Source organism: Raphanus sativus, chromosome 6 (assembly GCF_000801105.2).
Source record: "Raphanus sativus cultivar WK10039 chromosome 6, ASM80110v3, whole genome shotgun sequence".
NCBI lineage: Eukaryota > Viridiplantae > Streptophyta > Magnoliopsida > Brassicales > Brassicaceae > Raphanus > Raphanus sativus.
Window position 1 is genome coordinate 24,022,166 of NC_079516.1, and position 72,089 is coordinate 24,094,254.

Genomic DNA, 72,089 nt, shown 5'->3' on the forward strand with positions numbered 1-72,089 from the left:
AGTCATTTGACTACGTTCAATAAAATTCAACAGAAAGTATTCCTATTTTGTCTTTTCTCTCTCGAGTCTCTCTCGCCATTGTTACGCTCAGAGAGCTTTCTGTTCACCCCTTGTTCACTAATATGGTATCAGAGCGTTGAGCTCAAGCTCAACATCGTTCTCTCCTCGTTTTTCCGCTTCCATCGATCTTATTTTCACCTTCTCTTTCTCTGTTTGGTGTTTTCTCTGCTCTGATGGTGGTCACTCTTCGTCGCAACCGCCGTACCGGTCGTTTCACTCGTGCAGGCAGCTCGAATCCTCAGGTCGTTGGCTCTTCGCCGGCGACAACTCCGATTACTGAGACTCAGTTTGCTCGCGCTGCACTGATGAACCCCGATAGCGTTCACTCTCCGTTGTTCCTCCATCACGCCGACCATCCAGGCCTGTTGATCGTCTCTGTTCAGCTGGATGGATCAAACTATGGTCAATGGAGCTCCGCGATGAAGATAGCACTGGATGCAAAGAATAAGATCTCTTTCATCGATAACTCTCTCCCTCGTCCGGTTGAAGGTAACCCTCTGTTTCGGATCTGGTCTAGATGCAACAGTATGGTTAAATCGTGGCTTTTGAACTCGGTTTCCAAACAAATCTATGGTAGTATTCTTTCCTTTGATGATGCTGCTCAGATTTGGAAGGATCTCCATGAATTCACAAGACCAACTTACCCAGAACCTTTCAGCTTGTTCAACAAATCCAGGATCTGCGTCAGGGCTCGATGGATCTCTCTGTCTATTACACGACGTTGAAGACTCTCTGGGATAATCTTGACAGCTCTGAGGTTCCTGATCCTTGTGCTTGCTGTGACGGTTTCAACTGCGCTGGACAACGTCAAGGTCAAGCTAAGGTTGATCGTTTTAGAACCATCAAATTCCTTGCTGGCTTGAACGACAAGTACTCGAGCATTCGTGGCCAGATAATCATGAAAAAGCCCCTTCCTGACTTGGCTGAGATTTGTAACATTCTTGACCAAGATGACAGTCAACGAATGTTCAACTCTCCTGTGATTCCTGCCGCTTACCACATCAGTTCTCCTTCTGCTCCTACTGAGACTCAGACTGCTAGTTCTCCAGAAGCTCAGTCTGCTGCTTCACAAGGTTCTCTGAATGCTTTTCAGAAGAAGAACAATCGACCTACTTGTTCACACTGTGGCGTTGAAGGACATGTGATCGATCGTTGCTACAAACTTCACGGTTATCCTGTTGGTTGGAAGAAAGGCAAACCCACTCATGGCAAGCCACCTTCTTCTCCTGCTGTAGCAGCCAACGTCAGTGCTCCTGACAAGCCATTCACTGGAGGTCTTGATTCCCTCGTTGGTAACTTGAGCAAGGATCAGATTCAGGATTTCATAGCCTATTTCTCCTCTCAGCTTCAGCATGCATCTTCTGTGAACTACAGTGCTGCTAGCACCTCGGTTTCCACTAGTCAGTCTGTCGCTAGCCCATCTGGTATTTCGTTCTCACCCTCCACATTCAGTTTCATTGGTCTTCTTACTGTCTCTGAATGTGTGACAACTGAGAAAACTTGGATAATCGACTCTGGTGCAACTCACCATGTTTCACATGACAAATCTCTGTTTGTTACGCTTGATACCTCTATCAAGCGTCATGTGAACCTCCCCACTGGTCAAACAGTTGCTGTTGGAGGAGTCGGCTCTATTGTTATCAACAAAGCTATCACCTTGCAGAATGTTTTATTCATTCCTGCTTTCCGCTTGAACCTTATCAGTATCAGTTCCTTGACCACAGATCTCGGTTCTCGGATTATTTTTGATCATGCGTGTTGTCTGATCCAGGATCTTTCCAAGGGATTGATGATTGGAAGAGGTAGAAGACTTGCGAACCTGTACATCTTGGATGGAGAAGATTCAGTTTGTGCAGACTGAGTTTGTGAAGACTCTGTTTCTACTTCTTTTGTTGCAAACTCTGTTATTGATGCCGCTGTTTGGCACCGCAGACTTGGTCACACTTCTTTCAGTCGTTTAGATACTCTTACCAATGTACTTGGGATTTCTAAACAAAAGAATAAAGGATTGGTGCATTGTGATATTTGTCAACGAGCTAAACAGAAGAAGTTATCCTTCCCTTTACGACAAAACATGTGTACAACTCCTTTTGAACGCCTTCACATTGATGTTTGGGGTCCATTTTCTGAAGAAACTCAAGATGGTCATCGCTATTTCCTAACTATAGTCGATGATCATTCTAGAGTCACATGGATCTATCTTCTCAAACACAAGAGTGATGTGCTTCAAGTGTTCCCTTCCTTCATTACCATGGTGGAAACACAATTCAACACAAAGGTCAAGTCTGTACGCTCAGACAACGCACCAGAATTGAGGTTCGATGAACTCTACAAACGCAAAGGGATCATCTCCCATCACTCCTGCCCTGAGACACCTGAGCAAAACTCAGTGGTGGAGCGCAAACATCAACATATCTTGAATGTTGCAAGAGCTCTTCTCTTTCAGTCTCATGTTCCTCTCTCTCTTTGGGGTGAGTGTGTTCTCACGGCGGTCTTCCTTATCAACCGAACGCCTTCACCTCTTCTTAATAACAAGACCCCTTTCGAGATTCTCCATCAAAAGGAACCTGAATACATTCATTTGAAGACCTTTGGCTGTTTGTGCTATGCAAGTACTTCACCTAAGCATCGCCATAAGTTCCAAGAACGAGCTAAAGCCTGCGACTTCCTTGGCTATCCTTCCGGTTATAAGGGGTATAAGCTACTTGATATGGAGAGTAATACTATCTTCATTTCTCGCAATGTAGTGTTTTATGAGGACATCTTTCCCCTTCATAAACCTGCAATTGCTAGAGATGCTGAAGTATTCTTCCCTCCTGTTGGTTTAGCCACTAATGATCATGAAGCTACAATCTCAGGTGATGCATATTCGTCTGAAATCCCTGTCCCTGCAGCTCCAACTTCTACTCGCAGAACAACTAAACCACCAAGCCATCTCAAAGATTATCATTGCTACGCAGTGAACTCTTCTACTGAGCATCCTGTCTCCAACGTCCTCTCTTATGATGCCTTATCAGACCCTTACCTGATGTTTATTAATGCTGTTGACAGCATTCCTGAACCTACCACCTATGCTCAGGCACTCAAGTTTAGGGAATGGTGTAAGGCAATGGATATAGAGATTGTGGCACTTGAAGATAATGGAACTTGGTTAATTTTTTCTCTACCTGAAGGGAAACAGGCCGTGGGATGTAAGTGGGTCTTCAAGATCAAGCTAAACACTGATGGAACCATAGAAAGATACAAAGCACGAGTTGTGGCTAAAGGTTATACTCAGCAAGAAGGTCTTGATTATGTTGAAACTTTCTCCCCTGTTGCCAAGTTGGCCACTGTCAAACTCCTACTCGCTGTTGCTGCTGCCAAAGGATGGTCACTCTCTCAACTAGATATCTCCAATGCATTTCTAAATGGGGATCTAGAGGAGGAGATTTACATGACTCTACCACCTGGATACGCAGCAAGACAGGGGGAATCTCTTCCTCCTAATGCAGTCTTGCGTCTCAAGAAATCAATCTACGGTTTGAAGCAGGCCTCTCGGCAATGGTTTCTGAAATTTTCTGCAACGCTGCTTGAGTTGGGATTTCACACTTCTTCTGGTGACCACACACTGTTCTTGAAGAACTCTGGGGATGTTTACATGGCGGTTCTAGTGTATGTTGATGATATAATCATCGCAAGTAGCTGTGACAAAGCTACAGAGTTGCTGAAAACAGCTTTGAAGTCTTCTTTCAAACTCCGTGATTTGGGTCCTCTACGTTACTTTCTTGGTCTTGAGGTAGCTCGATCTTCTGCTGGAATCACCATCTGTCAAAGAAAGTATGTTCTTGACCTCTTAACAGAGATTGGGTTACTTGGTTCAAAACCTTCTTCTATACCAATGGACCCTAGCATCAAACTTTCTCTTGAAGATGGTGAGCTTCTCTCTGATGTGGAGTCTTATCGACGCCTTATTGGAAAACTCTTGTATCTCACTTTCACTCGGCCCGACATCACGTTTGCGGTGCACAAACTGTGTCAGTTCACCTCTGCTCCTCGCGTTCCTCATCAGCAAGCTGCATACAAAGTCCTTCGCTACTTAAAGGGCTCTATTGGTCAAGGCTTGTTCTACTCTGCACAGTCTGATTTAAAGCTCTCCGCTTTTGCTGATGCAGATTGGATCACCTGCCCTGACACTCGCCGTAGCGTCTCAGGCTTTTGCATGTTCATTGGGACATCTTTGATATCTTGGAAGTCAAACAAACAAGATGTAGTGTCCAATTCTTCTGCTGAGTCCGAGTATCGCGCTATGTCTGATGCAGTACGAGAAATGCTATGGTTTCGCAATCTTCTTGAGGATCTTTGGATTGACATCTCCGAACCAGCTCCTCTCTACTGTGACAACACTGCAGCTCTCCACATAGCCAACAACTCTGTGTTCCATGAACGCACAAAGCATGTGGAAAAAGCTTGCCACATAGTTCGGGAACAAGTGAATATGGGACAGATCAAGACCCTACATGTTCGGTCTGTGAATCAGCTTGCTCACTTGCTTACTAAACCTCTTTATCCTAATCCTTTCCGACATCTCTTAGGCAAGATGGGCATTATTAACATATATGCTCCATCTTGAGGGGGAATATTGATATGTAATAGATTGTCGGTTATGTAAATCCGGTTTAGTAATTGTACATTGATATCCGGTTTGTTCCGGTTAGGAAGTTACAACTGTATATAGTCATTTGACTACGTTCAATAAAATTCAACAGAAAGTATTCCTATTTTGTCTTTTCTCTCTCGAGTCTCTCTCGCCATTGTTATGCTCAGAGAGCTTTCTGTTCACCCCTTGTTCACTAATAGATGCAGTGGTTTATCGGAAAATCGCATTCAACATTCACTACCAGGTTGAGACGTGGGGCTCAAGGTCATCTAAGCAAAAGCCGAGAGCTTATGTGCTTGCTTCCTGAGGCATCTAAGAAAGAAAAGTCAACAGTGGGTTCAGCTCTGGCCGGAAAGATAACATTTCCCAAGATGAGGCTTGCTCTGGTTCAAGATCTTTTTTGTTGCCATGGAAAGGAGCTTATGAGTTTTGTCTTCGGAGAACGCATAAAGAGAATACCGACAAGTTGGTTTGTGTAATTTCTGTGTGGGCCAAGAGTAAAAAGAAATATGGACCTGAGGTGGAGATTATTAAGAAAATAGGCCCAGTTTTAATTCTTAGCCCAACTCCAGCTCGTGTAAGAAATCCTGCATAGAACAAAACTAATTAACGCTCGGCTATTTTCCTTTCTCATGTTAATGTTGGTCAAACACATTAGAAAGACTAAAGGAAATAGGAGCACAGGCGGTGTTGGCGTATTATAAATAGGAGGCATCATTGAAGACTTTGATTCATCCTAAAAAAACAAAGAAGATCCGAGGACACAAGAAGAGAGAGAAAGCTCAAGAGAGATCGGGGTAGAGAAGAAACTAAGGCTATAGACATTGTTCGAGTCATATCTCTTAGAAATAGAGTTTCTTTGATCTTTTTATCTTATGTTGTGTTCTTCATATGGAGTCATGTTTTATACAAAGAAAACAGTTTCCACCCGAGACAGTGGAAGTTGTGGGAGACAGTTTCCACCCGAGACGTACCATTCAGGAGCGACGAGTTTTGTCACTCTGCTTACTCAATGGTTGCACATGAGATGGATCTACAATGTAGCGAGGTGGAAAGGAGGTTAAAGCCATTGTTTGAACTTGATAGACACCAACAAGATCAATCAACCATTACTTCTGATGCCTTCCCTTCCTCTTCTTCCAGCTGATCTTATTTGTGTTGCATTCATAATGTATAAGATAAAATCTTCAGTCCTTTAGAGCAGTAGCTTCCATGAATTGTCAGGTTTATTTTTCTCTTTCTCTGCATTTTCTGTTTCTTTTCATTGATTCTTTTTGTAATATCTTAGTGTGGTATCATTGTATATTTGAAATTGAAACAATACATTAGTGAATTTCAATTATCGCTGAAAATAGCTTTAGTCACCAAAAAAAAAACAGTGTTACATTTCACTATTGGCTACAAAAATTTCTTCAAGTAACATGGATGCATGCTTTTCTGAGTCCTCCACATCAGTCTTTCCCTCAAGCCCCACAACAAGTGCTACAAAGGTACTCTCATTTGGAACCATTCCCCTTTGAACCATCACACCAATCAACTCGCATGCTTTCTCAACATCTCCTACACTGCAATATCCATGTATAAGAGTATTATACAAAACCACATCAGGCTTTAGCCCAGCATCAAGCAACTTATTAAACAAAACCATAGCATCACCCATCCTCTGCGCTCTGCAATACCCATGTAGCAACGCACTGCACGTCACAACGTCAGGTTGCACTCTAAGATCAGCCATGTAATGCCACAGAAGAAACGCTTCCTGAAAATCCCCCTTCTTGGAAAACCCACCAATCACATCAGTGAATGCTAACACACTTGGAACAAAACCCCTTCGGATAAGCTCACTGACAATACCATTTGCTTCATCAACATATCCTCTAACCACCATGCTGTGTATCAAGATATTGTAGGTTGCAACATCTGGAGAGATACCAGCAGATCTCATTCCATCCATAAGCTCAAAAACTTTATTCAGCTGATGACTCTTCCCATACCCATGCATTAGATTGTTATATGCAACAACATCTGGCACCAAACCTTCCAATTTCATATTCCGAAACAATGTTTCTGCGTCGCCTACGTTTCCAAACTTGCTGCAACCACCAATAAGCAGTGTATATGTAGTTAAAGAAGGCGAGTTTCCGCTTGTCAACATAGCTCCAAAATACTGGAAAGCTTTATCTATTTTGCCTAATTTACAGTATCCACCTATCATAGTAGTATAACAAACACAATCAGGGAGGAGACCCAACTCAAAGATCTCCTGAAACACGGTACAAGCTTTAAGCATGTCTCCCTCGCCACATATCTTCGACAGAAAGCTACTGTACACAAAAATATTTGGTCTGAGACGAAAATAATGAATGAGTTTAACTGCTTCCTCTGGCTTTCCCGCCTTGCAGAACCCATCTATAACACAACTGACTGATACAGAATCCTGAGAGATACCAAAGAGTTTGAGATTGAACAGTACCGAAGTCGCTTCTTTTAGAAACCCTGCCTTACATAATCTATCAATGAACACTGTAAATGCCACAATGTCTGGTTTGATTCCATACTGTTGTTTCATCTCCATAAGCAGCTCCCAAGCTTTATCAAAACTACCATCAGAGCAGTGTTTGCTAATGAATAAGCTAATCACAGCAGCGTTAAGATGCCTCCCTCGACTAATCATGTGTTCAACAAACTCCCTTGCTAACTCCAATCCGTGAATCCGTAGAATCTCTTTGAGCAACGAAATACAAACCCCTCTCGAAGGAAAGATACCTAACTGATCCATCTTGTAAGCTAGTTTCATGGCTATGTCTACTTTTCTCTCTTTAACACAAGAATCAACCAGCATGCTAAACACTGTCTCCAAAACCTTACGATCACCACGAGTTTCAAAAAGATCATTCATCACTAAACACACTCCATGGGATCTCTTCACCAGGTGGAGAAGCATGTCAACAGCTCTATAATTCATGTTTCCAGATACCAAAATGTGAATCATACGGCAGATAGACCTGGTTGAGTGCTCAGCACCAATCCACAACTCTGACCACTTAAAGAAGTAAAGAGCGATAGAAGCATCATTAGTCTCTGCAAACAAATCATCCAAAATCCTAATGACTTTGTATTCATCAAGCTCGATACTAAACACACTATCAAACCTATTTATCCAACCGTGCTTTACAAGAACACTCCTAATAGTTTCAACACAAGCATCTGAGACTTCAATGCGCTTCAGAGAGTCTTCACCAAAAGGCTTACAGGAACAAACTCCAGTGCTTGAAGCATAATGTCGTGAACCGCTATGAAGTCTTGTTGGGTTATTATAATCAGGCAGAGAAGGAAGAAGAAAGGTGGTGGACCAGATATATCGAAAAGCCTTAGTTCTCGCAAACCCAGAAGACTTGAGTATTGAGTTTGAAACCCACATAAACAGGGACTGGTGGTCGGAACCCAGTAGTAGTAATCTGAAGAAGAAAAGAACAAACTTTATGTCAATTTTTGGTTTTGACAGAAACACAATAGCATCAATTTCTCACTGTATCAGAGATTATTAACACAAGTTCGAAATACCTTTTGTTAGAGTTTAGATGGAGCACATATCATGTCAGAAAAGTTTCCACAAATCCAATGTTTTTCCCGATAAATGGTGAGGCAAAGAACGGTACACTGTCTTGCAATCGTCGGGAGGGATGGGATAATGGGAACGGGGAATAGGTGGCCGGACCGGAGCAGAGGTAAATAGAGAGAGAAGATGAAATATTTGGTTCCATTATTAATTCCAGCCGGGTTTCATAAAACCAAATATGGGTCCTCACTTATGGGCTCATATTAGAAATTTAAGGCCCAAATATAAAACCATTAAATTGACTTTCTTTAAGCTTTCGACGGGTGACATGTAGCATCAAAGTTGAGTTATAATAAAAGTTACAATTAAATGTAAGTAAAAATAGTATATGATAAAAACTGTACATTTATGTGGTGAATTCCCAGTAAAAGTATAAAATATTTTTTTATCAGTATTGTTGATTGGTAACATTTTTGATGTATAAGTTACAGTATATATTATTTGTCAAATATAAATAATATTTTAATAAGAATATTAAAAAAATACATAAATTAAATTAACTAAGGATGTTGATATATATATAAAGCTCCGTGTATATACATATAAATAATTTATGTACATAAACTTTTAATTCCCCAACAGTACTAAAAATTAAAATTATTTGAAAATTTTAATTGACTATTTTAGTGGAACTTATATAAATATTGTATGTATGTAACTTTTTAGTCACCGAAGAAAATTAACAACTAAATTATAGAATTTTAACTAATTAAATGAAAATATGATTTTATAAAAGTTTTTGGTATAATTTAGAGAAAAACTTTGGGTAACAAATATGTAACCATATTATATTGTTAAATATATGTATTGCATTAAAACTAAACGTACAAGGTTTCTTTAATGTATTGCAAATTTTTAAAATTGTTAAATATTCAAAAAATAGACGTTCTATGGGTAGTTAAGTGGGTAGTTAATTGGCAAATCCAAAATTTTATTTAACTCATATCTTAATACATGAGATTTTTGTTGATGTAGATTTAATATTTGAGTTATCATTTTTACAAAGGCTATAACTCAAATTTGTAACTCAACAATAATCAATTATAACTCAAACACAACTTCAAAATCTTAAAACTAATTCTTGATTGGTAACATTTTTGATTTATATGCTTAACTCAATCTAAATCAAGTGTAATAGATGTTACCAATCAAAGCCTAAGTAAAAAAAATCTAAACCCTTATTGTCCTCCGATTCTACCGTTTCAGCTCAACCGAAAAATGATAAATATCATTTTCCTCCGATGCGTAGAGATCCCTTTGTTAGGATAAGTATGGGTTTAAGTTGAGATAAACATGTAAATATTAGAGATAAATATTCTCTAATATAAGTCAGTAGAAGTTATCTTGTAAGTATGTATATATATCGAGCTTGACATGATCAATACACAGAAAATATTCAGTACTTGCTTGAGTTTAACATGGTATCAGAGCAATAGATCCATTCAATTACGATCTGTTGCTTGTTCGATATTTGTTCACATAAAACACTAGGTTTTCATCTTCGACAGAGTTATGGGAGATGATAAGGGTATTGTTGTCGGCGTGTCCGAAGAGAACGGGGCGACCTCACCATATTCGATTTTCTCATCAGATAACCCTGGAGCCTTGATCACTTCAGTTCAGTTAAAGGGCGAGAATTACAATGAATGGGCGACGGAGATGATGAATGCTCTCCAAGCCAAGAGGAAGATTGGTTTCATTGATGGAACGTTGAAGAAGCCAGCAGAAGGACACGCTGATCTTGATCTTGGCTCAGCGTTAACTCAATGATTGTTGGGTGGTTACGAACATCTATCGAGCCACGAGTCAGGTCAACAGTGACCTTTATAACAGATGCTCAGAAACTTTGGGAGAATCTTAAAGAGAGGTTCTCGGTTGGTAAAAAGGTGAGAGTGCATCAGTTGATGTCCAAACTGGCCTCGTGCAGACAGGATGGGCAGGCGGTGATTGACTACTATGGTCGTCTGGCGAAGATGTGGGAAGAACTCCAGACATATCGACCACCACCGGCTTGTACTTGCGATGCAGCTGCCGTGTATGAGAAGGAAAGAGAAGATGAGAGAGTACATCAGTTTGTGATGGGGCTAGATGAGTCCAGATTTGGGCATATTGTTACTGCGATCATAGAAGCAGACGTACTTCCTTATCTTGGAAAAGTCTACAATAAGATCGTGCGTGAGGAAGATCGTCTAAACTCTGCAAAGATCCGAGAACAACAGCAGGAGGCTGTGGGATTTGCAACTAGACGTGAGGGTAACAATGATGAGAACAAGACAAGTGTGACACGAGGAGGATCATCTGATGACTACGCCTCGCAGTCGTCACAAAACAGAGGTCGAGATAGAACCTGTTCTAACTGTGGGAGAACAGGGCATGAGAAGTCAGCTTGTTGGCAATTAATAGGCTACCCCGAGTGGTTCACTGAGAGAGGAGGAAGAGGAACTCGAGGTGTATCTAGAGGAGGTGGTCGCAGGAGTAGTTCGTCCAGAGGAAGAGGACAAGCTAACGCCGCATATGCAACTACAGCAAATGTATCAAGCGCAGGACCACCTGAGTTGACTCCAGAACAGTGGAGAGCAATAACTGAGATCATTAACAGCAAGTCAAATCCTTCCGATAAGTTGTCTGGTAAGGATATGGGTGATGTGATTATTGATACAGGCGCGTCACACCACATGACGGGGGATTTCAATCTCCTTGTTGATCTTAAAGATATTTCTCCGTGTAACGTGGGCTTTGCTGATGGTAGCACCACGGTTTCAAAGAAAGTTGGCATTTTGCGACTGTCTGATCGTATCTCTTTGCATGACGTGTTATATGTTCCAGATTTGAATTGCTCGTTGATATCAGTATCTAAGCTTCTCAAGCATTCAAACTGTTTCGCGTTTTTCACTGATACATTGTGTGTTACAGGACCGGTGTACGAGGACACTGATTGGAGCAGGTGAAGAACGCGATGGGGTGTACTATTTTACGGATGTCAGAGCTGCGCGAGTGAACAAGACTGCTAAGGTTGAAGATTCAGTGGTTTTATAAATATTTATAACATTTTTGTAAAGATATTTATATATTGATTTGTAAGCTCTTATTAATGATATAATAATCATTACTGATGATTTCAAACCTTAAAAGTCGGGCACTTATACGGTAAAATCAGGATATAGTCGACTACATGAGATTAAGGCGTGTGATGCTGAAGCCCAGACTCCACAACCAAGTATCACTGGTTTACAGAGCCAAGTGTGGAAAATCAATGCTCCGGGAAAGATGAAACACTTCATGTAGCAAGATTTGACAGGATGCATTGCCACGACCGAAAGACTCCCTTATAGACACTTGGTACTGATAGGAGCTGTCCTAGATGTGGTGACCCTGAGGAAACCATTAACCATCTTCTTTTTGAATGTCCCCCCGTCATCCAAGTGTAGGCTTTATCGGACTATCCGTCGCTTCCGAGTTATTTCTCGAGTACCTCTGTTTATCAAAACATGAACTTCCTCTTCTGGAAGAAGGAAAATGTGGTCTATATGGAATCACTTATTGAGACCTTCCCACTGATCTTATGGTACATCTGAAAGGCACATAATGATAAAGTTTACAATGGAAAAGAAGTATCACCAGTTGACATTCTCCAGCTAGCTTCCATTGAAGCTGAATGCTGGAGAACAGCTAACCTACCTGAGGAGGGAGAGGAAGAGAAAGCACAATCTGATCACTTACTTAGCTCGCATGTCCATGTAGACCCCCAACGCCTGACCTGCCAAATCGATGCATCATGGATCGATAATGGCACGGTCAGTGGTCTAGGGTGGTTTTATAAGGATCAAATGGGAGTTGAGAGATTTGGACTACAAGGATGCCGTAAGAGCCTATCTTCTCTCCATGCAGAGATGGAAGGGCTTATATGGGCGATGTCTTGCTTAAGAGAGTTATCCTGCAACGTGATTCATGTGGAGACGGACTGTTCCGATCTCGTGGACATGATTGCTAACCCAACCGACTGGTCGGCCTTCAATTCTGAGCTAGTCTCCTTCCGGCTTCTTCAAGCTGGTTTTTCGGATTTTAGTATTTCTCACATATCCAGGAATAGAAACTCGCGTGCAGATTCCCTCGCCAAGGAGACGAGATGTAGTGGTGTTCTATTTTCCCACATAGATCAGACCTAGCCGGACAGAGCGCTTCTTCGGAACCACATAAGACCGACTACCATTTGATCTTAGAATATGGGCGTTGACCCAAAAAACCTTAAAATGATTACCAAATATTTATATAATTATATACTATTATATATCTGGTATAAATCATTACTTATGAATCAATATAAATGACTCTAAGTTTTAAAATATATATATATATATTAATCATCACAGATGATTTTAAACTATTTAAATAATTAATAAATTCGTTACATGATGCATCAATAGCTATTACAATATTTTTTTATTAAAATTATATGTTTAATATATGTATATTATGAATTATATAGAAAATAAAGTTTTTACGATTATTTATAATAGAAAAATAAAGCTAGTATATTAGTTTTACTAACAACTTTTTAACAACATACTTCATATAATTTATAAATAGACTATTAATAAAAAATAGAATGATGAAGTATTATATAGAATTTCCATATTTGATACCATTTGATACTATAAATTATTATGCATAAAACTATGTAATTAATTTGACAACTAACATTAATTGATTCTATGATTTTCTTTCTTTAGATTTGATTAAAATAAATAAAAATTAAAAGTCACTGACCAATAAAATTATAAGAATTTTTCTTAGTTTGCATGTATGAGTGACACGTCAGCAGAAGTCAATAAAGTGACTTCTCATTTAATATATATGAGGATTAAAAGGGCAATTCTATTAAATAGTCATTTTAAGTTTTTATCACAAAATAGCCCTAAAATAAAATAACCAAAATAGTCTTTTTTTATTTTAGAAATTTTCATATCTATTGTATTAAAAGAGAAGTCATGACTTATTTGATGTGTGATATTTAAAATGGACCATCTCCTAAAAAGTCATTAATTAAAATATACCTGTCGATTAATTTTACATTATATTTATGTAACTACTTTAATTATAATATATTTTGATATCTTTTCATTTTAGATATATATTAAAAAAATCCAACAAATTTTTTGAAAATGATTATTGTTAGGGTCAAAAACGGTCACAACGAAGTTAACGTTTGAAAATATTTCTCGAAAAAGATAATTCTCGTAAAAATTACTTAAACAAATTTTTATGATAAAATTCTTATAATTTTACGACGAAGTTAGGATACGTCTTAAGAATTTCTACATTTTCAAGAAATGAAAACTTATACGAAAAACTTATAAGAAAAACTCGCGGGAAAATCTTGTTTTAAAAAACAACGATTTCTTAAAACAACGATTTCTTAAATCAACGATTTCTTAAATCAACTATTTTTTAAATCAACGATTTCTTAAATCAATGATTTCTTAAAAATCGTCTCCTTGCAAAAGGTTCCGCGACTAAACGAAGTTCTCGTTAAAACACGATCATCGGAGATAACAAAAGATCTTTAAACCACAAGGATGCGGCTTGTCAATCGCGGAACAACCAAGGGATCATACAAAGCTCGGTTGCTATAGCAACCGAGCTCGAAGACAAGCTCGGTCGCTATAGCGACCGAGCATACGAACTTCAACCATTATCCGAAATGTCCAAAGTCTTCCGAAACGATGATACGACGGAAAACTATGCACTCTCGACTATCTTTATAACAATCCTCCGCAAGCCACGGCTAACCATTTCTTGATTTCTCGATCACGTGGGATCGTCCGTTCGGTTTACAATGAAACCGCGGAAACTTAACTTTATCGGAGAAATCGTAACAAATGTCTCAAATCAAAAGACGGCCCAAAGGGTCTTAAACTTGATTCGAGGCCCACTTACGATTTCTTAAAATCCCATAAATCTTATGACGGTTTATGCTTGGAGTATAAACATCAGTTTCCGCGGATAAATAGAAACTTTCCGCAGATAATCATGAAGATCGAAAAAATGGAATATTTCCATTTTTCGGACTATGATGGCTTAATGGCAAAAGAGGGAAGCGTAAACCGACCTATGAGGGAGTATATAAGGAGATCAAGGCGAGAGGCATAAAAAGGAGAACTCTTTTAGACTCACAATTCGTTGCACTTAGAAACTTAGGCTTTATTCTCGACAAGTTCGGTTTCTATGACTGGCACTCAATTACTATACGAACTCGCCCAGGCAGTTCGATCTCTTGTCCAGCTCTATCAATTGAACTACGTTCGGCTTGATCCTCGAAAGGGGTACGTAGGCAGACTTTAATAAGGTTCAGTCCGAAATCAATCAAAAACCGTTTCCGCATTTTTTCGTATTTTGTTATCGAGCTGCGACTCAACTAGGTTTAGGGTTTTAGGTCGCTAAAGCTAGATAACTCGCTGACAGCACTTGCGGCTAAAGCTCTTATAGGGTCCGATTGGTAAAGGCTGTAGCTTTCATTTTTATGCTGTAGAAAAATTGCTGTAGATTTTTTGATGTAGCTGTAGATTATATTGCTGTAGATTTTTGGTTGTGAGATTGTAGCTGTAGTTTTTCTTTTCTAAATCTTGATTGGCATATAAATTGGGCTGTAGACTATTATTATATATATATATAATAAACAACATATAAATAAAATGAACTAAATTTTTTACAATAATAATAATTTTACTGAACAAAAAAATTCTAAAATTTTCATAAAGTATAAATCTCTGAAAAAAATAACTTTTGGTATAACAGTAAATCAATAGTTACGTCTACCCACGAGTATTCCATAAATACATTGCAATATTATCTCGTAAACCTTCCATGTTTTCCCTCGAACCGGTCCCTTCTTCTAAAACTGCTTCATCATCATCATCATTCATTGGAGGTTGTTGATCACTATCTTCCCTCCAATCAACATCAAAATCAGGATCGTGTATGCTTGATTTACGTACAAAGTTATGTAGCGTCATAGTGGCTGCCACAAGCTTTCTTGTTGTTCCAATGTCGTATCTTGCCTTGTCTTGCATTATCCTCCATTTCCGTTTCCAGACTCCAAATGTTCTTTCAATGACACATCGAAGTGAGGAATGACGACGGTTAAATTTTTCTTTATGAAACTAGGTGGAGCTTGATTTTGAAACTGGTTTTGATGGTACCGAGTTTGCCTATAAGGTCCTAGATACCCACGCCGTAAAGCATATCCTGAGTCGACAAGGTAATACTTACCTTCAGGTGGATGTGGAAAATTAGGATCACCTTGCATAGCTAAAGCAAGTACTTTTGCATCATGTGCAGACCCAGGCATACCAAAATATATGTATGTGAATAACATATCCATGTTGCAAATTGCAAGAATGTTCATGCTGCAAACGCTTTTTCTATTCCAGTATCGCTGTTGATCTCGCCCCGATACCATAACAGGCACATGTGTCCCATCCATTGCACCAATAAATCCTTTGAAATACGGCCAATAATGCTTGTCAGATCGCAACTTAGGATGAACCTGAATGAGACTCATATGATCGGGTTTAAACATATCCATTGCCATCTTCTCCATGACATCAAGAACCTCATGGAATTTTCTGGATATCGTCTCTTGTGAATGCCCAAATGTTCTCATGGCATTTCGCTGAGTGATATTATGACCACAAATGTGCAAAAACATTGCCACACTTTCTTTCACCGTCACATTATGAGATGATCTCATCTTATATTTCTTTTCTATGGTATCACATAGCTCAAGAAATACTCCAGGACGCATTCTGAGAAGAAAATGACATTGATCTGGATGACCATGTGTCATCTCCTCGACAAATTGACGACCTCGGTCGGTATGTGCACACAATGGCTGCTTAACAATAGTCATTGTTATATAGTCATTTATTAACTGAGAATCATCTTCATCAGTTTACACGAATTCGAAATAAGATTTATTGTTTTCTTTAAATTCGTTTTATTATCTTTTCATATTTTCTGAGTCTATTTGGTTACTTGTCGTTGGCTCCACAGAAATCCGGGATCTCTGGGAAATTAGGGTTTTCCTACTTTCCTTATTTATACGATATAGTGACGGTGCGAATTTCTATTCCCACAATTGTAACAACATCTCAGTACTAAAATATTGTTTCTTTTTGTCATCGACTTTACAGACTCAAGAGGACACTACAAGAAAATAGCTATATTGCAATAATGATATATTGTTGCAATATGCTCATATATTGTTGCAAATATGAAATTGCAACAAAATTGTGACAAATTTTAACTTCTTGCTGTTTGAATGTTGCAAATTCATATTTGTTGCATATACGTAGGAAAATTAGCAACAAATTGAAATGTTGTTATATATGTCATATTATTGCAACAATTTTTTATAGCAAATTTATTGTATATTTATAACGTATTTTGTAACCATAAATGGTGGCAAGTCATTGCTACGTAAAATATATAGCAAACAACATTGCAAATTTGCAACTGTTATTTTTGAAATTTAGTAATATTAATGTAACATATATATATATATATATATATATATATATATATATATATATATATATATATATATATATATATATATATATATTATTTGGGTACAATTGCAGCATATAGTTACAATTTAAAATTGTTACAAAATTTATAATATAGAAAATGTTAGTTGTCAATTTTCCTGTAATTACAAATAATAAATTTGGTTTTTATATTTTTTTACGGTGACTACAAAATGGTTGACAGTTAATATTTTAATAAAATTAGTAGGTATCAACTATGTTGCATCCATTAATTCTTTTAGTATTTTATTATAAGCGAAGTAAGATGTGTTAATTATTTTACGTTATACAGTATATATTATAATAAAGAAATTCAAATGACAAATTTTATTAAATAAATTAAAGTATTAAATAAATTCAACAATGCATTTATAGAGAAAAAACAGCAATAATTTAAATCTAGAGAAACTAATAAAACCTTAAAAAATAATAAAAGCAATCAATTAAAACTTAGGTGTTGATACCCTGGATAAAATAGTTAGACAAAGGATCACAATCAATTTCTCCAAACCTTCAAGTTTGCTCAGTTTTTCTTTGATTTCTTCATTTTCTTCAGAAATATCTTGTACCCTTTTTTGAACCATCGTTTTTCAAGTGGTTTTCAATGGTGACTGGCATTTTACCATTGAGTGAAATTTCAATAGAAGAGCTCCTAGATCAAATACACGACCTTGTGTGGAATTAACTAACCGTAGAATATAATATATGTAAGAAATTACCAGACACGTGAAACTCAAAAGCAATTCATGAATGATACTACAAAACTCACAAGGAAAAAAAATGATTTTTTGAGAGAGGATTTACTTTGGAAGAACTAAAGTGTGCAGAAGTCAAATGAATTATTAAAAACATCCGTATAAACTCTTTATATATAGAAAACAATAAAATCTATGTGAATCTTGATAATGGGTTATCTTTATCTGTTAATATATTATTCTCTAAACAAACCAAAAATTCTCGGTAGAACCTTCAATATTAACTATTTAGTTTACAAAAAAAACAAATCAAAAGTCAACCGGTAAATGAAATATAAGGTGGAAACAACATTGGACATAATAAAATATATTCTAGTAGGTTCCAAGGAATTATATAACAAGAAAGATCACGTAAAAATCGGTTATAAAAAAAAAAGATCACGTAAATAAAGGAATTACGTAAGTAACATAACAAACCATTTTGTAACAGTGACGCCCAAAAAAAAATGAGAAGTGACTGTGGCTGTTCTGCATCTTCCTCACGTGATCTACCATCTATCCAACTAGCAAAACATGAACTTTTTGGCAGAGAAAAAAACAAGAATTACACTAAAACTGTATTAGTTAAAACTTAGATGTATCTCTAGATAAGGAATATATTCAGAGAGAAGAGGCGGAGTTAATTAAGAATTCTTAACAATCTAATATTAAAAAAGTGGCAAAGCCAGTACATAAGATGGTAGTCTCTTAGTATGAAAAGGTTAAGAAAAACAGGAATAAGAGTCAAGGTGAAAGTTGAAGTAATGTTCGGAACGGGAGGACAATAGCTACAGCAGAATAAAGCAACCAGCCTACGATAAAATGAAGCACAAGCAGCTCAGAAACAATGGATCAGCTTTTTTTTTTTTTTGATAAAGACCTTGGAGTCTTTATCTGAGTTAAAGAAAAAAAAGAGATAAAAGGTACGTTTATAGCATATTTACTTTATAATTATCTTTGAAAGGATATGTAAATGATTATTTTGTCTAAATTTACCATTTTAATAGGACGGAAAAAAATAATAAGGTAAACTGTTAACAATTTGTCACATTTTTTGCCACAATTTGTTTTTATATTTTTGTTTGCAAATTAGCAATGATTCAAAAATGTTGAATATTTCTTGCAAAAGTCGTAAGATATTTGTTTATGTTGCAAATGATTGCAATTTGGTAACGAAAATATGCAACGTCCGTTATAGTTGTTATTTTGCAATAAATTTGTAATGAAACTGTAACAAATATTCATTGTTGCAAAAATATTGCAATAATCATAGTAAATTAGTAACAAAAATGAACGTTGCAATTTTTCTGTTGCAATAGAACTATTTTTTGTAGTGGGACTCTATAAACCAAACTGGTAACTCTGCATCCATATGCACGACAAAGGTCGGTTGCTTCCTAGCACTTCGTGCGAGGCTGTCGGCCTTTAGATTCTTCGTGCGAGAGACGTAAATAATATTTGAACTGTGAAAACTTCCTTTCAAAGTCTGGATATCTGCTAAATAAGTTGCAAAAGCAGGTCATTCTTCTGGTTCCGAAACCATCTTCACCAATTGAGAACAATCTGTCACAAATGTAACCATGTATTGCCTCAGGTTCCGCATACATTCCATAGCCCAAAGTAAGGCTTCGATCTCTGAATGTAGGGGAGATAAAGAAGCCCTGACATTCCGTGCTCCCATAAGTCCATCCAAACCCTCTGGATACTATACCATCCTTGGCCTGATAAAATTTCTTTATCCTTCCAGGATCCATCGGTAAAACACCACCATCCTGGAATGGACAGTAAATACGGGGGTTGTTGACCTATTACCGGTGTAGGGATAATTTGTGCTTCCCTCCAAAGCCTTGATTTTGTTTCCGCTAGCTTTAGGGTATCCATAGGATCAATATCCAAATTGCTAAAAACCTTGTTATTCTTTCCTTTCCAAATATACCATAAGATCCATGCAAACTGATGATCCTCTAATTTCGGAAGAACTCTCCAGAATAAGTAATCCATATTAGTAAAAATTGATTCCGTGGGAAAAATTGTGTGATTAGATGGAATCTGGGATAGTGCCCAAACCTGACGCGCTGGAGGACATTCAAAAAATACATGATTAATTGATTCCTCCGGAGCACCACACCTATCACAATATAAATCCCCTGATAATCCTCGAGAGTGTAAATTCTTCCTTACTGGAATACATCATGACACTAATTGCCATAAGAAGTGTTTAATCTTTGGTGGACAGCGAATTTTCCAGCAATGCGCCTTAAGAAAATCAACTGTAGGACCAAAAAATGGTAAAGTTTTGCCCTTGTCCGGATATACCCGCTCCACTTTATACCCAAATTTAACCGAGTATTTTCTATTCTGAGTAAAATGCCATCCATCCCTGTCTATGCTATGAAACCTGCTCAATGGTATACTTTCAATAATGCTGACATCATCGGGATCCACCAAAGCCCTCATTGCCTGTGAGTTCCAGATACGCAGATATGGATCAATAAGTTGATCTACCATGAGATCGGGGTGACTAAGAACATGATTTTTATTTGCTGGTCTCGGGCGAGTGGTTGGAGCCAGGGATCATTCCATACTGATATGGATGACTTTGTTCCCACCCTTTTGATTAGTCATTTGCTAACCAGAGATCTAGCTGAAATAATACTCCGCCAGCCGTATGACGGTGAGTATGAACGGATCGGTTCCAGGGGTGAAGCATTCCTGAAATACCGTCCTTTAAAAAACTCGTGAGAAAAGAGTATTAGGTTTCTCTATCAACCGCCATAATTGCCTTCCCAGCATAGTTGTATTAAAATCCATTATATCCTTGAACCCCAATCCTCCTTCCTCTTTACTGACACATACCTTGTCCCAAGATTGCCAGTGCATACCTCTGGTACTTCCTCCTGGACTCCACCAGAACTGGGCAACCACACTTGTTAATTTCTTTGTTATCGCCTTCGGTAACCGATAACAAGACATTACATGATTGGGTAAGGCTGTAGCCACTGATTTAATGATCACTTCCTTGCCCCCTTTGGTAAAAAAATTTAAAAGTCCAGCCATTAATCCTTTTATTATACCGTTCTTGGAGGAAACTAAACACCTGAATTTTAGATCCTCCAAGATTCTCTGGCAAACCCAAATATGTTCCCATACCTCCCAAATTTTGAATACCCAAGATATCTCGCACCTCTTGTCTAGTTGACTCCCTAACCTTATGGCCAAATTGTATCGAGAACTTTTCAAAGTTGATTAGTTGACCCGAAGTAGACTCATATTACATTTTATTTTAAATGACCCTAACATTAGCCATTAACATTTTATTTTAAAATAACGATTACTTATTTAAACTAACAATAGAATATTCCCTATATTTATGGTAATTAATACTTTCTATAATGATAATAATTGTAATTCTTATGAAAATTATACTCTCTGTTTCAACAGAATATTCTCTATATTTTTGGTAACTAATATTTCATATAATGATAATAATTCTAATTCTTATGCAAATTATACACTCTGTTTAATTTGAATATCATGTTTCAAGCATAATATTATTTAACGATCTAATATGAATATATACATGAGAAATAAAAAATAGTATTTACTATTTAGTTTTGTATATAATAATGATATACGAATTATGAGTGTTCATAAATATTTTTAAAATATCATAAATTAAGTTTTAGATTTAAAATAAATAAAAAAGAAACTTATCATAGTTTATTAGTAATCAAAAATAAAATAATATAGTCATGCATATCAATACATTTCCTTTTTTCTATTACCATGTTTCACTTTCTTCAAATGACATAATAAAATTTTCACTAAATTCTAAACAATTACAAATTTTCAATTTTATATAATATTACAAATAATGAGTTATTTTATAAAAATTTGAGAATATAGTTAGATTTTTTTTGGTTTTCAACGGATCATCCAATATAGGATCGTAGGTTAGTGTTTGCTGATAGTATTTTTTTAAAAGAATTTTTTTTTCTGCAACTACTATTATTTTTTTTTTTTTTTATTTTAAAACAATAACATAACTTGACAATATATATTTTTTCTTAAAAGATACCGAATATGAAAAAACAAATTTTTATTGGTTGATAAATCTACAGATTAACCAAATAATTACTCTTTGACTTAAAGGTTGGCACAATCATATATGTACTGTATATGGTATACTAGATCTTCACGTATATTACTTTGGAAAACTAATTGGCATAGTTACATTTTTCCTAAGTTATAGCAATTAACTTATGAGTAGTAATGAGACGTAAATAACCATTGCCATATATGGATTTTTAATTCGAACATCCTTTTTGTATATTCGTTAATTAATATATCTGACACATTGAATACTAAATATTAATTAAGAATGAGGCGTGTGATATCTTGCATATTTCCATTGTTTTATCTTCATATCCACATGCATTTTGATCATTTAGAATAGGATTTAGGCATGTTTAGGCTGCATTTTGCACACATGAGTCCTTATCAGGTATTGGACTACCACATGGAGTTCTTGTAAGCATTTGGAATGCATTGGGAACTCAAAAGAGGCAAAAGGAGTGACTTAGAGACGACAAAGGCCACAGCAACCTCAGTGCAGCGACCCTCGCCACTCGCTGCGACCTCATCACCTGGAGCGACTTCACCTCAGCGGCCCGTGCTGCTCGCTCGTCTTCTCCGGAGCAACCCGCCTCAGCGGCCCATCCTGGTCGCTGTGAATCATCACCTGGAGCGACCTCGGCACAGCGAGAGGACCTGCCCGCTCGTCTTCTCCGCAGCGACCACCCAGAGCGACCCCGCCTGGTCGCTCCACACCCGCTCCAGCTCGAAGATTAACATTTTAGGGGCATTTTAGTCATTTGTATGCACGTTTTTCTGTTCTAAAACCTAAGTTTAAGTATTGTGTAAGCCACCAGAGGCTAATCTATCTTTTGTTACTTGGTAAACATCAAAAACTATTGAAGATCAATCTCTTTTTGGATCATTGATTCTTGTTCTTATTTTATTTCTTATTGATTTCTGTTATTTCATCTCTATTTATGATCAATCTGAAACTCAATATGGGTTTAAGAATGATCATGAACTTTAGTGAGTATTCCACCATTGAATTCATGGGTTAGGAAGATTTAGGGTGATTAAGTTAGTTCTAGGATGTTTTACTATAAATCAAACCTTATTCTTTGCCTAGGAGAGTATTCATAATGCATCTATTGAGTTGGCCTCTCAAAAGTTGATCTTTAGACATCTCCCACCCACAAGGTGTTCGATGATATGTCTGAGTCAACTCTCCTAAGCTCTTAACACACTTTACCAAAGACATTTGTTGTTAAGGATGTTAAGATAGCCAATAGACTTGTTGTTAATGATTGCTTTTATATTATTCAGCCAAAGACATTTGATGTCTGAAATATGTTAGCAAATGAGCATTCATCTAGACATAGAGTTTGTTTAGGATTGTGTCTAAGCTTAAGGTTGATTAGTTTGATTGATTGTTGCCATCCTTAGTTCGAAACTTGATCACCCAAGGTCTAAATTCCTATACCCATGAGTTCTCCTTTCTCATAAAAGAAAGTTCTTTGAATTACTGTTTTATTGTTTAGTTATTGCACTCTAAGTTCTAGAAATCATCAAATCATCGATTGCACTTAGATTAAGGAAGTACTTGCATTCTTGGTGCTTTGAATCCCTTGGAATTGGTTCGATATTTCACTCATATTACAACATTGATTTTAGGAGCCTTGAAACTCTTAGCATCAGCGTGATACCACTGTATCTTTATTGTAACTAAACTATGTATACATGTATTATAATTTTTTTTTGAAAATTATATTCTATTTTAAAATTAAATTATATCACATATGTTTATTATTATATAACATAAATATTTTCTTACATTGTCTCATCATGCGCAGGTCATTATCAAATCTTTACATTTTTGATTAGATAATACTATATTCGTTTAAAAAAAAGTTGTGGTAGATTCATTATATTCATTTAAATGAGTTGCATCTGTTAAATCATTGTGACCTTAACTTTATCAAATCTTTAAATTATTTTTCTTTCCATGGCTGAATATGTGTGATTCGTGGCTGTATGTAAAGTAAATTTAAGAAAAAAATCTTTTTATTTACAGCAAATTGCGTGATCAATAGGGTATATATGGTATTTTAAGGAAATTTGGACGATAATCTTGGAGCGGAAGTGTTGGTAAATTTATTCGTGAATATTGTATATTATTAATCACATATGATTTCATCATTTGAAATCTAATCCCTCCTGATCGTGTATATAAATAGGTTGAATTTGAGAACATCTACTCATCACATTCTTCTTCCCAAACCTTCATTACAAATTCGATCTCTCAAGAGAAACATCTATGGCAGGCTTCAATGCAGTAGCAGATTTGAAACCATTTAAGACAATGTGGAGAGTTAAGGTGAGTATTATCCGATTGTGGAATCAATATTTTTGTGTTGGTGCCCTGACCATTGAAATAGTTCTCATTGATTTAAGTGTATGTCCCATCTTTTTAAATTGTGTACGTATTGATGCAATAATATTATTATGTTCAGTATTAAAAAAAAAAAAATACAATCGGGTTATTCTGACCCGATGCACTCTTTATTTTGATTGCAATGCGGTTACTACAACCGGCCATAATCGTCTGCAAGTAAAAGACAGTAAATCATAGCCAAAACTATGGAAAAAGATGTTACTAAAACTCAAGGTTCTAATAAAAGAGCTGAAAAATATCTTATCTAGGCAATGACATTTCCAATATAGACACAAAAACAAAACTAAATGCGAAACATTTGGTCTGCAGAATACTTATTTCTCTGGAACAAAGAGGATATGGAGTATGATCCATCACCACACCGTAACAGACTTGAATATCTACTTGGAGAAAGTACAAAGACCTAGATTTGAGATGGAAATATTTTAGCAGATTAAAGACTAAATCTTATGGCTCGTAGGGTCAATGACCCAAATCTCAATGAGTTTATCAGGAGCCATGGCTTTCTTAGCCTATATTGATTCCAAATTCAAAGAACCATCAAAGGAGAAGTTGTGCACGTTTCCCTCAGAAGACGGGTTCTCGGACATAGGAGCAGGTGGTCCAGTCGAGACGGATCATAGTTTCTCAATGTCCATGTATGAGCAGAAGATGTCATCCTCTGTTCCAAGCTCGTCGAACTCTCCAAATGTTTCAGGGAGATCTATCTCTTCAGGTAGACGGAACTGAACCTATGAATGTGCTCGCCGGCAGTACAGATCATCGAGCGACATCGTCGTCGCTAGGTTAGCTAGATGTGGGCATTGGTTGGATATCGTTTTCGAAGGATCATCAATGTCTTGGATCGTTATTCTCTCTGTTTACGCACACACTCTCTCTATCGCTTTCGTAATGTTAGCAACTTTGAGATGAGTTATTTTGAACAAGACAATCTGCCTATCTTCACATTCCTAGCCTGCCTGCTTTCAGATCAGTAATCAGGGTAAAGAGATTCGCTATTGTTAGAGATGGTAATTTGCAGAGATCATACTTCTAGATTTCGTAGATATGGTGGTGTCCCATTGCTGCAAACATGGAAATTTATAGAAGATCTTCCGCCGATTACAAAAGAAGAGTCTAATTTCGGTTTAACTGGGACGAGTGGGATGAAACAAGTTAATGCACAGATTAAAGGAGAAAATAGAAACCGAAGGCGTTACAGGAAGCTAATCGGAGGAGGTTTCATCGAGATGACAACGACGACAATATAACTGTTGAGCTTCGTTTTGTGCTCAAACCGATGAAATATTAGGCCTGAACATAAAAAAAACATGATATAAGCCCAACTAAAAGAAAATGAAAAGTTTGTTTCATTTAATGTTTTTAGGTGCCACGTGTCATGCAATTGCTGATGTGGAGGGCTGAGAAGAGATATAACTCTCTTTATTGTATAAGATAACAATAGCAATAATATTGTAAGAGTTGCCCTTTTACAAAAAAAAAATATTGTAAGAGTTGGTGGTTCCTACATATTTTCGCGAGAGAGGATATGCACATTAACTATTCAGGTTGTTATAGGGTAAGTAGATATATTAGTTGGGTCAAACATTTGTTTTTTGATGTTTATTTATAAAACAAGAAAGAGATCACTTTCTTAATCTAACGAGAGAGAGAGAGAGAGAGAGAGAGAGAGAGAGAGAGAGAGAGAGAGAGAGAGAGGAGAGAGAGAGAGAGAGAGAGAGAGAGAGAGAGAGGAGAGAGAGAGAGAGAGAGAGAGAGAGAGGAGAGAGAGAGAGAGAGAGAGAGAGGAAAAAAGAGAGAGAGAGGAGAGAGAGAGAGAGAGAGAGAGAGAGAGAGAAAGAGAGAGAGAGAGAGAGAGAGAGAGAGAGAGAGAGAGAGAGAGAGAGAGAGAGAGAGAGAGAGAGAGAGAGAGAAGAGAGAGAGAGGAGAGAGAGAGAGAGAGAGAGAGAGAGAAGAGAGAGAGAGAGAGAGAGAGAGAGAGAGAGAGAGAGGAGAAGAGAGAGAGAGAGAGAAGAGAGAGAGAGAGAGAGAGAGAGAGAGAGGAGAGAGAGAGAGAGGGGGGGGATAAAAAATCATGACGAGGAAAAAGATTATACTGACGTAATCTCCCGTTGAGAATAATGGACATAGGTTTTCTTCATAGATCACGCAAATGTTGCATTCTGATACCGTAAACGTGTTTCGAAATGTTGTAGTAGGAAAAGCTTTTGTGAACAAGTCAGCCGCATTGTCGCATGACCGTACATACTCGATGTCCACTTCTTGATTTTTTTCGAGCTCTCGTATGTATGATAAAAATCTTGGAGGAATGTGCTTTTTTGTCGCTCTTGATATATTATTTTTGAGTTGAGCTACACACGCCAAATTATCTTTCAAAAACTTTCGCGGCTCTTTCTTTGTTAACTATTCCACTTGATTCTTGTATGTCGTGACTCACTGATATAAGCCACACACATTCTCGGCATGCTTCGTGAAGTGAAATAATTTCTGCATGATTGCAGAAGTCGCAACAAGAGTTTGTTTATCGGATCGCCAAGAGATCTCGGCTCCACCAATTGTAAAAACATAGCATGTCTGCTTATCGAGCTCTTTGAGCATCTGATAAAATATCATGTATCTGCAAAACCAACCATACCAAAATCAATTTTTCTAAAGTACACCCTAAATCAACTGTACCTTGAGAATAACGGAATATATGCTTTATTCCATTCCAATGTCTGCGAGTAGGAGCAGAGCTATATCTTGCAAGTAAGTTAGTAGCAAAAGTAATACCAGGTCTGATACAGTTTGCTAGATAAAAATCCCACTGATTCAAGACCTAATATCTTCTCGCTATCTTCACAGGGCCTAAAAGGATCTCTCTTAACATTGAGAGATCTACCAACCATTGGAGTACTCATAGGAGTCGCTTTGTCCATACGAAAGCATTTCAATAACCCTTTGTATAATTTGATTGATGCAAAAATATTCCTTCTTGGAGATGCTCTATCTGGAGCCCAAGACAAAAAAAAAATCTTTCTAATTCTTTCATTTTGAACTCCTCTTTCTATGAGTTCGAGCATTTTCAACCTCCTTTTGAGTTCCAATAATGTTCAGGTCATCTATATATACAACAATGATCACAAAGCCAGATGACGATTTCTTAATAAAAACGCATGGACATATGACATCATTCACATATCCTTTACTCAAGAGATATTCACTTAAGCAATTGTACCAAATGCTTCAAGCATTTTCAATCCTTCACGGAGTTTCATATATATATATATATATATATATATATATATATATATATATATATATATATATATATATATATATCATTATCCAATAGTCCATATAAATATGCTGTCACAATGTCCATGAGATGCATTTCAATATTTTTCGATACTGCAAGGCTCATCAAAAATCTAAACGTCAATTCCCGGTCTCTGAGAAAATCTTGGAAAACTAATCGGGCTTTATATCATGTTACTTCATTCTTTTCATTTACTTTTCTAACAAATACCCACTTATACCCAACTGGATTTATATTCTCAGGCATTATGACTATAGGTCCAAAGACATTTCTTTATTCAGAGAGAGTAATTCAGTTTGAATGGTCTTCTTCCACTCCTCACAATCATGTTTTTTGACATTCTAAAATGGACCTTGGATTGGGATCATCATTTTCATGATCGATTTCTTTGGTCACATAAAATGAGAATATTCCATCAACAATTTTTATTTATTTCTGATCCATAATTTTTCATCTCAGGCATAGTTGATGAAAATCTCATACTTTTCTGTTCTCTTTTCATCATCTGGATCATATTTATTTGGTTCTTCTTAAACCTTTTGATCTATGCCTTCTTTTAGACATTTTTTAGTATCGATTTCTTCTGGAACCTTTCCACTTTTCTGAACCAATTTCTTTTTATTTCGGAGATTTTTATCTTTAGAACTCGCGGGTCTCCCACTCTTTAACTGAACCCTAGGTTCATTCATTTTGTCTCCCTCAGTTTGTTCTTCAGGAACAACTACTTTTGATGGAACATTTTCAGCGGGTGTATATGATTTTGTCACCCTTCTCGTATCTGTTAATGCATCTGGTAACGAGTTTGCCAAATTATGCAAATACACAATTTTCTGAACTTTCAGCTCTCTTTGATTCATAGGACGATCAAGGTGTAACAACGACAGTGTACACTTCTAATTTTCTAGGAATTTCTCTAATTCCCCCTAACGCTGGAAATTCATCCTCATTAAAATGGCAATTAGCAAACCATGCCGTAAACATATCACCAGTTACTAGTTCCAACTATCTTATTATAGTTGGTGACGTATAACCCACATATATTTCCAATCTCTTTTGTGGGCCCGTTTTTTTTTGTGGCGTAGCTATCGGAACATAGACCGCACACCCAAAGACACTGAGATGAGATACATCTGGCTCTTGCCAAGATGCCAATTGTAATGGGAGTATTTATGATATGCACTCGGTCTTAGCCGAACTAGTGCAACCGCATGCAATATAGCATGACCCCATACATAAATTAAGAGCTTTGTTCCCAATATCAACGGTTTTGGAATCAACTGCAACCGTTTTATCAATGACTCGGCCATGTCATTTTGTGTATGAACATGGGGAACTGGATGCTCCACATTAATCTCCATTCACATATAATAATCATCAAAGGCTTGCAATGTAAACTCACCAACATTATCAAGCCTTACTTTTGTCAATGGCATACTCTGAGAATTGTGTTCTCAACTTTCCGAAAGCGGTATTTTTTGTCGTCAAAAACCACATATTTGACCATCTACTAGATGTGTCAATCATTACCATGAAATACTTAAACGGCCTACACAGTGGGTAGATCGGCTTACATATATCACTATGTATTTTTTCTAGAAACATTGATGATTCATTAACAACTTTTTCTGGTGATGGCCGAGGTATAAGTTTTCCTTGAGAACATGGAATACATGTAAACTCGCTCGTTTGAAAAGTTTTTTCGTTTTTCAATGGATGGTCATTCAAATTTTGCACTATCTTTATCATCATGACTGAACCGGGATGTTCTAGCCTCTCATGCCAGATTTTAAATGTATCAGTAAACTTCATGTTTACTACGACATAGGACCCAGTCAGGTTTATTTTCGTACAATATAGTCCAGAGGATAACATTCTTAACTCTTTCAATATATGTTTCCTCTCGGCTTAGTGCAAATAAATTCAATGTCACTTTTACTCATAGTCTCAATATGATATCCATTTCTCCGGATATCCTTAAAACTTAATAAGTTTATATGAGATTCGGGAGAATACAATGCATCATTTATTTCAAATATTGTTCTCCATTGCACTGAAAATTTTGCTCTTCCAGAGCCCATGATAATCTTTGCATTACCAGATATTGTACATACGCTTCCATTGTAATCTTTTAATTATTGTGTGCGTTGACGCACTATCTGTCAAACACATATCTCTATCCATAATCACAAAGTCTGCCATTCTTTATGAATTTAAAATATTCACAAAACATGTATTATTAAACATGAAACATAACCTATATCTTACAACAAAAGATATAGATTATATAATACAGTAAGCTTATATCATATCGATCTATATCACTCATCGATACTCTCTGGCTCAATCAGAAAGTCTGATATGTTGAGATGAGTATCCTCATTTAAACCATGAAAGAATGGCTCGGTTCATCAGAGATGAAGTTCGTTTCACCTCCTTTCTATTTTCCCTTTTGGGATTCTCTATATAGATCGATTAAGTGTTTTGGCGTATGACAACCAGACACCCAATGACCTTTCATACCGCATATGTAGCAAATCTTTTTTGTTTGTCTTTGATCATTCCGACCTTTTTCATTCTCGTGGAAGCTCTTATTATTTATTTCATCATACGGATAAAATCTTCTTCTTCATCCTCTTCCACGACCATGATTTCAACCACGTCCTCGTCCTCTCCAAATATCATAACTGGATGATGCAACATTCGCTTGGGAGAATGGAGCAGATCCAGTGGGACGAGCATGATGGTTTAACATCACGAGTTGGTTATTTTGCTCCGCTACAAGGAGGACTTGCATCAATTACGAATATTTGGTATACACATTCACCCGGTATTATTGCTGCATGACTACATTTTCAGGATGGAACGTGTAGAGAGTTTTCTCGATCATATCATAATCACTTATTTTCTCTCCACATACATCATCCTAGATGTAATTCTGAACATTGCGGAATTGTACTCACTAACACCTTTGTATTCCTGGAATTAGAGATGGATCCGCTCGTGTTTAGCTTTTGGAAAGATCATATATCTCTGGTGATCAAACTTCTCTTTTAAAGATTGCCAGAAGTTCCCATGATCTTCTTTCGTAATATACTCATATTTTAAACCATCATGTATGTGGTGTTGTAAAAATCATGACTTTTACCTTCTATTCATCGACACTGTTTTCGTATTATGATGGTTTCTAAAAACATGTTTTCTGTGATGTGTAAACCACTGTTCAAGTCATATAATTATTTTCCGTAATATCAAAGACATTTGTTTTGAGTTTTGTCAAATTCGAGATGATAACTCGTTGGTATAATTTTGTTTGATATAAGAGAGACGGGTGTAAACTTTTTTGATATGAGAGTTTCGTGCTGATAACGTATTGTGTATTTATAAAAAAGAAAGAGATCACTTGCTTAATCTAACGAGAGAAAAAATATCTTTATTATTTATATGCGTATATAGGATAGAGAGAAAGAGAAATAACGTGAAATAAAAGATGTGTTGCAGTTATTAATTTTTTTTTGTTAGCTTAACTTTCACAAATGAACATGAGAGCAATATTTATAGGAGAAGAAGTCGGTTAGATTGATCGACTTAATAAAAAAAGACAAAACAAATTTTTCTTAATAGATAATCATCATCTAAAATTAGTTTTATCTCGTAACATTTTTCAATCATAGAAAATAAATAAAGAATAAATTTATAATGAACACTTTAATATCTATAGATAAGGATTGACAAAATAATAAAATGACCAAACTTTACCAATTCAAATTGTGGCCACTAGTGGGCTTTTTAAGTGGGCCTTGAAGCTTTTATTTGAAAAAAAAAGGCCAATTCACACGCAACAAATACTCCACCATCTCTCCGCATATCTCCGTCTCGTCTCGTCTCGTCTCTCTCTCATGGACTCTCTGGTAGCGAGCTACGCTTCGTCGGACGAAGAAGAAGAACCCCAACCACCTACCCAGTCTCTCACCGTAAAATCATCCTCCTCCTTGTTCTCAGCTATTCCTCAACCTAACCAATCCAGATCCTCCAAAGACGAGCCTTTTAATTCATCTACTCTAGGAAAGTCTTCTTCTTCGTCTTTCCTCTCCTCTCTCCCTCCTCCCAAATCCCGCCAACAAAACCCATCTCCCTCCTTACCCAAACGCGTCGTTCAGATCAAGCTTCCCGTAAACCCTAATCTCGATGACGACGAAGACGACGAAGAGGAAGAGGAGAAAGCGAGGAAGAAGCGCAGACAGATGGAAGCCGCTGCTGCGGCATCGAACAATTCGTCGGTGAAATCGTTCTTATCCGCCATGCCTGCTCCAAAGAGCTCTCAAGCACTCGGGGCTCTTCCTTCGTTAGGATCAGGATCAGGAACGGGCCGAAGATCGATTCTTGAAACGGAGACGCCTGCGATTACTCAAAGTACTGATCAAACGCAGTCGTTTAGTAGTAGCGAGACGGAACAAGTAGATAACTATTATGCTGGTTACGGTGGATACGAGCAAAACCCTAGTGCAAATGTAGAGGCTTTTGGTTATGTTGGATATGAACAGAACCCTAGTGGAAGTGGAGATGTGTCTGGTTATGTGGGGTACGATAGTTACGGAGGTGGTGGTAATGCTTGGAACGGTGGTGGTGGGTTTGAGGGGACGAGGGGAGTGCCTGAGGCGTTTATAGCGATGGATAGTGGGGCGAGGAGAGGGAGGAGAGGGAGGAATGATTTTCCGACGGAGATAGTTGAGGTTAAGCAGGATGAGCTCATGAAGAATAGGCCGAGAGTTGATCAGGTTAAATCTACTGGGATTGCCTTTGGACCTTCGTATCAGGTTTGTTTTTGCTTCCTCTTAACTATTTACTCTTTGCAAGAATTTTTGGTTTTGTGTCTAGGGTCTGTGATTGATTGCTCTGGTTTGGTGAATCAGAAGCACTTTTCTCCCATTTAGATAGCTTCAACGATGGTAGCTTTTAACAATTCATATTCTACTTGCCTGTTACTGTTGTGTAGGTTTGTTTAGCTTTTACTCTTTCTTGGGACCGTTTTACTGCAAGAACTTGAGAATTGCCTGATGAAAGTAAAAAAGAGTAGGAGTCCTGAGTTAAATTACTGCTGCCTGCTTCTGTTTTGAAGTTTGTTCTGTCTTTGTACTCGACTTTCTTGTGGGATTTATAGGGTGAGAGCTAGCTGATACGACAACAAACTTGATAGCTTAAACCCCTTTTCTTTCATTATATAGCTTAAATTAAAGGACGATGATGGATGTTTGAGAAACCCGAAATTTAACCACAGAAAGCAAATCTAATATGAATTGTAAATGATCTCCAGTAATTAGTAGGTTTGTTTAGCTTCTAACACTTGTCTCTTCCTTGGATTTTTTTTTGCTGCGAGAACTTTGGATTTGTCTCTAGTTTTGGTATGGTTATTCAACAGTCCTTTTCTTCTATTTAGATAGCTTAAAGGATGGTGCTGACTGTTTGAGAAACCCTGAAAATTTAACCGTAACAGGATAAGTAGAATATGAATTGTTAATCACCTCCTATAGTGAGTAGGTTTGTTTTGCTTCTAACCTCACTCTTTCTTGAGGTCTTTTTTGCTGCAAGTACTTGGTAGTTATCTGTGATTGCTCTGATTATTTGAATTCAATGGGTTGATATGTATTTGGTAAAAGCCTGAAAGTTTTTTTTTTTTAAATCTTTTGTTGGTGGCTTCCATTGTTAAGTTTATGTCTTTCTGGACAACTTGTTGATCAAGAATGATAGGAAGACAGAGAGAGGGTTGCTTGAATTCTTTGTATTGTCTTTTAAATGTTTTCTTGTTCACGTTTGTGTTGCAGCCTGAGTCGTCTTCATCCAAGGGGAAAGTGTCAAAGCTGCACAAGAGAAAGCATCAGATCACTGCGTTATTCATGGACATGAAGCACAAGGAGTCGGAGCTAGCAGAGAGACGTTCTAAAGGACTGCTCACTAAAGCTGAGACACAAGCTAAATATGGATGGTGATTTGCTCTTTTTTTCTCTCAATCTTGTGAGATTGGCAACAGATTTTCTGTAACTCTTTTTTTTTTCCTTTACCATCTTCCAAGGTCCAAGCTTTGAATGTGATACTCATTTACTTATATGAATGAATCTATACTAAGGAAAAAAAAAGAATCTATACTCATCAGAATGCTTTATCGCTTTGAAAATAATTCTCAGATTTAATCCAGAGCCTGTCCCTGAATACAAAACATCTATTCGCTACTCTTTTGGAACCTAATCAATCTCTTTTATAGCATCTCAGTTATCTTGAAGTTTCGCTACTGGTACAAAACTCTTTGTGCGTTCTCTGAACTGTCTAGAGTCTCTGATGCAAAAGCATATGCATTTGATGTTGGCTAAAGCTTGCTTCTCCATCAAGATTTTCATTTTTATGATCTGCTTCGACCCTTAGGTCCTATCTTTCGTGTTTTGGCGTCTGAACGCGGTCTAAGCTGCAGTGTAAAGCGACCATTCAGTTCTTTAGAACGTTGATGATAATTTAGGAGATAGTAAACGTTGAAGAAAGTTGTATTTAGGGAAAGATAAAAGGAAGCGATGGGAAAGACAACAAACCATCTTAATGTACTTGAGTTGTTGCATGATCTCATCTGTTTCCAGTTCCTGAGGAAACAAACAGAAGATGCACTCTTAATAGATTCCTTAGGAGTATGTACAAAATCTGTCTTAAGAATTGTTCATGGAGGAAGATGAAGCAAAAGACTACACGAATGCACACTGCTTAGGCTTTGAGGAAGAGAAGATATAAGAATAGTTGGTAAGAGAGTTCGGACCTGAGGGACGGCACAATCAGCATGCAATGGATCCCAAAAGACGGAGCAGAAGCATTCCCACTTGTTAGTCTGTACCTCTGCGCGAGGAGCCCTGAGTAGAGTAATTCATTTTACACCAATGGCAACAGTTACAGATATGTGTCAAGGATGGAGATAACGGTAAAAAGCTTGATGAAAACATGCTAGATATCTCAAGATACAGGAAAGAGAGCATGGCCGAGAAATAGAAAGTGTTAAAAATTGTTCACGTTACCTACGCCACTTTCCGCATATATCTCCATTCCTATCCTCCTCTCTGCACTGGAGCCAATTTTCTGCAGAACGTGGTTTCTTACCATTCTTGGCCTTCTTCGGATCCTGCAAAGAGAGAGAGATGACAATCCTCTGAGATCCACTTAACACTATGGCAACGTAAAACACATTATTATCCACTAACTAGAAGCTTACATGCATATATTCTGACTCATCAATCTCCAACGTTTGACCAACAAAAGAAGTATCACTGCATTGAGATCAATATATTTTTGTATGTCAACCAGATCAAACAAAGGCCACTCATGTTTGGTGAAAGGACATCTTTTATTTCACAATAGGATTCAAAGGACCGGTGATAGTTGACGTTAAATACCTCATGGTTGGACCTGACCAGTCTGGAACATCCGCTTGAAACTCTTTTCCTACTCGAATTCCCATTACAAACGGTCCTTTAACTCTCCATTTCCGTTCCCGTAGTCTCCCCTTGATATTTGTCTTTGGTGACTTCTTTTTCAAACAGGGTCGACAGATCCAGTCATCCATCTCTGCAGCTTCTTTCACTCGAACACGGCAGCACCTTGGATGATATGCTTCTTCACATTCATCACAAATCAACATCTTCTCGACAGTTCCTGCCTTATCACAACGCTTGCACTGTCTGAAAGGGCTGATACTACCGTCTGTATCGGAGGAATCGCAATCTGTAGCTTCATTTCCTCCATTTTTACTGGAACCTAAAGCATGTTCAGAGCTGGATTGCGACGAGCAGCTGTGATTTGTTCCATCAGAAGAAGATGCCACTTCGGTAACATGAGTATTGGCCGTACATTCCAGAGAACTATTTAGTTTAGGCTTCTTCCGCGTATACACTAGAAAGCCATTAACCCGAGCACCAACAGATTTAAGTTCCAGAGATCTGCACGCTTGTTCAGTATGAGAAATACTATTTGCTTTGGTCTTCTTCCGCCTATACACTAGAAAGCCATTAATCCGAGCACCATTAGATTTCCCTCTCTGCTTCCTCCGGCTATACATAAGCAAGCCATGAGATGTATCACCAGTTCTCTTGGTTCCCCAAGTGTGACATTCAGCAAAACTGCCATTAGATTTCACCAACGGCTTACTTTGGCTGTAAAGATGTCGATGACCACTATTCTTGACTTCTCCAGGGTTAGATCCAGTAAAGCCCCCATCAGCTTTAACTATCTTCCCCCTTCGGCTATCTTCAAAAGAGTCAGCTTGATCACCGCCTATCTTGGTTCCTCCAGAGACATGTTTGCTAAAACCACAACTTTTAGATTTTACTCCACCTTTCTTCCTGCGGCTGTACACGACATAAACATCTAATTGACTTTCTCTTCTCTTGGTTTCTCCACAGTTGTGCCCAGAGACAAAAGTATCATCAATCCCATCAGCCCTTCTTATAGTTTCTCCAGTAACACTACTGGTTTCGCCTCTCTTTTTCTTTCGGCTATAGACAAGACAGTTGTTGAATCGATTTTGTCTTTTTGAGCTTTCTCCAGGGTAATAAACTGGGACAATAGAGTCATCAAATGAATCATCCAGTTTCTCGCATTTTCCTGGGTCATGTTCCTCACTACCCCCAGGTCTCACGCTCCTCTTCCTTCGACTATACACAAGAGAAGTCAGGGCCTTTTCCGATACCTTATACAAAACATTTTTCTCTGGAGGTTTTGGATGTTCTTCTGATTCATCAAGTTTCATGGCATCAGGAACAGCATCAAGAAAGCTTACTTGAGAGTGTTGGGGAAGTTTGTGGATCATTTGATAAGTTTCAGCAAGCGACATCCAATCATATGCAGCAAATGGGACTTGATACTCAGATGCGTTGAGTAGACTAGATTCAACGGAAGAGCTGAACGAACTTTCCACCAACATATTTGCAAAGTATCTGAAAGCACATCACTTGCTAAGCATCGGTGAGTGTGTTGGTCAACTTCTTTATGTAATCCCTCCGGACCGTAACCTTCTGATCTCCTAAATGCCGAAAACAAAACATGGAAAAGATTCAATATGAAAGAAAATAAAGCCAATGATTATCATAACGAAGAAACAACAAGTCCTCTTCTGATTACTAACTTGTATCAATTTAAAGGAAAAAAATTTAGTCTACTACATTGTTTTTATCCGGCTAATTGTGCGGTATTGATCATCTACAATCTCACATGAGAAACCCAGTTGGTTCCTCTAGTGATGAAGTGGAACACATACCAAAGCGTCTGTTTACCAAGCCTAACAAGACTCTTCCAGTTCTTACTTTAGCTTCTTCTTAGGATCTAACTTGACTCGAATCTAGAAACCCATGTAATTTTTCACCACATCTACCACATGGATTATAGGCGCTTAAGCAAATCTGTAACATGTTAAACCCAGCCAGGTACATATATGCAGTAAGCAAATTTCTCTTGTATGCTAAAATTCCAGTTGCAAATGTTGAAAACAAAAGATGGAAGAGATTCAATAAGAAAGAAAACAAAGTCAATGATTATCACAATGGATAAACAAACAACAAGACCTCTTATGATTAGTAACACATTGGTTCTTATCTGACTAACTGTGTGGAAACTCACATGAGAAACCCAGTTAATGATAAAGTGCATAGTTTCTTCAGTTCTGGGATATGCTATTTGAGATCCAAAATCATCGAGGACCCAGGTTTAGAAAACGGCAAAGATTGGGATCTAACATTTGACTCAAATCTAGAAACCCATCTACTTTATCACCACAGCTAACACATGGATTATAATAAGCACTTTTGAGTCAAGGTAAACAAATCTACACATGTTAAACCCAGCCAGGTTAGATGTAAAGCCAGATTCTCTTGTGTGCTAAAATTGCAGTTGCAAATCAAAGCAATCTCTGTACAATTTTTGATATTGTCAGCCTGAGAAATTCACCAGCAACAACAACAACACATACCCTAGAACGAAAATCAATGTACACACATAACCTTCACAAATTCGATTCCAGTAATTGTTCTAACAAATGCTACTTCCAATCAAGTAGAACGATTGCACAAACAAGTTTCTTGGAGGAAGAGCACTAACAAACAAGAGCAATCGCATTTACCAGATGGTTTACCACCAAAGAGTCGAGAGAGAAACGCTTTTTGGGGATTCTCCTACTTGCTGTGGCCTTTCTTCTTCTGCACTCACTCTTCCTAACGCAAGCTGTAATCGCTCTCTCTCTCTCTCTCACTAGTCGCACTCTCTCTTTCTCTCTCTAATCGCTCTCTCTGTCTCTGTGGCGAAACAACCTTCTTTTGATTTTCCTCCTGTGTGACTTTCTTTTCATATATTAACTTCCTCACAATCTGTTTTATACTTTCGCCGCTCTTATATATTTTTATTTGCTTGTGTAAAAAAAAAAAGGGGTCTCTGTCTCTCTTTTTTTTTTAATTTAATTTCTTGCTTTCTAATCCCTTAATCTGAACTAGTATAACAGTAGACAAACCTGTAACAGATTTCAATAAGAAAAAATGATACTACACATACATATTAGTGTTGAATTGTACATGTGTCCATGGAATCAAACAACAGGTCATATCTCCAAGAAGCTCAAATGGGTACTAAATATCTGCAGGTCCAAACAAACCTTCTCTCTTATAGGCTCGGCTTCATACTCCTCCTCCTCCTCCTCTTCTCTTGTCTCTCTCTCTCTCTTCAACAAGTTGCTTTAAGCTTTGTCAAGGGCCTACCTAAAACTCATATGATGTGACAATTTAGTAGTTGCAAAAACGAATGTGCCTACTAATTGCTATGGTCAGACTACATAAGTTATGAGAGCACTAGTACTATATCATTATTTTTGGACTTACAACTAAGAGTTCGTATAATAGAACTAGTTGTGTTGTTCCTACTACTGTGTCTTTTAATCTGCGGTTAAAGGAAGCAAAAAGAGACACTTGCCTGCTGGAAGAAGCAGTCTCGTTTACAGAATCTTGAACTGCCTACAATTTTCAGAGAGTGAGGTAGTTAAGAGAAACTTTTTTTTTAAGAGCTCACCTTCTTACTCCATAATGTCAGATGTTGTTGCACCACTTGCTGACCTGAAAACCGAAACTTCAGCATATGATTAAGGATAAGAACCAAAACTGTCAAACCAATGTTTTTTGTCATCTATTTGAATAAGGAGGATGTTATAACTTAAAACATTCTAACTTCGGTTGGTGGACAAACGCTTTTCTTACATATACAATCATTGGTTCAAAAGCTAACTCTAATGAAAGCATGCTCCTCAAGGTTCTGCTAACACCTAATGAATCTAACTGGTATCATAATGCCAGCAGTCTTTGACCAAGCAACAAGATACCTTTTATCCGAAAACTATATAAGATTAGAAAACAAGAAGAAAATTTCAGACCCCAACCGCACCTCTGAGAAGTCTGAAAATCTTCGTTATTTACAAAGAAATTTTCTCTATTTTGGTGTTTCTCCATTGTGTTTTTGTTTAGCTGAATAAACTATATAACTACCCTACAGTGTTCCACACAAGAGTGTCAATTCAATGAAGACAGAATAGCAGGAAGATATAGAACACTCCACTTTGGGATCTTTCCTTACAAGAAGACTGTGCTTTAGCTCTGTAGAATTTAATTCTCTGTGAACAAGTATATGAACACTTAAGTTTACAAGTTGAGAATGTGACACACCAAAACAATAATAGAGCATATGATAAAAGAGAAATCTGCAGCTTCTCAAACAAGAAAGAAGCAAGGAAGAAACGAGTATAAAGGTTTTCAAGAGAAAGCTTTTTTAGATATCTTAAGAGCCTACCTTCTTACTCCTAAACAAGAAGCTACCTTTTACAGGAAAACTATTTAAAAAAAAAATAAGAAAACAGGAAGGGAAATGTCAGACCTCTATCTATAATGCCAGCACCTCTGTATAGTCTGGAAGTTGTTCATCTTTTACAAAGAATCTTTCTTTCCCTGCTGGTGTTTCTTCATCCATCTAACTCCATTTTTCAAATTGTTGCAAGTGTGGGTCATAGAAATGAAAATAGACTCCTGCTTGGGTTTCCGTTTAGTTGAATGCACTACATAACCAACCCTACAATCTCCCAAACAAGAGTGTCAATTCAATGAAGAAAAAGAAAAGCAGGAAGATGTAGAAAACTCCATTCAAAGAAACCTGGCTTTGGATGACATAGTAGGGTCTTAAACGCTTTCACTTTGAGATCTTTATTTATAATGAACTCCTCCCCTACACCAACAAGTGCCCAAGGCTTAAACCCCTAACTATGGATGCAATGGGTGGTTAGTTGGATGCTATATAGGTTATACTAAATATCTCCAAACCAACAGATTGTGCTTTTAGCTCTGAAGAATTTAATTTTATGTGAACCTCGAGCACTTAAACAGATGTAATGTAACATACCAAGACAATAACAGAGCATACGCCAACGAGAATCACATAGTGTAGCTAAAACAGGGGTTTATCAAAATGCCAAAGAATTGAATTTTTGCAAGTCAAAATCGGTGAATTCAAATGAATTACCTTCCTAGGAAATCTGCCAGCTTTCTCCTACGCAAGAAAGAAACGAGCACTGAAGACAGGAACAAAGGCGGAAAGAGTTTTGTTCATATGATCCCACGTGAGATGAAGAGGATGTCCTTAAAAATTGCCTAATATGGGCTTTTATTGGGCTTAAATGGCCATCATAACAGCTAACCTTTAACTACCTATTGCCTAATATCGACGGCCCAGACGCCTTCTCTGCTGAATCCACTCCAAGAAGAAGAAAAAGACCTAAGAAATCCAACAAACCTCACCTGATATTGTCTATTTTATGTATAAAAGTTAGAATGAATTTATTTTTGGGTTCCTTTACAAAATATATATACTAATTAGAGTTAAACATATTTTTCTATATTAGACATTTTTTGTCCAAGTCCCATTAATAAGAATCTAGGCAAAGACTGATTCCCTTCAAAAAAGGTTAAGTTGAGTCACTGAACAAGATTTTTGAATTGAATCGCAATTCACACGCAAATCCTTCGCAAAATTGTAATGGATATGCAACTGCTTGTTCTAACGCAAATGTGCGATGTTTTTGCGAGTGTTCTCGTCACAATGTTCTCACAGTTTCGTTGCAAATTTGCGAGGAAATTTTTTCCTTGCAACAGACGTGTTTTGTTGTAGTGTTTTTATTTTGAAATTAGACTTTGCTTGGATATTATAAATTTATGTATAAATTTTGAGTTGAGTTTTCTTTGGTATGGATGAGACCAGTTATGATGCATAAGAACTTAAAAATATCTAAATAACTAATGTATATGAAAAAGATTCGAAAATTTGTACCAAAAAATAACCATATCATCCGATTCGACTCGGTTTTTGGAATACAATTAGTTGTATAGGGATACATCTAAAATATATAACACCAATTATAGAAAACAAAAATCAATGTATAAAAACATAAAAATCAATATTCGTGCGCAAATCAAACTCTTGTTGGGATATTAAATTAAAAAACGCACAATCACTTTTTCCATATTTAATTTAGTCATGTTAATACCTTATTAAATTTTTTATCTATGTATCTCTATAATATTATTTGAGAAATCAGTTTCATATGTTCCGCGCTCACGTTAATTTTCATAATTTTTTATTACAGTGATATCCTTAATGAAATAAAATTATTACATTTAAATAATATTATTAAATTTTTATTTAGTTTCCTTTAAAAATTTTCCAAATAACATACAATAAAAAGGAAACATTTATAAAGTTTAAGAAACAAATTTAAAAACAAAAATATATGTATATATAATATGATTTCATTAAGAAGGAAAGTTCACAAAATAGAAAATTACATTTAAAAATATTTTAATAAGATAAAATATATTTTTGAAGTAATAAATATTTATTTATATCTATATTTTTTAGATGAAAATATATATACATTTGTATACAATGTGATTTCATAATTTTAAACAATACAAAATGTATATTTTTCAAAGTAACAGAAATATTTTTTATATGTCTAACTATTTTCTTAGATAATTACATAAAATAATTAAGTAATGTGGACTGATATATGTTCTATTGACTAAGAATAGTTTTATAATTAGGTAGTATTATTGAAATGTTTTATTTATTTTCATATATTCATTTGACTATATCTTTCAATTACAGCAAAACAAATTTAATACACTATATTTTATTTATATAATAGATTTATAAAATACAATCATACAATTTATGTAAACTGTTTATTCTTAAGAGATATTAAAAATAAAATAAAATTAACGATAAACATCTTTTGATCAAATAATTACCAAACATTTTAAAATAGCATAACACTATATATTTTAACTAGGTAGATATATATTTTATCATTATTAAAATTATTTTTTTGTGGAACTTAATATAACTATAATCAAAATACCAAAGCGAATCTAAATTCTCATTTTAAGATTATTTAAAATAAACTAGATCTTGATTCGCGCTTACGATGAACAATTTCACTTATAATTTAACAAATATTTTGTTAATTTGAAAGATTTTGTATATTTATTTTTTGCATTTAAATCAGTGTTTTTAAATTCGACCCGAATCCGTGATTATACTGGTTAATCTAGTGATCTGACAATTCGATTTAGGTTTTTAAAATATCCATATTTAAGAAAATCACGAAAATCCAAGATTAGCCGATTGAACAGATGGATGACCAATATGTAATCTAATTTGATTTAATTTTTTAATAGTTTCATAATTTTCACCTTTTAATGAAAAATTTTAAAGTTTATTATTTTCAATTTATGAGATTATTACTTTCTACAAACTTTTGATAGAGAAAATGGTTGATATAAAACAACTAAGATTAATTATAGTTTTTTGGAACCATGAATAATAGTATAAAGAAATAAGTATATTGTTTGGAAAAATAAATAGTAATATAAAGAAAGGATTATTAGTGATTTACTGTAGGTTTAACTAAAAAGTAGAAAAGTGTATTTAATTTAAAAACTTACAAAATAAATATTAGGTCCAACATAATGTTTTTTTTTAATAAGATAGATTTCAGTTTACGGTTTAATAAATAATAAAATTATTTAGAATTTATAAATTATTTTAATTATTTTAATTATTTTAAATATTAATATGTGTTCATGAGCTTCCAAAAATGTATTAGTTACTTATGTATAAAACTTCATATTACTCTTCGCTTTATTTTATAATAATTTTTTTAAAAAAAATCAACGATACATATTATGAAAATACATAGACATTTATATAAAAGCAAAAGAAATTAAAGTAAGTAAATATAAATTAAATATCTATCTGAAAATATATAGTAAATAAATAATAATTAAATATATAATATAAGAAATAAAAATGTTTAAACATCTATCATAATATAAGAATAAAAACAAATAATAAATAAATATACAATATAATAAATAAAAAACTACATTAAACATCTATATGAAAAATGTATAGTAAAACAAATACTAAGTAAATATACAATATAAGAAATAGAAATATTAAATTAAACATCTGCTGTGATATTACCATTTGATATAAAATCAAAAAATTAGAATAAATAAACATACAATATAAGAAAAAATAAATAATAAGTAAATATACAATATAAGAAAATGGAAAATTACATTAAACATCTATCTGAAAACATATATAGTTTTACATTTTATTATTTTCAAATATTTTTATGAGTAAATTAAAATATAGAAAAAAGTAAATATATAATACAAGAAATATAAATATTACATTAAACATCTATCGGTAATATTAAAATAGTAAATATACAATATAGGAAAAAAATAAATAATAAGTAAATATACTATATAAAAATAAAAAGTTACATTAAACATATATCATATATCGTAAAAATATGAAAACTCTCTATTATGAAAACCATAAATACAAAGCACTCATGTATTCATACAAACATTCAAAAATACAACGTGAATAAGAATAGATATATAGTTAACATTTGAAAATCAAAATGCATAAAATTTAAATAGAATAAATCATCAAATAGTGTCCACGTCTGAATACAAATCCCAATTCTGTAAAAGTCACGTGGCATTACATTATAAAATAATAATAGGTAAACATGCAATATAAGAAACAGAAATATTACATTAAATATCTATTATAATACATATGATACAAAAGTAAAAAAATAGAATAATTAAATATACAATATAAGAAAAAAGAAATAATAAATACAAAAAAGAAATACTACATTAAACATCTCTATAAAAATGTATAGGTTTACATTTTTAAGTAACTATACAATATAAGAAATAAAAATACTAAATTAAACATTTATCTGAAAGTTCTCCGGACAAGGGTGGTTCTGCAGAATCAAAGGTTCAACTGAGAAGATGATGGGAGCTATGAATCTCCGACGAAGCTTATATGTTTTGCATGCTGAATGTGAAGCCTTGATATGGGCTATGGAGTGTATGAAGACTCTCAATTTCTCAGACGTAATTTTTGCAACAGACTGTTCTCAACTGGTGAAGATAGTGTCATCACCTGAAGAATGACCGGCTTTTTCTACACATATGGAGGAGTTCCAGCGCAGCAATACTTTCTTTTCTTCCTTCAAGATCCGACATATTTCGAGTGCACATAATCTAGTGGCTGACAAGCTGAACCGGAAGAAGCATAGATCATAGTTACTTCTATTGTTGTCAAAAAAAAACATTTATCTGAAAAATATATAGTTTTACATTTTTATTATTTTCAAATATTTGAGATGAAAAACTGGTTATCTCGCTCTCTAGCACATCATTATAAATGTTTTTTGCAATGAAACAAGACTCATCCTGACTCATATGACAAAACGAACAATCGAAGGGGAAATAGTCACATGTACACATGTTGGTGAAAGAATATCACTCCCAAAAATCATTTTATCTCCAATAGTCTCAGACCACTAATTCATACTTAATAGAAGACAATTTCTAATAAAAGTATGCAATACAATGATCATAAACAAAAGAAACATAAAAATGCATAAAAATACCATTCTTCAATCCGATGGTTATAGCGTTTGCAAGTGCGACGGAAATATAGAACAAAGACTGCATTTTAGATAAAAATATATGTTTTCCAAACCAGTAAGATGAAGAGATTGGCTAGAAAAAAAATATGAGAATATTACCATGCACATAATTGTTTTCAGTCTTTTCAGCTTATCACAAAAATGAGTAAGAATCATTATTCCCTAAGAACAAAAAACAAAGAAAACATATCGAGTTACAACGTTTTGGAATAAATAATGGTAATGAGTAATGAACAATAACTAAGAAATCAAGTCAAGTCCTAAAATCGCTACCCCAACGTAAGTAACGGTAAGACACAACTAAATCTATCATAAACAACTGCAACACAAGGAATCAGTGACACAATCAAATCTATCATAAACAAACACATCCGGCATAAACATACCACAATTATTAGTTAGATGTGTCTTATTTGTCAAAAATAGTCGATGTGACATATCATTAGCAGCTAAATTAGAATAACTTTGAATTATATTTTATAATTGTAATTTGATCTGTAAAATGATTAGATTCTGTTTATATAAGTTTATAATTTTTAAAATAAATAGACAAATTTGACTTGATTTAAATTAATTTATTTTTTTAGATAAAAATGAAAATATTTAAAATATATTTAACTTATGTTTATATTATTGTCCCGTCCGTAGGGCGGGTTTAATCGTAGTATATCTTAAATTATACATATATCTTAAATTAAACATAATCTTCCTCAAATATATTTACATATCTAAGACAATAACCAGCGTAAATGCAAATAAATAAAATTAATCATAATTTTAATATATTTAAAATAAAAATATTATAGTTGAGTTTAGAGAAACTATGTGATTTTCCCGTGCTCATGCACGGGTACAAATATTTATAAATTAAACATGTTACAATAGTTAATTTTTATTAAATTTTATTTTTTAATTAATTTATAATTGTATGCATAATTTATACTAATAATATTATATTACTTTAATCAGACATATGATTTAAATAAATTATAATTTGGGTATATTAGATTGCATCGCTTTCTCTAAATTCAATAAATATTTTTATTTTAAATATATCAAAATTATGATTAAATTCTTATTTACAATAATTAAAATATTTATTAATTCTAAATAATTCTATGTCTTATATTTATTAAATGGTAAACTGAAATTTATTTTAAAATAATCCTAAAAATGAGAATTCAGATTTGTTTTGGTATTTTGATTATGGTTATATTAACTTTGACAAACATAAACCATAAAAATTTAATATTAATTTTATTTAAATAATGGTAATATATAATATATCTACCTTATTAAATTGTATAGTGTTATGTTAATTTAAAATATTTTATTTATTTGATCAAAAGTTAAATTTACTTTATTTTTAATATCTCTTACAGTTTAATTTTTTTGTGATTGTATTTTATAAATCATATTATATAAGTAAAATATAATTTATAGATTACGAAATAAAATCATATACAAATATATATTTTCATCTAAGAAAAAATAGATATAAAGAAATATTTTATTACTTCAAAGGTATATTTATGTTATTTAAAATAGTTTTAAATTGAATACTTCTATTTTGTGAAATTTCCTTTTTAATAAAATCATATCATATAAGCATATATTTTCGTTTTAAATTTGTTTTTAAAATTTATAAATGTTTCCTTTTTTATTATATATGTTATTTGAAAAAATTTAAAAGGAAACTAAATAAAATTTCAATAATAGTATTTAATGTAATTGTTTAATTCATTAATGGTATCAACGTAATCAACTATCGTAAGAGTTAACGTGAGCGCGACACATATGAAACTGACTTCTATAATAATATTATAAAGATAGATGCAATTCAATATACCTAGATAATAAATAAATTGACTGTAAAAATAAAATCGACTAGATTCAATATATCTAAAATCATATGTTTAATTATGTTTAATCATATGTTTAATTAAAGTAATATAATATTATATTATTAAAGTAATATAATATTATTAATATAAGTTATTAATTATTATTATATGTTTAATTAAAGTAATATAATATTATTAATATAAGTTATGCATACAAATTATAAATTAATTTTAAATTTAAATTAAATAAAAATTAATTATTATAGTATATTTACTTTATAAATTTTAGTACTGCGCGGAAAAATCATCTAGTACGGAGTTAATTAACTATAATTTTTATGAATATTGTTTTACATCGGATAAATGTAAATCTCTAAAAATCATGTCCAAATAATTATAGAATAATTCCGTTTCTAAAAGCGGAAGAAAGAAGAATATTTGATATTTTTACCTTGTATATATATATGTTTATCCATCAAAAAGTTAGTTACATCTCACCTCTTCGAACTTATGCTTAATCTTAAACAGAAACTTGCAGAAGTACGTGTCTCACTAGTATACGTTACTGAAGAAAAAATATCAAATCTCAACTTCGAGTTCCCTCTGTTTTTAAAATTACATGTTTTATTTTGCTTTAATACGCTATCCTTACCGTTTATGTTTTATTGTTTCTATCATTGAATTTAATTGATTTTGTTTCGTAGTTTTGAATCAAGATTTGAAGTGATGAAGACTCGTCGGCGAACATACACGACCGAAACTCCAGCATTGTTATTCTCAGAAGCCCTCATAGTGAAACCCAATTTTCAAGCGCTTCCAGTACCGTGAGTTTTCTATTCGTTTTCAACGAAATATTTTTAGGGTTTATGTTTTTTTCTTACGCTTTGCATGTAGCATTCATGCAGTTTAACTTTTCTTAATATACCTGAAACAGAAACAGTATAAATCATGTATCAAAAAAGAAGTGTATTAAAGGATTGTGGAATATAAATATTCCTTCAGAGCTCCTGCAAGAGATACTATCCCGCCTCAGTTTAAAAGGCAACATACAAGCTTCTGCTGTCTGCAAGACATGGTGTGAAGCAGCTATTTCTGTCAGAAAGTTACAGCCTCGCCCTTGGCTTTTTTATCCACTAAGAGGACTAGAAGAGGGAAACTACATCCTTTTAGACCCATCACGGCCTCAAGCATATAAGTTTAGTTTCCCAGTTTTAAAGGGATGTGTATTATCTTATTCTAGGGATGGTTGGTTGCTTGTGAAAAAAACACATGCCCTCTCGTATTTGGTATTCTTATTTAATCCATTTACCGGGAACCGTATCTTCTTACCCAAGGTGTCACTTACATCAGGCTATTGTTTAGCTATCTCCGCCGCTCCTACATCAAGTAGTTGTATGGTGATCTCTTGCAACTATACTAGTATCCCCTCATATATTGTCATCAATACTTGGCGGCCTGGTCAAACCGTATGGACCACCCATCAATTTAAGAACCAGTTACCCGGTGGTGGATTGAACAATTGTGTCATCTCGAATGGTATGTTCTATTGTCTTAGTATCTGCGGCTACCTCGGGGTTTTCGACCCGCCTAGAGCAACATGGAATATTCTACCATTGAGACCATGTCTCGCCTTTCGTCAGGTAGATATCACTAGGAGAATGCTGATGACGGAGCATGAAGGGGACATCTTTGTTATGTTTACAAGTGGCAATAAGAGTCCATCGGTGTTTAAACTAAACCTTAAACGCATGGCGTGGGAAAAGAAGAGAGAGCTTGGTGGCTTAACAGTATTTGCAAGTCAGCCTTCCTCTCTTATTAGAGCTAGTTTCTCGGTGAAGGAGAGGAATAGATTATACCCATCACGTAATGCGCACCTTGGCGTATACTTCTCCCTTGGTGATGATGAGAAAATTAGCTCTTGTCCCTCTTCCAGTAACTATTTCTCTAACCGCATTGCTTGGGTGTTTCCTCCTCAAGACAACGTTAGTTTCTGACTTCATCCTTTATGTTTTGTTTTATAAAGGACTTTATTTATTTTAAGCGTTCGATCAAATTGAAAAATAGGTGTTTTATATAATTAGTTGCAAGTCTTATTTATATTGTAGCTCGGAGACTCCATTGGAAACATTATTTGTATCAAGTTTCTATAAATTCAGTGCATACTATCAAACTGAGTCTAATTCATTCTAGAGACTTTTGCTTCTTAACAATTTATAGCTTTGATAAGTGAATGTTTTTAATTACAATTTACGTCAGTACATGCTTAAGGGAAAATCATAGTGTGGGAAGGGAAGTTTGGGTTTAGAATGATCGTGTGGGAAGAAACTGAAGATTTTGAGGACTGTCCATAGGTTTGAATAATGTAACTGGATGGTTGTTATTGATCACTGTAGAACTAAGAAATAGGGCTGCGTAAATAAACCGAATCCGATCCGATAAAAACAAATCTTAGCTGATCTGTATCTAACATAAATACCGAATGAATATGTTTTTATGGTATTTTGGGTTATGGGTATTATCCGAACTAAACCTAAATGGAGATCCGATAGAACCTTAAACATTTAAAACTCTAAAAAAATCTTGTACCAAACATATGATCTCACTTCTTAATATATATCCAAAATACATTAAGATATTTGAACATCCAAGATGATTATCTATTACATGAAGGTTGGTGGTTATGTTACATAAATGTTATTGGTTGAATGTGGCGGTTGAATCTTGAAATTTTTAGATTTTGGTTTTGTTTTTATTGAACGATGTTTTTCATTTTATGAGAACTTAGTTTTAATTTATGCTTTTATTTATTTGGTTTTCTTTCTATCAAAATATGTTTACTTTTCATTTGATTTTGAATGATCACAGTTGATGTTTCTTTATTATTTTTGAATCGACTGGACTTATGTTTTGATTACAAAATAGGTAGAAATCAGGTATGTTAAAACCGAAAAACCGATTTTACTTATATTTTGGTTACAAAGTATGTATAAATCAAGTACTTTAAAACCAAATAACCGATTGAGACCTGAATTCTAATAAAGTACATCGAGCTATACTGGTTTTTTGAAGATTTACTAACCTCGATGGAATCTGAACCGATTTCGAACCAAACTTTCATATAATCCGAATGTAGTTGATTTTGATAAGTCCGAATAACCTGGTTGGACAAAAACGAAACCCGATCGAAACCCGAATGCCCAGACCTACTAAGAAACATGGCATTCAACGACACATATATGCAGGTTTTAACCATGTTTAGAAACTACAAGTGAAAGCAGTTCGTGATAGTATTTATAGATAGAATCAACATTAAACAAACGTTACACCACCAATCTACAAGAGTAGAGTGGAGCTACAATAAAAGGTTATTTTATGGTTTTCAATTTACCGAGAATGTAAAACAGAATTTAAAAGACACTCTAGAACTTATTGATAAAAAGCAGTAAACAGCGGGTAATTTTCATTAAATACTGAGCAGGACCTTATGGTCGGATGTAGTGGACGGGTTTGGGGCACAGATACATTTCAGGTTCGATACTTTTGCTGCAGTGAGATGCACAAAAATAAGTTACATTGTTCTGATCTGAACTCATGAAATCATGGAGAAAAAGTCCATCCAAAAACTTTGACTCCTTTAGATTCAACTAGGCATGGGCATTTGGAGTCCCAATCGGGTTTCGGTTTATCCATTCGGGTTTCGGTTTTTTGGATTTATCAAAATCAGCCTCATTCGGATTATTTGAAAGTTCGGTTCGGGACCGGTTCGAGTTTTATCGGGTTCGGGTCGGGGTTAGTAAATCTTCAAAGAACCGGTACAACCCAGTGTAATTTCGGGGTTCGGGTCCCAATCGGTTATTCAGTTTAAAAATATCTGATTTGTACCTATTTTGTAACCAAAACATAAGTAAAATTGATTTCTGGATTTCAAATACCTAATTTTAACCTTTTTGTAACCAAAATATAAGTGAAATCGATTTAAAAATAAACAATGAATATCAACCATGATCAGTCAAAATCAAACCAAAAAAGATATAGTTATTGATAAAAAGAAAAGTAAATAAATGAAAACATAAAATGAAAACCATGTTCTTATGAAATGAAAAACATTGTTTAATGAAAATAAAATCTAAATATAAATATTTCAAAATTCAACAGCCATATTTAACCATCAACCTTCATGCAGTAAAACCACCAATTTTCATGTAATAGATAAATATTTTAGATGTTCAGTATATCTTAATGTATTTTGAATACATATTAGGAATTGGGATCATGTTTGATATGATATTTTTAGGGTTTTTGAATGTTCGGATTCTATCGGATATCCATTTAGATTCGGGTTTGGTTCGGATAATACTCATAACCCGAAATACTAGGGGTGGGCGTTCGGGTACCCGTTCGGGTTCGGATCGGGTATTTCGGATTTCAGGTATTTCGGTATAGAGATATAAAACCAGTTCGGGTATTTCTGTACTTCGGGTCGGGTTCGAGTATTTTTAGTTCGGGTTCAATTATTTCAGATCGGGTTCGGATATTTAGATTTTAAAAGAAATAAAAATAAATTTTTCATTTTTTAAGTTTCTTGTATTTTAAAAATATAGATTTCACTTAAGTGATTTTCTATTTTTTTATAGATTGAATGATAAACAGATTTAGAGATAATATTTCAAAAATAAAAATATTAATCTGATTATTGTTTTTAAATTTTGGATGTAACTTTTGTTAATACATGAAACAAAAAGTTTGACATGCATTTTAAATGAATATCAAATTATTTTCTTCATAATTATATATATACTATATGATCTTAAAGTATGTGTAACATCAATGTAAATATTTTAAACAAAATAAGAGATATAAACTAGAAAAATAAAAGTAAATATACATATGTTCGGTTATCTTCGGATATCTATTCGGGTTCGGGTATTACCCGTTCGGGTTCGGATATCCAATCTCTCATAACTTAATATCCGTTCGGGTATTTTGCTATTTCGGTTCAGATTTCGGTTCGGGTTTTTCGGGTCGAGTTCGGATGCCACTTCGGATATCGGGTAAAGTGCCCACCCCTACAAAATACCATAAAACAAGATCCATTTGGTATTTATGTCGGGTTCGGATCGGTTCGGATTCATTTTTATCGGTTCAGATTCGATTCGGATTCGGGTTCGGTTTATTTGCCCAGCCCTAGATTCAACCAAAGTTTTATGAAATATATAACGTGAAAAAAATTACTAAAAGAAATGAAATAAGTGTCGTCTCCAAACTCAAACAATTAAGTAGATTAACATTTTCTTGAAGTACTAATCCATGTGTACTAAAATTCTACATACCAACTTTCATTGAATTTCAGATTTTAAACATGCATTCAATCAGCCATATTTAGCCATTTTTCTTAATTTAGAAATTGTCGCCAAACAAATTATTTTGCCATTTTTAGGATACACTTATTTTTTACATTGGTTTTAAATTGTTCCACAAAAGATGTACATTTGAATAATATTTTACCAAAATTTTAAAATAATAGTTTAGATAAATCATAATATTGACTATATAATATATAATAAATGTAAAGCTGTAAATATTGTGTCAAACTAATTATTAAACATTTATATTTCACATACATAAAAATAAATAAAAACAAACTTTTTACTTATGTCATGCATAGAATTTTTAAATTAATTTTTAAATAACAATAAAAATTATACTTAATAAAATTTATATTTTTGGTTTCAAAAAGTAAACATTTAAAATAGTAAAATAAACATATGTTATTTAGTTTCTGCTATTTAGCTTAACAACATAATTTAATTTTTAGTTTCGATAAATTTATTTTATGGTATATCGTCAAATTTAGTAATATATATAAATATCACCATAAATTAATATTCTCATCATTAATTTATTTAGATATCTTAAAATAAATTAGAAATTTATGCATAGCAAAAATAGTTTATTTAGGAATCTTATCATCATTTAAATATTTAATCATTAACTTTATTTATAATTATACCATAAAAAAAAATTCACTACTAAAATTATACATATCATAACAAAAGGAAGCCATATCACAGTTTTTAATAAGCTATGTCATCATTCTTTCTTGATAATGAATGTAGGATGATAACATAAGAAATTTTGAAAAAACACCTCTCAAATAATATAAATATATTTGGGAAGATTACTAAAATAACATCAATTCATGTTATTACTACTGGAATAACATATAATTATTTTTAATTACTAGATTGTTTTTTATACCCAGAATGCCCTTGTTTTCTTGTTAACAAAAAATCATATTTACAGAAACTGTCATTAATATTTTTTGCCAAATATTCAAAAAAAAAATATTTTCGGAACAGTCAAATAAGTCTACCATAAAAAAAACTGCAACATTCGATGGCAGATTTGTTAATCTCTGGCATATTTATTTATTTGCGCAGATTTATTACGGCAGACTTTTTATCATAACAAACTTTTAGAAAAAAGTCTATCACATATGATAGTAGATTTAATCACTTCCACAGATTTGTTTTCTGTTGGCCGATTTTTTTTGCAGACTTTTATTTTATGATAGCAAACTTATGATATATTGTAGACTTTTATACTCAGCAAGGAGATTTTTCTCCTAGACTTTTTATAATTTGGTAGAATTTTCGTTCCTGATATAGCAGACTTAAAAAAATTTGTTTATAAACGGCAAACTTTCCGAATAAGTATATTTTCATTACAGACTTATAAATTAATAACAAAACTAATATGTGACAGCATGTTTTAGTGTATGTTACGACAGACTTTTAAGAAGCGACAAACTTTTTTCATCCTGAAATTAACTAAGTAGAACTACTCCGGTTTACTCTAATTGAACCAGGTACTAGAACCTAGTTTTAGCCATAAACTTCTTTTTCTCCAAGTCACCATGTCCTCTTTTATATTAGTGGCTATTTCAAAAGATTGCCCATCTTTGTAATATGAAAACATAACTGTGCAAAGACACCAAACATTACATTAATTCGGAAGAAGTACAAAATTCAATTCGCCAATGTATCAAGCCGAATTCATATAGTCTCATGTAGCTTGAATTTTGTTCAAGTCAGACTATATCGCATAGTCTGCATTAGGTTTGAAATTTTACTTAGTACCACATTAGTATTCATAGTTGCTCTTTTAAAAATAAAAACATATAAGAGTACTCTAACTGAAACGTAAGTGTTGTTGATCTATATATCGCACGAGACAAAGAGTGCCGTAGAAGAAAAATGGGCTCTTTGGGCACAACAAACAAGACAATTTGTGTTGTGTGTTTCTTTTTTAGAACGATTGATGATTTTTACAAAACTTGGCTTCCATCTTCACTATTGGGATTCTCCTGGTGGCTCGCTCTCTTCTTCATACATAAACTCATCATATCTCCGAAGTGAATCAAGACTGCAAGCAAAAGAACAAACATGATTTCCTTACAACCGTAAAAACAGAGAAAATAAAGATGGATCCAACTCAAAAACTTGCAGTTCTGTGGGACTTTCCAAGAGAAACCAGTATTCTACTTCATATCATGTCAACAACCACATTAGCAACATTAAAAGAATTAAAGAACTTCCACTGGTTGACCCCAAAAAAAACAACTTCCACTGAAACGTAAGAATCAAAGGGACTACTTACATTTACTGCTCTTGCAGTATCCTCAGAAAATGCAGGAAGAAACCCAGAAGATACAAGAGCAGGAGAGAGGGTAGTGATAATGCATAATGCAGTGACAAACGACCTGTTCGAACCTGGGGACCATAAATTTATCAACAAAGGTTAACGATTTGATCAAGTAACAGTCACTATACTACCGAGAAAGTTACTTAGAGTATCTATGCGAAGATAAAACTCAAACAGGAAAAGATCCTCTTGCGTTTTAGGGTTCCCCATAATTTCAGAAAGGGGATTAAGGGTTCGTCGAATTTCTGGGATTCAAATTTTCTTCCCTTGTGATCGAAGCTTTTGAAGGTAGAGAAGGGTAAGAGCAAGATCGATTCTCTGCGAAATCGAGTAAAAAACGAAGAGATTCGAGAACAGTGGGGAAAGGGACTTTTTTCTCGTGTTAGTTTTTTTTTTCCGACTATAATGCTTTATTAATTGATATCATTGTTTACAAAAACCTCTAAAAATCGAGGACAAGTATGGAACATTCTCCATTGATTATATAGACTATAAGATTTTCTAGCTAAAGAATCGGCCACTTTATTATTTGTTCTTCTGGTATGTTGAAATTTACAACTAGTAAACATCGTATACCAGTTTAGAACAGTGGACAAATAATATTGATAACGAGGCTGGAAAGCATTATTATGTATGCTTTGATTTATTACTAAATTATCGCCTTCAAAAATGACGTTGGTATATCCCAAGGACCAAGAAGCTTGCATTGCCCATATTAAACTTGTAAATTCTGATTCTTCCACCGCCATCCTTCAAATTTTCCCATTGCTGCATGCAGTACCACACCATTACTGTTTCTAATTACCCACCCCATACCAGATTCACGGGTGCCGGAATGATGGGAAGCATCATAATTACATTTAACCCAGCCAACTGGTGGTGGTAACCAGCCAACTGTTTCTCGTGTTAGTTTAAGAATGTTTTTTTTCCTTAATTGTTACATTTTTAGTGTTTTTTTAATTTTAAATTTAATTAATCTAATTGATTGGGTATTTTGGACTTTATGTTACTTTTTCTTCCTTTCTCACTTTTTGTATGTTATTCTAGTCATTACATAAGAAATGTATGTTATTATAGGTAATTTCTCATATTTTTATATTAAACATTAAGTAACTGTAAAAATTAAAATTTTATTAAATTTTTAATTTTTGAAAAATAAAAATTTAACTAATTATACATATGTCATTTAGTTTTTCTACTTCGGCTTAAAATGTTTTAATTTAGTTATTATTTTATTAAATTTATTTTATGGTATATATCAAAATTTAGTTATATTTGTTTTGGAATCATTGCCATAATTTAAAACTTTCATCACTATTTTATTTAGATGTCTTATACTAATTAAAATTGATATATAGCAAAAATTAATTATATTTTATTTACGAATTTTATCATAGTTTAAAATTCTAATTATCAAATTTATTATTGAGAATCTTGTCTTACACTACATGTAAGTATGTAACCAAGTTGTCTTTGTCTAATGGTAAAAGATTCACAGATTTGAGTATCGCCCTTGATTCGAGTCATTTTGATCATCCAAACTGTCTTAAATGACAAAAAATACGTGGAATATCGTGAGTCTCGTATGATTAGTATTTGTGTCTATAAAACTTTTGGGACACGGTTATAAAAAAAAAAAAATTATACATGTCAAAACAAAAAGGAAACCATGTCACATTTTTTTACTAATTATATCATCATCACTTTTTCTCTTGGGAATAAATGTAAAGATGACACAAATTTTTTTTTGAATAAAATCACTTCTGTGATAATGTTTAAAAAGGATATTCGCAAATATATTTTCCTTTTACGTTTAGGATTAGTCTTGTGCATCAAGTAATTCATTCAATATAAAGTTCTTTTTCTTCTTCCTTTTGGTATAGATTGTCAGAAACAGTATAAACGCTAAAGGAGATCCAAAAAGAAGTGTATTACAGGAATGTGGAATATGAATATTCCGTCAGATCTCCTGCAAGAGATACTGTCCCGCCTCAGTTTAAAAGCCAACATACAAGCTTCCACTGTCTGCAAGACATGGCGTGAAGCAGCTGTTTCTGTCAGAGAGTTACAACCTCACCCTTGGCTTTTTTATCCACTAAAAGAACCAGAAGAGGGAAACTACATTCTTTTTGATCCATCACGGTCTCAAACATATAAGCTTAATTTCCCAGAGTTACAGGGCTATGCATTCTCTTATTCGAGGGATGGTTGGTTACTTGTGGTCACAAATATACAAAAAGGAGCAGTACCTGGTTTGTTTTTCTTATTTAACCCATTTACCCGGGAGCACATTTACTTACCCACGTTGAAACCTAAATCAAACGTTTGCTTAGCCTTCTCAGCCGCTCCTACATCAAGTAGGTGTTTGGTGATCTCGCTCAACGACTCTTACTCTAGGACCCCCTCATACATTCTGATCGATACTTGTCGGCCTGGTGAAACCGTATGGACCACACATAGATATAAGAACAAGCTCCCCCGTGGTAGATGGAACGATTTGAAGATGTATATTCTGTATCAGTTCGTGAAGTATTACAGGAGGTAGTACATGTGTGTGTCATGAAGATGGGCTGAGTTGGAGTTCGTGTTTGTGATGTACGTGGGCTTGTTAAGCTTGAAGAAGAAGTAATATATTTATCAGAAAGTTTACATTAAAGATAAATGGTATTACTTGGAGAAGAAAAGGCAAGAGAGTTAATTTCCTAAAGAGAAAATGGAAAGTTGCTTAAGTTGCTTTTGGAAGAACTTGTGGAGCAAGTTCTGGTTATCTACATAAGGAGGACGTGCCTCCATGGAGAAAGGTGTTTCTGCTAAAAAGAAAAACAGTTGAGAGATCGTTCTGGTATTGCTTGTGTGATCAAGCCTTTGGTGTCACTGCTCTGCGTTAGGTGTTGACGTAGTTGGTGAAGTACTTCCGAGAAGTGGAAGATTGAAGCCTAGACTCAGGGGGAGTTTAGCTCGGGGTTTGGAGGATCCTGATAAACAGAAGTCTAGACTCTAGGGTGAGTTTTAACTTAGGATTGAGGCTAATCCTAAAGGATTCTTGTAATAGAAAAGATTGGTGTAAGACTCTCTTGTTCTAGTGAATTCAAAAAGATAAACTTGTGTGTTTTACTTTCTGCTATTATTTCTCTGCCCTCACTACATTAACAAGTGGTATCAGAGCGGGGCTCGATAGAGTTAACGACTTAGTTTCGAGTAGATCAAGGTGAGTGACAGAGACTGCGTCAGGAAGAAGAACAGAGTTTGTGATGGCGGCATATCAAGAGGGAACGTCTATGACAAAACCCCCACGTCTTGATTCATCCAATTATGGATATTGGAAGGTTCGTATGCAAGCTTTTATCAGTGGGCTTGATGAGGATTGTTGGAGTTCTATTGAAGCTGGTTGGAGTCCTCCGGTGATGCTTGATGATGAGAAGGTTGAAGTTCTTAAGCCAAGAGACAAGTGGACTGCTGCAGAGAAGAAGGCTTCAATTTGCAACTCTAAGGCGAAGACTGCAATTTACAATGCTATTGATGCGAGCTACTTCAAGTTGATTTCTCAATGTGCTTCAGCTCAGAAGGCATGGAAGACTTTGGAGAATATGTTTGAAGGTACTACAAGTGTGAAGCGTACCAAGCTGGATATGTTAGCATCAAGTTTTGAGAATCTGAGGATGGATGAAGAGGAAACCGTGGCTCAGTTTAGTGCTAAGTTGTGTGATATTTCCAATGAATGTTTTGCACTTGGAAAGCAGTACAAGGACAAGAAGCTGGTGAAGAAGCTGAAGAGATCGTTGCCATCCAAGTTTGAGTCAAAGATCTCTGCTGTAGAAGAAGCTCACAATCTGGATGAGATGCCTTTTGATGAGTTTGTTGGGATTCTTCAAGCTTTTGAGCTGAGTAGATTACATGGAGGAAAGGTGAAAAGCAAAGAAGATCCGCATGGAATTGCTTTGAAGAGTTCATCTTCTGAAGATCCTATGGTATTGCTGTCAAGAGATTTTGCTGGCTTTCTGAAGCGCAGAGAAGAGAGGATGAAGAATGCAAGAAGAAGTGATTCAGGCAGATCATCATCAAGGGTACAATGCTATGAATGCAATGAATTTGGCCATGTTCGCAAGGAATGTGCAAATTTACAGAAGCTAAAGAAGAAGGATGACGTCAAGGATAAATCTGATAATGATTCAGATGATGGTGAGGAGTTGAAGAACTTGGTGGCGTTCACAACTTTTGTTCCTGGTTCTAAGACAAAATCTGCGACGGGATCTGCGTCAGCATCTGCGTCAGGGTCTTCATGTGGAGGTGATGATGATGCTGTAAGTGATGATGATGATAGAGACTTTGATCTTGCTGGGAAATATGAGAGGCTGTATGAGAATTGGCTCAAGCAGGTTGATGCTAATTCACAGTTTGCTAAGGAGAAAGCTAAGCTAGAAGCTGAAGTTGCTGAAGCACTTAAATATGCCTCAGAGAAAGAAGAAGAAGCACGACAGGCTGGTGCTCAACTTGCGGAGACTCAAAAGGGTTTGAAGATGCTGAATGGTGGGACGAAGCAGCTAGATCATCTGCTCAGTATTGGAAAGAGTGATCGATGTAGCCTTGGATATCAAGGAGAATGTTCTACAGCTGAAGGTGTTTTTGTATCAGCGGGAAAAGCTGAGGTTTTAGCTACGTCTACTACAAGACCAGAGGTTAAGGTGTCTGCAGAGAAGACATCTAATGGAAAGACTGCAGTGAAGACTGCAACTGATGTGAAGAACGCGACTGCTACGCGTACTGCTATGGCAACTGCTACGGCGACTGCTCCAGAGAGAGTTTCTGGATTGAAGAGTGCAGCTCAACGAAAGTGGCGGCCTGTTTGTCATTACTGTGGTGTTGTTGGACACATTAGGCCAAGGTGTTTTAAGTTGCTGAGGGAGAAGAATCAGATGGTGCAAGCTTATGGTGCTTATGGTATGAGAAGTCATGGTCCTATATGTTATTCTTGTGGAGTTCAAGGGCATATTCGACGTGAGTGTTTCAAGTCTGTTCAAGGAGCTAATCATGGAGGATTTGGGTTCAGGAATTCGTGGTCTAGGAGATTTGATCATTATGGAGATGGTGGAATGGGATTTCCTCCTTACTTTGGAGGATATAATTCTTCATATTAGTTTTTGACAATGATGTGACTCATAGGGGGAGATTGAAGACGTGGTCTTATGTCCAGTGGTGATGAGTTCACATGCATAGTCAAAAAGGGGGAGACTGAAGATGTATATTCTGTATCAGTTCGTGAAGTACTACAGGAGGTAGTACATGTGTGTGTCATGAAGATGGGCTGAGTTGGAGTTCGTGTTTGTGATGTACGTGGGCTTGTTAAGCTTGAAGAAGAAATAATATATTTATCAGAAAGTTTACATTAAAGATAAATGGTATTACTTGGAGAAGAAAAGGCAAGAGAGTTAATTTCCTAAAGAGAAAATGGAAAGTTGCTTAAGTTGCTTTTGGAAGAACTTGTGGAGCAAGTTCTGGTTATCTACATAAGGAGGACGTGCCTCCATGGAGAAAGGTGTCTCTGCTAAAAAGAAAAACAGTTGAGAGATCGTTCTGGTATTTCTTGTGTGATCAAGCCTTTGGTGTCACTGCTCTGCGTTAGGTGTTGACGTAGTTGGTGAAGTACTTCCGAGAAGTGGAAGATTGAAGCCTAGACTCAGGGGGAGTTTAGCTCGGGGTTTGGAGGATCCTGATAAACAGAAGTCTAGACTCTAGGGTGAGTTTTAGCTTAGGATTGAGGCTAATCCTAAAGGATTCTTGTAATAGAAAAGATTGGTGTAAGACTCTCTTGTTCTAGTGAATTCGAAAAGATAAACTTGTGTGTTTTACTTTCTGCTATTATTTCTCTGCCCTCACTACATTAACACGATTGTGTCTTCTCGAATGGTAAGTTTTGTTTTCTCAATACATGCGGCGACCTCGGGGTTTTTGACCCGCCTAGAGGAACCTGGAATATTATACCAGTGAAACCATGTCTCGGCTTTCGTCAGACAGCTAGGAAAATGAGGATGACGGAGCATGAAGGAGACATATTTGTTGTGTTTGCCAGTTGCTATTACACCCCGTCGGTATTTAAATTAAACCTTAAACACATGGAGTGGGAAGAGAAGGGAGAGATTGGTGGCTTGACAATATTTGCAAGTATCCATGCATCTCTTACAAGAGCTAGTCTCTTCGAGAAGGAGAGGAACAAATTATACCAATCACGTCAAGGGGACCTTGGCGGGTACTTTTCCATTAGTGATGAGAAAATTGTTTTTTCCCGCCCTTCAAAGGATTATTTTTCTACTCCTTGGGTGTTTCATCCTCACAACATCGCTTGGGTGTTTCCTCCTCACAACAACTTTAATTTGTAACTTCATCTTTATGTTCTGTCTTATGAAAGAACTTTATTTATGCTTTTAAAACGTTTTGGTCAAATATAGTTATATTTTGAAACTGTATAGCAGGAATGCAGGATCATTGTCTGTTAAAAGCTGGTGAGCTACGCTTTTGCTTCTTCATGACTAACAAAAAAATAATAATAAGCTGATAGAACCGTATTTTATAAACTACGGATTACTGAATATTGTAAAGAATAAAAATGATAAAACTATACTACAGAGTAAGAAAATGATGATACAACTGCAGAGGCGAGATATAATCTCTTTCCTTAACTCAAAATACGTCATGGAGTGCGACGGTTCGATAACGTAATGAGTCCCAGGATACAACTGCAAACAATCTTCTGAATTTGCGTCACTCTATCAGAAGCCTGGCGAAACTGGTTTTGTGTTGCACTCTCAGACACAAACTAAAATAAAAGAAATATTCAAGTGGGAGCATATATTTGTTGTTGTGTTGCTCGTGTAAAAATGTTCATTCTTCTCTCAAATGCTTAGTAGCATTTTATATAGAAAATCAGAGAATGAGGGCACCACTCATACATTTAATACAAAATTTTAAGTTATGATTTCTTCTTTCAAAACCACAACAAAAACGTAAGGTGTGTAATTATGGAGTTTTTAAGTTACATATCATAATGGACATTTATTTTTATTGACTATGACCATGTAACTTTCAAACAAAAATCATTATCACTATTTTTGATAAAATCAAAGTTAGTAATATATTTTGCAATGGGTTCACATTTTTATATTTTAAACAAATATAAAAGATAATCATGAATATGATTTAAACCATAAGTTATTAGACATAAGTCTTTCTAACTATTTAAATCTAAATTCAAACCCAATATCTAATGTGTACATTTAAGTCACACATTTTATAACTCCATTTCTCATTCAAATGAACTTTGTTTTTGACATATTAATACACTACTTCATAGTGTTTGTCAAACATTCGGTTATTCCGACGAACGTCTTCGTCCGGAAACTGACCAAAAATGGTCTAAAACCATCTCGCCAAAAACGAGTTCCAACAATCCCCCACATGAATAGAAATGACTCTAGACACTAGACGACTCGACGACTTGACTTCCTAGACAAGACTCGACAAGACTCAACAAGACTCAACTAAGGACTTTTGAGAGTACAAGCGAGAAATTCACTGCATGATGACTTGGTAGCAATTTTTCAGCCTTGAACCAGTCATTGTTAATAGCTATCGGATTTACTCGGCCAGGAGGTGGCCATGATGTCTTGAACCTCCCGGGCTTTGGTGTAAACCTAGACAATAGCCAAAACACAGTTTCATTCTCTCACAAAACCAATTTCTCTATTGTGTTCATTTTGACCGTGAACATTCCTGGTAATCATGAGTGAACTTTAGAGAATATAGCCATTTTATTCTTCTAGAAACGGCCCCATTTCACACCCACAAGGTGATTTGCCATTAGTTTTGTTTAGAGGAGTATCATGTACTACTCCATTCATATCTCAAAACAATTGGCACAAATCATTAAAAGCAAATGCTTATCCTCTATTCCTTACATGTAGCACTGTTTAATCATCCTAGGAACTGGGTATAGACCGAAGTCTTACAGTGCTTTGGGCAGATTTAGTTTGACTTAGTTGTCTCCTTGAACCTATTTCTTGGGATCTCCAATCTGATAAGTAGAGTTACCGCCAAACCTCATCTTAGTTCATAGGCTAAACCCATTCCTCTTGATGATATTACAATTTGATCTCATGACACACCTTTAATAATAGGATCCTAGGTTGTCATCACAGTGAACATAATCTCTTGAGATTAGTCGAGATCAATTGTTTAATTATTTTTGTCATCTTTTTTTTTTCAAGATACAATTAACCATTATACACAAAACTCAGTGTATGACACTAGTTTTTTTTTTTTTTTAAATCATAGTTTGATAGCTATCACTAAGTTCATTTGGTCTCTTGCCAATGAGTGTATATGGTAAGCAAAGCTTCCCCCACATTTCTTGAGATAGTTCAAAACCATGCATATTTACATTTAACATCTTTTAAGAGTTAAGAAAGTTAATCTACAACTCCTTTAGATTTAAATGAATAAAGAAAACAATTTCGAAAATTATTACAATTTTCTTTAAAATGTATTTCATTCTCAGAAAATCACATTTTAGATACAACTATTTTCATAGTTCTCTCAAGTTGATTTATAAATCTAACTTGTATATGCTTTGAATTTTTCCAAAAACATATTTTTTTTAGCAAATATGCATATCATTATATGATATTGTTTGTACCATCAAAACCACCATTTTCTATGGTTATTCTCAAACATATTGACTTTAGAAACTACAATACACATGTCAGTTTCAGTCATATTGATTTGAAAATTCTCATTAGTTTTGCAAGGTCAACCTTTTTAAAAGGTGCATTTAAGCATTGACGAAATACAAATGTTTTGATCAATATCAACAAACATTTTATTTCTAATGGCAAATGATTTATATGTGGCAGACCTCTCCCAAACTTAATTTGGGGCGTCGACTCACAAAATCCATTTCCATCCATACAACTTGATCTCAAAAGATCAAAATGTTGTTTATAAATATAGTTTCACCACATTTTTGAAACTTTTAATCATTTTCGAAATGCTGTTCCAAAAAATCTGAAATCACAAAATCAAAACGTTAAACCATTCTTGATAATTAAAGCAAAATAATTATCATTTACTAAGTCAAAGCAATATCACATTTTGACCAATTAAAAAAAAAACGTTTTAACTTGATGGAGATCCTGTTTGCATCAAAACAAAAACAAGATATCATTAGTGCATATAATGAGAAAAAAATGAATTTTTATCCCCATAGAAATCATCAACAAAAATAATCTGATGGAATGAACAGATTCTTTATCACCATGAAATCTTCAATTCATGTTTTCATGACAAAACATTTCACAAAATAATCAGTTTTGTTAGTATAACAATACAAACAAAAAAAATTAAGATTGCAGGAAGATTATTGTGAAATAATCCTATAGATCGGACACCGGCATCTTTTTCCAAAGATCAATCAACCTGTTCTTACAAAAACATATTTTTTTTACAATAATCAGTCCGGTTAGTGCAAAGCAATAAACGGATATTTTTGAGTTAAGACTGATAGAACCGTATTTTATAAACTACGGATTACTGAATATTGTAAAGAATAAAAAAGATAAAACTATACTACAGAGTAAGAAAAGGATGATACAACTGCAGAGGCGAGATATAATCTTTTTCATTTACTCAAAATACGTCCCGTAATGCGATGGTTCGATAACGTAATGATTCCCAGGATACAACTACAAACAATCTTCTGAATTTACGTCACTCTATCAGAAGCCTGACGAAACTGGTTTTGTGTTGCACTCTCAGAGACAAACTAAAATAAAAAAAATATTCAAGTGGGAGCATATATTTGTTGTTGTGTTGCTCGTGTGAAAATGTTCATTCTTCTCTCAAATGCTTAGTAGCATTTTATATAGAAATCAGAGAATGAGGGCACCACTCATACATTTAATACAAAATTTTAAGTTATGATTTCTTTCAAAACCACAACAAAAACGTAAGGTGTGTAATTATGGAGGTTTTTAAGTTACATATCATAATGGACATTTATTTCCACTGACTATGACCATGTAACTTTCAAACAAAAATCATTATCACTATTTTTGATAAAATCAAAGTTAATAATATATTTTGCAATGGGTTCACATTTTTATATTTTAAACAAATATAAAAGATAACCATGAATATGATTTAAACCATAAGTTATTAGACATAAGTCTTTCTAACTATTTAAATCTAAATTCAAACCCAATATCTAATGTGTACATTTAAGTCACACATTTTATAACTCCATTTCTCATTCAAATGAACTTTGTTTTTGACATATTAATACACTACTTCATAGTGTTTGTCAAACATTCGGTTATTCCGACGAACGACTTCGTCCAGAAACTGACCAAAAATGGTCTAAAACCATCTCGTCAAAAACGAGTTCCAACATAAGCATGATCAGAAATACGTTAGGATGATCATTGTTGGTTTAAAATTTAATCGACATTCACTACCAAAATTCAAATAGTTGGAATGGAGGCATGACCATGTCAACGGATTTTCACTTTTGATAAACTCTCCAATTATTTCCATGGTGGTGCATTATGGATTGTCTGAGTTTGAAAACTAAACTACTCTCTACTAGATAAGCACAACCTGTGCTCTGATACCACTTTGTAGTGATTACGTGAACTAAAAGGCACCTCCTTTCAGGCTGCTTCAATCACAAACAAACCAAGATAGACCAAAGAGAACGTTCAGACAAATACACTCTTGAAACAGAGCCAAACAACAGTTTCTTAAGCTAGAAGAAACAGAGCACAACGAGAAGAAGAAAGGAGCACACCAGCAAGTTTATCCAATTCGTGCCTGTTAACAAAGGTCACTACGTCTGGCCGGGATCTTTTGTCCCGGAATCCACTAGACTTTCAGAGTTACAAGAGTTACAAAGAAAACACAAATCAAAAGATTCTTACAAAGACTTTCTCTCTGTTTTCTTTCTCTACTCTGATGTGTACAAGAACAATCACTCAGCTTACACATAAATGAAAAGTTCTTCACTTTCTTGCTGCCTCTCAAACGTTTCACTCGCTTGTCACACCTCTCACAAGTATCCTTCAGCTTTATATAGAAGCTCTCTGTCGTAAACCTAATCCTTTGCCAGCAACCACGAAGTCCCTTAATTGCCCTTGTCTCATGTGTACAAAACAGGGCCCTTGTTTGATACACGACAAAAGACTTGTGCTTCTTTGATGTTGGAGCATAAACGGAAAGAGTGGTCCTCCAACGATTGTCACGTGAGCTGTCTTTCTTAGCTGTCACTTGCTTTATTTCCAAGTTGCTTTCAAACTCTTGTTTACTTAGTCGACCGTTTACTACTATATCCAACAATAAGCATGATCAGAAATACGTTAGGATGATCATTGTTGGTTTAACATTTAATCGACATTCACTACCAAAATTCAAATAGTTGGAATGGAGGCATGACCATGTCAACGGATTTTCACTTTTGATAGACTCTCCAATTATTTCCATGGTGGTGCATTATGGATTGTCTGAGTTTGAAAACTAAACTACTCTCTACTAGATCATAACTTCTTCTTTGTCAAGACTTTACTAGATCATAAGTTCATAACTAAACAACAGAAAGTACAAGACTTTACTAGATCATAAGTTCATAACTAAACAACAGAAAGTACAGAAACAGAGAATTAAGAGATTAGAGACATAAACAGAGGTCAACAAAAAAAAAAAAAATTCGTGAAACGTTGAGTAGTGGCTAAATCAAAGAAGAACACATGCAATGCAGCGTTTGGTACTGTCTATTGTAGTGACAAATTATTGTGAATCGGTCTGGTAACATGCAAACTCATCTGAGGACGATCTAAATTATCATTCACCATGAACCTAATCCCAATTCCCTGGAATGTTCAGCTCTATGCTACCTTCTACCTCTTGTGCAGAGGAGGAACAATCATTTCAATAGCGAGGGAAAACAATGTATCGCCACATGTATCATTAAACAGCCATAACATAAACAATCTTTACAAAAAAAAGAAGACAGAGCATAGACAAATCATTGCGGCATGCGACTTCATTTCAACGATCATTCAATCGCATCTTGTCTCTTTAGTTCACAGATTACGCGTTCCAACTCAGCCCTCATTTCTTTTAATTTGCGACTTTCACTCTCTTACTCTTCAATGTTCTCAAAACATCTTTTTGTTCCTCCACTTCGTTAAAAGTTACCATCACGCTAACAGCTTACCACTCTCAAATTAGAACAAACAAAAATGAGGACTGAGATGAAACGCATGCATTGTAGTGTATGTTGTAGTGACAGATTCTTATGAATCAATCTAGTAACATATGCAAACTCATCTGAGGTTGATCTAAATTATCACTCACGATGAAACCATGTAGTGCAGATAAGTACCAATCTGACCAGCTTTTATTAGCCGTTAGGATTGATTGCTTTATAAATAAAGTTCACAAAGGCGTTAAGACAGGCCAAACACCATAGAACTCCATGGTTTGCAACTCTATATACAAATACTCAACCTCATCAGTCTCGGGAGTCATCTGCCTTTCCACGCATCAGGAAATGGACTTCATCACCGAGATAGAGAACTTGTAAAATCACTCTTCATCGTCGACATGTTTAAATGAATAAATCGGATTAAGAAAATGCGTTAGCTCCCCCGGAATGTTCAACTCCACGCTACTTTTTACCTTCTCATCATCTATCATTTCAATAGCAAAATAAAACAACGTAATATCAAGAAACAGCCATCACATTTAGAAAACGAGACAGAGAGCATAAACAAAAGTCAGCTCCATTGCATTATTATGTTTCATTTAGACAAGAATTCTATAAGACAAAAACATAATCCCTAGGCAATCTACACGTTATCTCCTCCTAAAGATCTAATTTTCCAGGTCTTACAGAGACATGGAGCAATCACCTCAAATGGCGGAAGAATGATTACGTAAAGGAACCATCTTTAACACGCAAAACCGAAAAACAAGTGACACCCATTATCAACCTTAGACGATTAACCCCAAAGGAAAGCAATTTAGGGAATCTTACAGAGACATGGAGCAATCATCTCCATTAGATTCAGACAAGAATTCTAAAAGACAAGGATCAATAACCATCAATGGCGCTCAAAGGAACCATTTTTAACACTCAAAATCAAAAACCAAGAGGGACCCGTCATCTATCTTTAGACGATAAACCACAAAAGGAAAGCTATTCGTACTTGGAGGAATGAAGAAAGAGGAACAGGGCCAGCCAGAAGAAGACGACAGAGAGAAAGCTTCCTCCTTCTTCAACGGATTCGTCACCATGTTCATCATATAAGCGACCTTCCCGGCCGTCTTCTGATGCTGCGGCGGCGGGACCCAGAAAGAGGAGCCGGGAGCGAGAGGGAGCCAATCAGGAGTCGAGTTCTTGACGGCGATCTTTTGGAAATACTCGTTCAGGCTCTTGCGTTCGGCTTCGGCTTTAGTGGTCGCTGATGAGGACGACGAGTCGAGGTCGATTTCGGTTTGGTGCGGTTTTGATGAATAGTGACGGCGGTTAAAACAGACGACGTTTCGCGCCGGCTCGTTGAAACGACGGAGGAGGAATCTTCCGTGGGGAATTAGGGTTTTCGACATTTTTAGAGAGAGAGAGAGTTCGGGCTTTGTTTCCAAATTTATAAATGATGACGGAGAAGTGAGTGAGGCGGGTGAAACGGATACGGGAAAGGATCCGAGTTCGATTGTGAACTCTTAAAATCTCGAGGTTTTGGGCCTGGCCTGGGCTTCTTTTAAAGATGTTTCTTAATTTACAATTTATGATTTCAAAGAAATTGCGGTTATATAGGCGGATCCGGTCCATACGATGTTTTTAGGACGTGACTGGTGTAACCGCAGCGGTTGCGGTTGCGGGAGTTTGCGGGTGTGGGTAGTTACGGTTTTAAGTGTTTTCTAGAGATTTGTATGACTGGTACAGCTGTTAGAAATTGTTGCGTTTGCGGAATTCTTATGACTCGTAAACTACCAAACGCAACATCTGTTAAATAATAATTTAACAATATTTACATTTTAGGTAATTATAAAAATATTAAAAATCATAATAACATGATAAATATAAAATTTATATTTATAAAATCATATTATTCAATTTTAAAAATTTATAGAAAATATTTTAGTTTTGAATTTTTATAATATAAATTGAAATATAATATGAATACATTTTACAATTTCTATTATTTCAATTGAAAATTTTTATTGGATATTTTTAGTATTATTTTATTTATTCTGTTTTTAAAGAAAAAAAAATTATCCTCCCGCAACCGCAAACGCTAGCTGGAACCAGCTTTTGATTTTAAGAGGTTCGGAGCGGTTTGAAGCGATTTATAGCGTTTTCTGTGATTGTTTCGAAACGCCAACAACCGCTATGAACCGCAAAAGCTGCGTTTGCGGGTGGTAGCGGGAAAACCAGTCAGCCCCTTAAACCTGATCCGAACGTTGAATGACTGCTCTAGATCGCCGAATCATCAAGTCAAATAAACTGCAAATTAATTTATAAATTATTTTATTATATAATAATATATCAACTATGAAAATAAATATATAAAAACTAAATTTAAATATTTTCTAAATATTTAATAAAACATAAAACAATGGTTGAATATTTACAAAATATTTAACTTTATTTTTAATATTTTATCTTCACTTGACATACAAAATATCAAAAAATAATTTAGACTATGTAAAACTTTTTGTTACAAGTTAAGAGTTTTGACATCTAAAAAAAATTTAAAAATTTAAAAATTCATAAATATTTAAATGTCTAATGTGAATAAAAAAATTAAACTTCAGATTTAAAATAAACCAAAAGTAAAACATCATAAATAAATAATCGATAACAAAAATAAACTAATACTAAATTAAATCAACTAATTTTAGTTGGATCTATCATTGTTCACTTAATTTTTTCAAGTAAACCTACAAATAATAAGTAAAAGTATTTATTGATTCAACCACAGGTTCAACCGGTAACCGGGTTCCAGGTTTTAGTCAGTTTTGCGGGTTTTATTAGATTTTTAAATATTGTTGTTTTCATAAAACTTAAGCCGTTTTTATCTTGGGTCACCAAGTTTACCGGTAACTGAGTTCTGGGTTTAGTGGGGTTTTTAAATATTAATTTTTTCACAAAATCCAAACCGGATTTATCTTGGATCAACGAGTTTACCGGTTTAACCGTATGCCTGGGTCGGATTTCAAACACTGGGTCGATAAAAAAAAATTGAATGCTTTTACTAGTATTTATATAAACTATTCGATATGACGAACCCTAATTATTTTGTAGACCTACTTTCTTTTGGATTCGAGGCGCAAGACTTGTAAGAAAACATGTCTACTAATAGGAACGAGGAGGCGCCTCCTGAGCGCATAGGTGGTAAAACGTCTGTGTGATGGGACATCAAAAGTGAAGATGTATGGTCAAGACGATGATGTAACAGAGCATAAATAGTTCATGAAGTGTGACATAGAGACACACGAGTCGTGAGATGCACGTGTTGAGGCAGATGCATTAAAGGAAGATTTAATGAAGAGCCAGATAAAAGGAAGTCTTGAAGAAGAAGCAATTGATTTCAAGAGAAAAGAAAGATTGGCTTATTCGATGAAGGACAAGAAATGGAAAGTTTCCATTGAATAGATCTTTAGGTTTAAGGTTTCCTCTGAGATATATAAAGAGGGTCTTGGCACTGTGTTTTCAATTAACACACACAGAGATATTTTAGCAATAGAGGTTTTGTACGTCCGGAGAAGGAGAGGCAAAGCATCTAGGGGTTAGGAGCTTAAGTGGTTCAGAGACTGTCTTAGGTCTGTGAACGTGTAAGGCTAGTCAACAAGTCAAGGTTTGTCTTGAGCTTGATTGAAAGATTGCTTTTAGAAAGAACTTGTATGTGCTTTTAAAAGAATCAATCTAGTCGTATTTCTTGGAAAAGATTATCCATGTGTTACTGTGTGTTCTAGTTTGTGTAGCTCGCTTATCTTACATTAAAAATTGGTATCAGAATAGGTATATGTGCTTCGTTTTTAAACAGGTAGGATCCTGCGGAGTAAGATGGAGAGCTATCACGAGATGGTGCAGAACTCAAAGGTTGTTCTAGAAGTAGGAAACTATGGGTTCTCGAAAGCGCGCATGAAGGCTACAATCAAGAGTATAAACCCATTAGCGTGAAAAACTGTGGAATCTGGATGGACTTCCCTGTTGCAAGAGGTGATGATGGGAAATACATACCCAAGAAAGAAGAGCTCTGGACAGATGAGGAGAACAAAATGGCAAAATTCAATGCTAGAGCTCTGACTGCCATTCACTGCAGTGATGCTAGAAAACAATTCAAGCTGATTCAAGGATGTGAGGCAGCAAAAGATGCTTGGGATATCCTACAGAGGCACTTTAAAGGAACATTGAAAGTCCAAAGCTCAAGGAAGGACATGCTTGCGACCCGATTTGAAGAGTTAAAGATGGAAGAGCATGAATCAATTGGTGATTTCAGTTCCAAACTCAGCTCACTGGCACAAGAAGCACTTACCCTTGGGAAAAAATACAAAGATAAGAAATTGGTGAAGAAGTTTCTGAGGTGCTTGCCGGCTAAGTTCATGGCATACAAAGCAGCCATGAGTTTGTCCTTAAACACCGACGAGATGACGTTTGATGAAGTAGTTGGTATGCTTCAAGCTCATGAGGTGGAAGTGTCTGGTGGAAAGAAAGAAAAAGGGATTGTTCTTGTCCTAGTTGAGAAAGACCAGACGGAAGATAATGATCCAGTGATTCTCTTGGTGAGAAGGTTTGAGAGAGCGTTGTGAAAAATTGAGCAAGGACAGAAGAAGTTTGTTCCTGGAAGAAAGGCAGCAGAATCTGACAAGAATCCCAGGAAGAACAACCTGAAGTGCTACGAATGCAAAGGATATGGACACTTCAGGACTGAATGTCCAACGGTTAAGAGAAGGGAGTTCCAGTGTCATGGATGCAAAGGGTATGGTTATACTCAAGCTGAGTGCAAAGCTGATGGAAGAAGGAAACAAGACAAGTCCATGATAGGAATCAATGACAGTGACTCAGACAGCGAGAGTGAAGAAGAAGTGAACAACTTTATGGCTTTTCTTGGAATAATGGAATGTGAATCAGGCTCAGAAAGTGATGCAGAACTGGAAAATGAGCTGGATGAGAGCTACAAGAAAGTTCGTGAGACATTGGTGAAACTGGGTATGGAAAATCTCTCACTAGCTAAGGAGAAATCTCAGCTAGAAACTGAAATTGCGAAACTACGTGATGAACTACATAGAGAAGCTAAGCTAGCCAAGGAAAGTGTCAACTTAATCAAAGAGAAATTGATCCTTGTAAAACAAGCTGAAGAACTCCGAGAAGAAGTTATTGCTGAGAAAAAGAAAGCTTCCGATCTTCAAGTTGAACTAGATCAACAGTACAAGAAAATTAAGATGCTCACGGGAACCAAACAACTAGACAAGATTCTGAGCAATGGCAAAACTGAATATTCACACATGAGACTTGGCTATACTGGAAGACAAAGTGGTGCAACGGGTACAACACGCTTTGTGTCTGGAGGATTCACACATGCTGAAGAAAGTAAGATACAAATTGCCTCAGAACAATTTATTGGGTGCTTCTACTTTGGGAAGTATGGTCATTACAAGAGGTACTGTTACAAGTATCTTGAGAGAGTCAAGCAAGCTTGGAGACAACGCAAGATCTGGAGAATTGGTAAGACCTCTCAAGGATGGATGAAGAATATTGATCTATACCCACAAGCAGCTACTGATGCAAGAAGTAACTTCCGATGTAATATGACAATGGTCTCAGATTATGTGAATTCAGATGAGCCGTGGTACTTTGACAATGGATGCTCTAAGCATATGACAGTAAACGCTGAGTATATAGACAAGGTCTCGAAA

At 35.1% G+C, this 72,089-nt stretch overlaps 8 protein-coding genes and 1 long non-coding RNA gene across 12 annotated transcripts in view; 4 read left to right on the forward strand and 5 right to left on the reverse strand.

Moving 5' to 3' along the window:
- Positions 1 to 6,029: 6,029 nt before the first annotated feature.
- Positions 6,030 to 8,423, reverse strand: LOC108811137 (pentatricopeptide repeat-containing protein At2g19280). Its single transcript, XM_018583187.2, has 2 exons — positions 8,261 to 8,423; positions 6,030 to 8,154 (listed from the first exon to the last, which is right to left on the reverse strand). Exon 2 carries the CDS (start codon positions 8,115 to 8,117, stop codon positions 6,078 to 6,080), a length of 2,040 nt encoding a protein of 679 aa, XP_018438689.1. The 5' UTR covers positions 8,118 to 8,154; positions 8,261 to 8,423; the 3' UTR covers positions 6,030 to 6,077.
- A 6,961-nt stretch (positions 8,424 to 15,384) lies between these two features.
- On the reverse strand, positions 15,385 to 16,224 carry LOC108808139 (uncharacterized). Its single transcript, XM_018580329.2, has one exon. The coding sequence runs from the start codon at positions 16,222 to 16,224 to the stop codon at positions 15,385 to 15,387; it is 840 nt and encodes a 279-aa protein (XP_018435831.2).
- A 15,073-nt stretch (positions 16,225 to 31,297) lies between these two features.
- LOC108813432 (uncharacterized) lies at positions 31,298 to 33,608 on the forward strand. Its single transcript, XM_018585986.2, has 2 exons — positions 31,298 to 32,278; positions 33,284 to 33,608. Exons 1-2 carry the CDS (start codon positions 31,361 to 31,363, stop codon positions 33,446 to 33,448), a joined length of 1,083 nt encoding a protein of 360 aa, XP_018441488.1. The 5' UTR covers positions 31,298 to 31,360; the 3' UTR covers positions 33,449 to 33,608.
- On the reverse strand, positions 33,603 to 37,809 carry LOC108813431 (uncharacterized). Of its 3 annotated transcripts, none has more exons than XM_018585983.2 (7): positions 37,615 to 37,809; positions 34,886 to 36,510; positions 34,705 to 34,759; positions 34,511 to 34,614; positions 34,258 to 34,348; positions 34,040 to 34,087; positions 33,603 to 33,918 (listed from the first exon to the last, which is right to left on the reverse strand). In XM_018585983.2, exons 2-7 carry the CDS (start codon positions 36,409 to 36,411, stop codon positions 33,856 to 33,858), a joined length of 1,887 nt encoding a protein of 628 aa, XP_018441485.1. In that variant the 5' UTR covers positions 36,412 to 36,510; positions 37,615 to 37,809; the 3' UTR covers positions 33,603 to 33,855. The 3 variants fall into 3 exon arrangements, with proteins under 3 accessions (XP_018441485.1, XP_018441486.1, XP_018441487.1); XM_018585984.2 differs by having other exon boundaries at positions 37,603 to 37,809; XM_018585985.2 differs by lacking the exon at positions 37,615 to 37,809 and adding an exon at positions 36,745 to 36,886.
- A 632-nt stretch (positions 37,810 to 38,441) lies between these two features.
- LOC108811705 (uncharacterized) lies at positions 38,442 to 40,111 on the reverse strand. 2 transcript variants are annotated; one of them, XR_008935714.1, is made up of 5 exons: positions 40,032 to 40,111; positions 39,666 to 39,737; positions 39,393 to 39,584; positions 38,907 to 39,132; positions 38,442 to 38,581 (listed from the first exon to the last, which is right to left on the reverse strand). It is a non-coding gene; the product is annotated as an uncharacterized LOC108811705 (long non-coding RNA). The 2 variants fall into 2 exon arrangements; XR_008935713.1 differs by having other exon boundaries at positions 38,907 to 39,584.
- A 7,242-nt stretch (positions 40,112 to 47,353) lies between these two features.
- Positions 47,354 to 48,500, forward strand: LOC108811200 (F-box/kelch-repeat protein At3g18720-like; the record flags this gene model as incomplete). The annotated part of the gene is made up of 1 exon (XM_018583243.2): positions 47,354 to 48,500. A coding segment is annotated over one exon (1,062 nt), but the record flags the coding sequence as incomplete, so codon positions are not given.
- Positions 48,501 to 56,064: 7,564 nt separating this feature from the next.
- LOC130495665 (F-box/kelch-repeat protein At3g18720-like) lies at positions 56,065 to 56,670 on the forward strand. Its single transcript, XM_056987101.1, has one exon. It carries the CDS (start codon positions 56,065 to 56,067, stop codon positions 56,668 to 56,670), a length of 606 nt encoding a protein of 201 aa, XP_056843081.1.
- A 9,825-nt stretch (positions 56,671 to 66,495) lies between these two features.
- LOC130496308 (uncharacterized) lies at positions 66,496 to 67,839 on the reverse strand. The gene is made up of 2 exons (XM_056988286.1): positions 67,376 to 67,839; positions 66,496 to 66,856 (listed from the first exon to the last, which is right to left on the reverse strand). The coding sequence occupies exons 1-2, from the start codon at positions 67,773 to 67,775 to the stop codon at positions 66,753 to 66,755; spliced, it is 504 nt and encodes a 167-aa protein (XP_056844266.1). The 5' UTR covers positions 67,776 to 67,839; the 3' UTR covers positions 66,496 to 66,752.
- A 2,531-nt stretch (positions 67,840 to 70,370) lies between these two features.
- LOC108808144 (uncharacterized) overlaps positions 70,371 to 72,089 on the forward strand; it is a 2,238-nt gene continuing 519 nt past the window's right edge. Inside the window, exons 1-2 of the mRNA XM_018580332.1 lie at positions 70,371 to 70,955; positions 71,001 to 72,089. The exon at positions 71,001 to 72,089 is cut by the window's right edge and continues 519 nt beyond it. Coding sequence (XP_018435834.1) covers positions 70,371 to 70,955; positions 71,001 to 72,089 — 1,674 coding nt within the window. The remainder of the gene's footprint in view (positions 70,956 to 71,000) is intronic.

Bases quoted from the DNA above. Each gene is read 5' to 3' on its own strand.
- LOC108811137 (XM_018583187.2), bottom strand. From the start codon at position 8,117: ATGTGGGTTTCAAACTCAATACTCAAGTCTTCTGGGTTTGCGAGAACT.
- LOC108808139 (XM_018580329.2), bottom strand. From the start codon at position 16,224: ATGACTATTGTTAAGCAGCCATTGTGTGCACATACCGACCGAGGTCGT.
- LOC108813432 (XM_018585986.2), top strand. From the start codon at position 31,361: ATGGACTCTCTGGTAGCGAGCTACGCTTCGTCGGACGAAGAAGAAGAA. The intron at 32,279-33,283 runs GTTTGTTTTTGC...TTTGTGTTGCAG, and splicing joins CCTTTGGACCTTCGTATCAG to CCTGAGTCGTCTTCATCCAA.
- LOC108813431 (XM_018585983.2), bottom strand. From the start codon at position 36,411: ATGTTGGTGGAAAGTTCGTTCAGCTCTTCCGTTGAATCTAGTCTACTC. The intron at 34,760-34,885 runs GTATTTAACGTC...ATCTCAATGCAG, and splicing joins TGGTCAGGTCCAACCATGAG to TGATACTTCTTTTGTTGGTC. The intron at 34,349-34,510 runs GTAACGTGAACA...TACTCTACTCAG, and splicing joins ATATGCGGAAAGTGGCGTAG to GGCTCCTCGCGCAGAGGTAC.
- LOC130495665 (XM_056987101.1), top strand. From the start codon at position 56,065: ATGTGGAATATGAATATTCCGTCAGATCTCCTGCAAGAGATACTGTCC.
- LOC130496308 (XM_056988286.1), bottom strand. From the start codon at position 67,775: ATGTCGAAAACCCTAATTCCCCACGGAAGATTCCTCCTCCGTCGTTTC. The intron at 66,857-67,375 runs GTACGAATAGCT...TTGAAATGATAG, and splicing joins CTCTTTCTTCATTCCTCCAA to ATGATGAGAAGGTAAAAAGT.